Source organism: Nicotiana tomentosiformis, chromosome 4, assembly GCF_000390325.3.
Source record: "Nicotiana tomentosiformis chromosome 4, ASM39032v3, whole genome shotgun sequence".
In the NCBI taxonomy this organism is placed as follows: domain Eukaryota; kingdom Viridiplantae; phylum Streptophyta; class Magnoliopsida; order Solanales; family Solanaceae; genus Nicotiana; species Nicotiana tomentosiformis.
In genome coordinates, this window is record NC_090815.1 from 51,504,790 (window position 1) to 51,576,878 (window position 72,089).

The 72,089-nt window shown below is 41.7% G+C and overlaps 1 protein-coding gene and 1 long non-coding RNA gene across 2 annotated transcripts; one reads left to right on the plus strand and one right to left on the minus strand.

The window, feature by feature from the left end:
• Positions 1–15,997: 15,997 nt before the first annotated feature.
• On the plus strand, positions 15,998–19,897 carry LOC138908951 (uncharacterized). The gene is made up of 2 exons (XR_011415390.1): positions 15,998–16,062; positions 19,515–19,897. It is a non-coding gene; the product is annotated as an uncharacterized lncRNA (long non-coding RNA).
• A 9,088-nt stretch (positions 19,898–28,985) lies between these two features.
• LOC138909665 (uncharacterized) lies at positions 28,986–29,711 on the minus strand. The gene has a single exon (XM_070200876.1). It carries the CDS (start codon positions 29,709–29,711, stop codon positions 28,986–28,988), a length of 726 nt encoding a protein of 241 aa, XP_070056977.1.
• Positions 29,712–72,089: the final 42,378 nt, after the last annotated feature.

A 72,089-nucleotide genomic window follows, 5' to 3' on the forward strand; every position in this document is an offset into this window, starting at 1 on the left:
TGGTGGTTTGTCAGCTGTAGTAGCTATGACGGCCTTGTCGGCCTAGCTTTATATTGATATTTAGTTAGTGCTAGTTTCCATTCAGTTTTATATTTTGCTTCGCAAATTGTCTTGCAAGGTGGCCCCATGGCCAAAGTATGACATTATGTGTTCAGAGTCCCTTAGTCGCAATTTGGTACGCCAGGTTAGGTGAGGCACGGGGTGCTTGTCTCGCTCCTAGGTTCGGGGCGTGACACATATGACACAGGTCCAGTAAAATGGCCATAACCTTCTGTATACATATCAAAATGACAAACGGTTTGATGCGTTAGAAACTAGATTCAATGGGATTTGATTGTATAGGTAGATTACCACCTAAGTCATTATATTGAGGGAGTTCTATTCATTTGAAGTTGAGTCTTGTACCAATTGAAACATCCTTTCCACTTAATGTGTCCAACTTATTCCACACAAGTTCTTGCCATTCTCAAAACTCCTTAATATGTTCCAACACACCTTAAACATACATTGTCAATTCAAAATAATGTGTCTCTATCCCATAAGTCTCCTTTAATACTCAAATACGTTATTCCCAAATACCGTTGGCGCACTTTAAAAACTTAAATCATTAGGAAATTTTTACGGGGCCTTACAAGAGTACCCGTACCATATAGTTTCCATAGGCACATCACCAGAGAGGTTGCTTTGAGTGTGGAGATACCAGCCACATAGTGAGGGATTGTCCTAAACTCCGGATAGATGTGTCACAACGGGGTATTCAGGCTAAGGGTCCAGCTGCTCATATCCCTGCACCGCCAGCTTAAGGTATAGGTAAGGCGAGTAGAGGGTGCCTAAGAGGGGGAGACCTGTCCCATTGATGTGTTTTCTATAGTAGGCCTGAGGCCGCTTCACCAGATGATGTCATACAGGTATGGTTTCAATTTGTCATAGAGGAGCATCATTCGTATTTTGTTTCGGTTCTGCTTATCGGGATGAGTCCTCCTATTTTACTTCACATGTGAGTGAGTTTCGTGATTTTGTACTATGCTTATGTGTTTATCCTTGTTGGGAGATTTGATAGTGGTAGACCGTGTCTACCGTTTTGTTTTTATTCATATTTGAGAGTTATGAGATTTTGAGTTGCCTTTGTTACGCATTCGATAGTTTTGATGTGAATTCTGGGTGATGGGTTATGACTTGAGATTTAGATCCTCTACCGGTGTGAGAATTTAGTATGTGTGGTGATTTCATCACCAAAAGTTAATTAGTGGAAGGTTTCGGTTGGTATGATGTGTATTCGACTTGCGATTCAGAGTTGAGGGTGAGACCCTCGCGGTGTCATATGTTTCGAGGTGTTTGAACCGGGCTGCGGGCCACGGTGGAGTTATATCGGGATTGTTTGGTAGTTCTCTCATGTGTTTCTCTTTGAATATCCAGTCATATTCACGTTGTGCTTATTGGGTTTTAGCTTACGAGGTGTGTGACCAGGTGGCGTTAGATGTAATTTGTTGATTCAGATGAATAGTTGTGAGGTCTTCATGTTTATTACATCGTTGTCAGTGTTGTGAAGGTTTGAAATAGGGTTCTAATAGATGTGAGGCTAATTTCCGATGTTGGATTTGATTATGGGAAGCTGCTATGGCTAGGCTTATTTTTAAGGGCATATGTGTGATGTGTTACGTCCTGTGGTTGTGCGCTATGGGCGTAGGCATAAGTTGTCGCAGCTGGTTGAGGTTTGTACCATGTGTTGATGCGGGAATCGGGTCTTTTGGGAATGATGGGATGATGAGAAATTTGGTTCTAAGGCTTATTAGTATTTACGGAAGGGACAAATGTCAGTTGAGATGGTGTCGCCGGGCCTATGTGGATTGGGGTGACGTGGGATCACCCGCGGGTGTATTTAGGATGAATACATTTAGTGATTTGATGACTTCTGGATGATTCTTGGCATGTTCGAGGACGAACATTTGTTTAAGATGGGAAGAATGTAATGACCCGACCGGTAAATTGAGTATTTGCGCTCTGTTCAGTGGCTTAAGGTATCGAGCAGCTCCATAATATGTGTTATGACGTGCGTGCGTTGACGAGGTCGGGCTTCAGATGATTCGGGATTGATGTGGAAGAAGGATTCGTGTTTTAGAAGCTTAAGCGGTAAGAGGTGACCGGAATTTGAAGCATTTCGGCAAAAATTAGAAAGTTAAAGTTTTTGGAAGGTTGAGGGGTTTGACCGATAGTTGACTTTGGTGATATCGGGTTCGGAATGTGATACCGAGAGTTGTATTAGCTCTGTTATGTCATTTGGAACTTGCATGCAAAATTTAACATCATTCCGGGTTTATTTGATGCATTTCGGCATAGGTTTTAGAAGTTGGAATATTCAAAATTTCATAAGTTCGATACAAGGTGCGATTCATAGTTCCGACGTTGTTTTGATGTGATTTGAGACCTCAAGCGGCCCCGTGTTATGTTATGAAACTTGTTGGTATGTTTGGGCGGGTTCCCAGGAACCCCGGGTGTGTTTCGGACGAGTTTTAGAAGATTTTATTGCTTGTGATCTGGTCTGTTTATGGTGTATCCGCATCTGCGGGGTTTGATCATAGATGCGGAGCCGCTTTTGCAAAGGTTATGTCGCTTCTGTGATATTGAGGCCAGATGGGGGAACTTCGCTTCTGTGGAGAATTTATCGCAGATGCGATGGCCGCTTTTACGGCCTATTGAGCGGAAATGCGAAGCTGTCAGTTTCTGCAGCTATTTGTGCGCTTCTGCGGTGTTGCAGGTGCTACTCCTTTTGCGCAGGTGCAGCCACTAGGCTGGCCAGTTGGGTTTGCATATGCGAACATTTTCTCGCAAATGCGCTTCCTTGTCCGCAAATGCGGAAGTTCTAGGCAGAATCTTATATGTCTAGTCTTATATGTCGAGGGTTTGATATTTTTAACATATTTTGAGTTCTAGACCTCGGTTTTGGGAGATATTTTGTGAGTTTTTCAAGCAACTCATTGGGGTAAGTGTTCTCTACCCGAATCTTGTTATATTTTATGAATTCATTGCTATTGTATCATTTAATTAGCGAATTAAGTTGGAAATTTGGGAAAAATTTGTAAAATCTTTCAAAATGTAAAATGATGATTTGATAATTTTTGTATGGTTGAACTCGATTTCGAATGGATGTTCGGTTTTTATAATTTTGGTCGGGTTCTGAGATGCGGCCCAGGGTCGACCTTTTGGAGCAATCTTTCAATACTTAGCTAAGATCATTATCATTATTTAAATTAGTTTCCTATAGTTATAATTATAGTATGAAATTATTTTGGCTAGATTCAAGTTGTTCGGAATTGGAAATTGAGGGAAAAGGCCTACTAATATATTGATTGAGCGTGGTTTGAGGTAAGTATCTTGCCTAACTTTGCGTGAGGGAAACTACCGCTTAGGTATTGAGTCTTTGGTGCTAATTGTGTCATGTGAAGTCCGTGTACGCGAGGCGACGAGTACGTGCTCGGGCTTTTTTATGGAAAGTTGACCTTTTAGGGCTCTTAGGTTCTTATGTTCATTAGATATGAAGTTGTTTTATTATGTTAAGTTCTCCATTTACTAGTTTCACCTCTACGTGTCTTAATTGGAATTAATTGCTTCATGTTCAACCCTTATTGCCTATTTGACTCTTGTGTGCCTTAACTGAAGTTGTTGTCTCTTCGATTGCCATGCTATCCTTTCCTAATTGCTTATCCTTAATTGAAACTATTATTATCTCTTCTGTAATTGTCTATCCTTATTTGAGGTAAGATTATCTTTTCTGTTGTTTATCCTTAATTGAATTTGTTGCATCTCTTCGTAATTGCTCAACCCTAAATGAAATTTAGTTATCCTTTATCGTAGTTGCCTCATCCTTATTTGAATAATTTGTTACATATTATTTCTCCCTTGTTGAGCCATTCTCATCCTTATTTGAATAATTTGTTACATATTATTTCTCCCTTGTTGATCCATTCTTATTGAGAATAGTATTCCCTATTGTGTTTATTCTTTGTGAGCTCGTTCTACCGCATATTTGTGATCCAAAGCTCTTGAGTTGATTTACTTTTCGTATTCTCGCCCTATTGTTGTTGTTATTGCTATTGTACTCAGTTTGTTGAGCCGAGGGCTATGCGCGGTTGTGGTATTGACACTGTTTAGATGAAATATTGTGGAATATGGGCACATGTTATGAAAGTCATTCTATTATGATGTTGTATTTTTGGCACGTAATATTGTTGGGATGTTTTGTTCGGGTCTTTAGACGAGGTTTATCTCGTGCTATTGTTACTATTGATACTGGAACATGCGGCATGACAAGGCAAGCTATACATGTAGGTTTGCGCATGTGGCGATACAAAGTGGGAATATTATTATGCGCATTCGGCGAGACAAGGCGCGCATTTACGTTATTATTGCGCACGTGGCGAGACAAGGTGAGCTATGTCGGGAATTGATTTGTGATAACTTGTGATGGCCTGGGGGCCTTGTTGTTGTTAATATTTGTGTAGTGGCGTGCCTAACCTGTGTGAGTTTTAGTTGGTACAAATTGTTGGGATCGTTCCTTATGTGCCGTTCATTTTCTCTACTCTTATTCGTTGGCCCGAACTGTGATAGAACATTTGCACAAGCATACACGTACTTTATCACCCTATCGGTTAAAGAAGATAAACACTGATGCTACCGATCATTTGTACGTACTCCGTCTACTTGTCTTATATGTGAGATTGGTTCTATTGGAACGTAAGTCGGCCATGCAATTATCAGTTGTAATGAGGGCATAAGATGCCAAGTGACTAGGGTTCATGAATTGGGACCCGTGAATTGTGTGGGTTTTGAGGTTTGGTACCTTGTGGGGATTATTAAATAAACCTGGTGCGAAAACGGTTATTCTTATCAAGTTGCTACTTGTCTTTCCTTTATTTGTTTTTCACCGGATTTAAACTGTGTTCAGCTTACTCTACTGTGTTATTACTTGTGGTGTCCTACTGCAAATTGTTGCTTCTATTTTCTACTGCAAGCATCGTATTATTGTTGTCATTTGGCATAGTTCTGTAGAGATATCATACTCGGTTAGTTCTATACCTATACTTGTTGAGGTTATCTAGTCCAGTTGGTGTCTTGACTGTCCCTCGTCACTACTCCACTGAGGTTAGTCTTGATACTTACTGGGTACCGCTGTGGTGTACTCATACTACACTTCTGCATATTTTTGTGGGGTCTAGATAATTCGGAGTCAGTCGATCGCTAGCTAGCTGTACGAATCTTGCTGTGGGGACTCAAGTAAACCTACTGTTGCGTTCACAAGCCTCGGAGTCACCTTCTGTTATTGTACTTGCACTGTTTATCTCTATTTTGAAACAGTTGTATTTAGAGGTTTGTGTAGCAAACTCAGTAGAGCTTATGACTTATACTACTGGTTTTGGGAATTGTAAGTTATGTAATAAGGTTCTATTTCCTTATTATTAATTGTTGGTCAAATTCTTTTATTAATTCAGTAAGTGTTAGGCTTACCTAGTCTTAGAGACTAGGTGCCGTCACGACATCCTACAGAGGAAAATTTGGGTCGTGACAAGTTGGTATCAGAGCTTTAGGTTCATAGGTGCTACGAGTCATAAGCGAGTTTAGTAGAGTCTTGAGAATCGGTACGGAGACGTCTGTACTTATCTTCGAGAGGCTACGGAACTATTAGGACAGTTTCACTTCTTCATTTCCTATCGTGCGAGTTTATTAATCCCGAAGTTTTAGTTTTTATCATTCTATTCTCTCACGGATGGTGAGGACATGAGCTGCAGTTATTTTTGACACCGCCCCCGGAGCAGGTGTCACTAGGGGCAGAGGCAGAGGCCGAAGAGGAGCACGTGCCGCAAATAGGGCACCTACCAGAGCAACAATTGAGGAGCCACCAGTAGCTCCAATTTGGGGACAGGTACCGATGGCGCCTGTTGTTAACTCTAGACTCCAGGCGACTTTAGCATAGTTCTTGAGCATGTATGGTGCATTGGCTCTGGCAGGGTTGATTTCGGTTGCACCAGCTACTTCACATATCGGGGGAGGGACTCAGACTCCCGACGCCCATACTCCAGAGCAGTGAGTCCACATTGGTCAAGTTCCAGGTGTCATGGCGACTCAGCCTGTGGTCCCAGTTCAGCCCATAGTTACTGCCGCAACATCTGAGGAAGAACAACTTAGGCTTGCAAGTTCCAAGAAGTATGACCCTCCTACTTTTAGTGGTTTGGCTTGAGAGGGTGCACAAGGTTTTCTAGAGGAGTGCCACCATATTCTCAGCACTATGGGTATTGTGGAAACGAGTGAGGTTGCTTTTACTATGTTCCAGCTTAAGTGAGCGACATATCAGTGGTGGCGAGCATATGAGTTGGGTAGCCCGACCGATGCAGCTTCACTTTCATTGGTTTAGTTTTCAGAGATGTTCCTGGGAGAGTTTGATCCTTAGACCCTTTGGGATGCATGGCGCGTGGAGTTTGAGCAGCTGCACCAGGGCACTATGTCTGTGTCAGAGTATGCCGTTAAATTCAGTGATTTGTCCAGACATGCACCTTCTTTGGTCGCTACAGTTAGAGAGCGAGTCCGTAGATTCATTGAGGGGACCAGACATGATATCTGGTTTAGCATGGCTCGGGAGTTAGAGTCATATGTTCCATTTCAGCAGGTGGTAGAGATCGCCCATCGATTAAAGGGCATGTGGGACCAGGAGAGAGAGGACAGGCGGGGCCAGGAGAGATAGGATAGGTGGGGTCAGGAGAGAGAGGACAGGGAGGCTAAGAGGTCTCACAGACTGGAGAGATCTATTGAACCTTATTTAGGAGGCAGGGTACAACATGGTAGAGGTTTTGTGGGTCAGCCAGTTTAGTTTTCACTTCATTCTTCGCATGGTGTTTTAGGAACCCATGGGTCTCGGAGTACCCGTACCGCACAGTTTCCACAGCCACATCAGCAGAGAGGTTGCTTAGAGTGTGGAGATACCAGCCACATTGTGAGGGATTGTACCAGACTCAGGATAGATATGTCACAACGGGGTATTCAGGCTATGAGTTCGGTTCCAGCTGCTAATATCCCTGCACCGCCAGCTTGGGTACAGGTTAGGCGAGTAGAGGGCGCCTAAGAGGGGGAGGCCCAGCCCGTTGAAGTGTTTTCTACAGTAGGCCTGAGGCCGCTGCACCAGATGATGTTGTACATGTATGGTTTTGATTTATCATAGAGGAGCATCATTCATATTTTATTTTGGTTCTGCTTATCGGGATGAGTCCTCCTACTTTGCTTCACATGTGAGTGAGTGAGTTTCATGATTTAGTACTCTACTTATGTGTTTATCCCTGTTGGGAGATTCGATAGTGGTAGCCTGTGTCTACTATTTTGTTTTTATTTATTATTGAGATTTATGAGATTTTGAGTGGCTTTTGTACCTCATTCGGTAGTTTTGATGTGAATTCTGGGTGATGGGTTACGACTTGTGATTTAGATCCTCTACCGGTGTGAGAATTCCGTATGTGTGGTGATTTCGTCGGCGTAATTTAATTAGTGGAAGGTTTCGGTTGGTATTATGTGTATTCAACTTGCGATTCAGAGTTGAGGGTGAGACCCTCGCGGTGTCGAGGTGTTTGAACCGGGCTACGGGACGCGGTGGAGTTATATTAGGATGAGGTCTTTGTGATTTATTCATATGCTTTGATTCTTCCTTGCGAAATTCATTCGTAGTATGGTACTGATAGGGGGTTGTGCCTGTCGGGCTTGTTTGATAGTTCTCATGTGTGTTTCTCTTTGCATATTCAGTCATATTCGCGTTATGCTTATTGGGTTTTAGCTTACGAGGAGTGTGCCCAGGTGGCGTTAGATGTAATTTGTTGATTCAGGTGAATAGTTGTGAGGTCTTCATGTTTTTTGCATCATTGGCAATGTTGTGAAGGTTTGAAACAGGGTTCTAACGGATGTGAGGCTAATTGCTGGTGTTGGATTTGATTATGGGCAGATGTTGTGGTTAGGCTTGTTGTTAAGGGCATATGTGTGATGTGTTATGTCGTCTGGTTATGACCTGTGGGCGTAGGCATAAGTTATCACAGCTGGTTTAAGTTGGTACCGTGTGTTGATGCAGGAATCGGGTCATTTGGAAACGATGGGATAGTGAGAAATTTGTATCTAAGGCTTATTAGTATCGGCGGAAGGGACAAATGCCAGTTGAGATGGTGTCATCGGGCCTATGTGGATTGGGGTGACGTGGGATAACCCGCGGGTGTATGTAGGATGAATACATTTAGTGATTTGATGACTTCTGGACGATTCTTGGCACGTTCGAGGACGAACATTTATTTAAGATGGGGAGAATGTAATGACCCGACCAGTCGATTAAGTATTAGCGCTCCGTTCAGTGACTTAAGGTCTTGAGCAGCTCCGTATTATGTGTTATGACGTGCGTGCGTAGTCGAGTTTGGACTTCGGATGATTCAGGATTGATGTGGAAGAAGGATTCGTGTTTTAGAAGCTTAAGTGGTAAGAGTTGACCGGAATTTGACTTCTGTGTAGACGACTTTGAAATGGAATTTCCATGGTTCCAATAGTTTCGTATGGTGATTTTGGACTTAGGCGTGCATCTGAATTTGGATTTGGAGGTCCGTAGGGTAATTTGAAGCATTTCGGCAAAAATTGAAAAGTTGAAGTTTTTTAAAAAAGTTGAAGTTTTTGGAAGGTTGAGGGGTTTGACAAAGAGTTGACTTTGGTGATATCAGGATCAGAGTGCGATTCCGAGAGTTGGATTATCTCCGTTATGTCATTTGCAACTTGCATGCAAATTTTGACGTCGTTCTAAGTTGATTTGATCTGTTTCGGCATAGGTTTTAGAAGTTGGAATATTCGAAATTTCATAAGCTCGATTCATGGTGCGATTCATAGTTCCGACGTTGTTTGATGTGATTTGAGACCTCGAACGGGTCCGTGTTATGTTATGAAACTTGTTGGTATGTTTGAGCGGGGTCCCGAGGACCCCAGGTGTGTTTCAGACGAGTTTTAGATAATTTTGTTGCTTGTGATCAGGTTTGTTTCTGCTGTATCCGCATCTGTGAAGGTTTGATCACAGATGCGGAGCCGCTTCTGCGAAGGTTATGTCGCTTCTGTGATATTGAGGCAAGAGGGGGGAACTTCTATTCTACGGAGAATTAATCGCAGATGCGATGGCCGCTTTTGAGGCCCATTGATAGCAAATGCGAAGTTGTCCGCTTCTGCAGCTATTTGTGTGCTTCTGCGATGTCGCAGGTGCGACTCCTTTTGCGCAGGTGTGGCCACTGGGCTGACCAGTTGAGTTCGCAGATGCGAACGTTTTCTCGCAAATGCAAGAGCGCAGATGCGCTTCCTTGGATAATTTTAACATATTTTGAGTTCTAGACCTCGGTTTTGGGTGTTTTTCATGGGGTTTTTCAAGCAACTCATTGGGGTAAGTGTTCTCTACCCGAATCTTGTTATATTTTATGCATCCATTGCTAATTTCATCATTTAATTAGCGAATTAAGTTGGAAATGTGGGGAAAATTTGTAAAATCTTTCAAAATGTAAAATGATGAATTGAAGGATGAATTGAGGTCAGAAATTGATAATTTTGGTATGGTTGAACTCGTTAATGAATGGGTGTTCGATTTTTATAATTTTGGTCAGGTTCCGAGATGCAGTCCCGGGTCGACTTTTTGGAGCGATTTTTCAATTCTTAGCTAAGATCATTATTTCATTATTTAAATTAGTTTCCTATAGTTATAATTATAGAATGAAATTGTTTTGACTAGATTCAAGTCATTCAGAGTTGGAAATTGATGGAAAAGGCCTACTAATTGATTGATTGAGCGTGGTTTGAGGTAAGTATCTTGCCTAACTTTGCGTGCGGGAAACTACCCCTTAGGTATTAAGTCTTTGGTGCTAATTGTGTCATGTGAAGTCCGTGTACACGAGGTGACGAGTACGTGCTTGGGCTTATTTGTGGAATGTTGACCTTTTAGGGCTCTTAGATTCTTATGTTCATTAGATATGAAGTAGTTTTGTTATGTTAAGTTCCCCATTTACTAGTTTCACCTCTACGTGTGTTAATTGGAATTGATTTCTTCATGTTCAAACCTTATTGCCTATTTGACTCTTGTGTGCCATAATTGAAGTTGTTGTCTCTTCGTGTAATGACCCAACCGGTCGTTTTGAGTATTACAACCCCTTTTCTCTATTTACTGCTCAAATTATACTTTACACTTGTTGCGTGACTTGCCGGGGCAATTGGTTCGGGTCCGATGAGGGTTTGGAATGAATTGGAACACTTAGTTCCAAGGTTTAAAGCTTAAGTTAAAATAGTGACCGAATGTCAACTTATGTGTAAACTATCCTGGAATAGAGTTTTGATGATTCCAATAGCTCTGTATGGTGATTTTGGACTTAGGAGCGTGTTCGGAAAATTATTTGGTGGTCCGTAGTTGAATTAGGCTTGAAATTCCGAAAGGTGAAATTTTGGGAAGTTTGACCGGGGGGTTGACTTTTTGATATTGGGGTCAAATCCTATTCTGGAAATTTGGATAGGTCCATAATGTGAAATGTGACTTGTGTGTAAAATTTGAGGTCAATCGGACGTGATTTGATAGGTTTCGGCGTCGTTTGTAGAATTTGGAAATTTGGAAATTTATTAGGCTTGAATATGTGTGTAGTTCGTATTTTTGAGGTTGTTAGGTATGATTTGAGGCCTCGAGTAGGTCCGTGTTATGTTATGAAACTTGTTGGTATGTTCGGACGAGGACCCTAGGGCCTCGGGTGAGTTTCGGATGGTTAACGGATCAAATTTGGACTTAAGGAAATGCTGGAACTGTTGCCTACTGGTGTGATCGCACCTGCGAAGATTTGGATCGCAGGTGCGAAGCCACATGTGCGCGAAATCAGTCGCAGAAGCGGCCAAGTGTGGAACTGGGTAGTTCTCGCAGGTGCGAAGAATTTGCCCGCATCTGCAAGGCCGCATGTGCGAAGGGTTGGCGCAGAAGCGGAAAAGGGTGAGGAAGCCGGGCAGCGCAGGTGCGGAATTTTATCCGCAGGTGCGGAGTTGCATCTGCGCTTGGCTCTCCGCAGAAGTGACCTGGCTCGCAAATGCGCCCATTTGTCTGCAGAAGCAAGGGTAGCAGGTGCGACCCCTTGTCCACAAGTGCGGAAATCGACTGGGCAGAACCTTAAAATTCGAGGGTTCAACATTTTCACCCATTTTCGGATTTTGGAGCTCGGGTTGGGCAATTTTGGAGAGGGAATTTTTCACACAACTTGGGGTAAGTGTTCTTAACTCCCTTGTGATTATATTCCATGAATTAATCTTCATTTGTTGTGTAAGATTATTGAATCTTCAAGAGAAATAGAAGGAAATTTCTATAATATCACAAAACGAATTTTTTAAGTTTGAATACCGATTTGGTGTTGGATTTGAGTGAAATTAGTATGGTTGAACTTGTAATTGGATGGGTTGTTGTATTTTGTGAGTTTTGTCGGATTTCGAGATATGGGCCCCACGGGTAATTTTTGGGGCGTAATTTCGGATTTTGAAGAAATATTAGTATTTTAATATATGGAATTAATTCCTATAAATTTTGTGGGCTGAATCAAATTAATTGTGACTAGATTCGAGCCATTTGGAAGTTGATACATGCAGAGTGGAATTGCTGGAGCATTTCTTAGCTTGCTCGACATTGGATTTGGCTTGTTCGAGGTAAGTAACTCTTCTAATCTTGGAGTTGAGGGTATGAACCCTGAATATATGTATTTCGTGAATTGTTGGGAGGTGACGCACATGCTAGGTGACGGGCGTGTGGGCGTGCACTATAAAAATTTTGACATAATTATTTTTGTGGAATTTTGTAGTTAAATGATCTTGGCATTTTCCATGCGGTTTTATGAGTTAAAGAAATTGAGCTGAAAAGCATATTAAAAATCATGTTGAGACTATGTGCCAGTAATATTGGGACCCACAGAGGTCATATTGTTGTGAATTATTTATTTTAAATTAAAAATTTATACTCAGTCATATTCATGTCATTACATATCATATCTCAATCTCTGTTATTATTTATTGATACATCATATCATCATTTTGGGCCGTTCTCATGACATTGTGAGCCCATGAGAGAGAGACTGGAGAGATTGATGACTGAGGGAGGCCGAGGGCCTGATTGTGAGGATATTTTTGGGATCGGGCTGCATGCCGCAGCAGGCAATGTTGGCTTTATATATATTATTACTATTATATGGATCGGGGCTGCCTGCCTGTAGCAGGCCTTATTGGCTTATTATTGCACGTGAGTTGGCCGTGCGGATCCTTATATTATTATTGCACGTGAGTTGGTCGTGCAACACGTGAGTTGGCCGTGCAGATCCTTATATTATTATTCCACGTGAGTTGGCCTTGCAGCACGTGAGTTGGCCGTGCGGATCCAGATATTTATATTATGGCACGCGAGTTGTCCGTGCAGCACGTGAGTTGTCCGTGCTTATAGCGCTTGGGTTGTAGGAGCTCCTCATGAGTCTGTACACCCCCAGTAAGTGCAGTCGACTATAAACAGGGATCGGGCTGCGTGTCGCAGCAGGTATTGTATAGCGCTGAGTGATTGAGTGTGCTAAACACAGTGAGAGAGAATGCAAGACAATGAGATTGAGTACTCTAAGAGTGTGAGTACATGAGTGCAATCTCTGAGATACATTGCATTGACATGAACACATGACACATATGCATAGAGATGTGTTTTCCTCATGCTGTACGGCATCACATTACTCATGATTTCTCTCACATGTTGACAGATAGGAATAGTGATGCATTTGTTTTATACTGGTTATCTGGGAAAGAAAATGAGATATTTTATTTATTATTGAAAGAATTTTGGAAAACTTACTGTTTTCAAACTTATTCATATTTTTGGTAACTTCGGTATACGATTCGGGTTTTCATTGATGTACTTGAAAGGCATAACTATTTTCAGAAGTCATAATTTAGCTGAGCATTTATTCTTGAGTTACTTCTGGTATTACTTTATTAATATTATTATAAACTATTATTTGTTATGGAAGTTGGACTCTGACCTTGGTAGAAGCTCGTCACTGCTTTCAACCTATGGCTAGGTTTGTTACTTACTCAGTACATGGGGTCGGTTGTACTGATACTACACTTCTGCACATTACGTGTAGATATTGGCTGTTGTTGTTGCTGTGCTCGATGGTTGCGGGATCCGAAGATGTACCTGCATTCCTGTTGTAGCTGCCTCTTGTTTAGGGTAGCCTTAGATTTATAAATGTATTATTCAAACAGACTATGTATTTATTTCATTTCTGCTTTGTACACTCTATTCTTAGAAGCTCATGATTTATACTACCAGTTCTTGGGGATTGTATAAGATCAGGATCTTTATTCACTTAAATTGCTTTAATATTATTATTGAAATTGGTTAGTTGGAAATTGGCTTACCTAACAGGATGGGTTAGGTGTCATCACGGCTAGTTGGATTTTGGGTCGTGACACTTCGATTGACATGCTATCCTTTCCTAATTTCTTATGCTTAATTGAAATTATTATTATCTCTTATGTAATTGTCTATCCTTATTTGAAGTTATGATTAACTTTTATGTTGTTTATCTTTAATTAAATTTATTGCATCTCTTCGTAATTGCTCAACCCTAAATGAAGTTTAGTTATCCTTTATTGTAGTTGCCTCATCCTTATTTGGAATCATTTGTTACAAATTATTTCTCCCTTGTTGAGCCATTCTTATTGAGACTAGTATTCCCTGTTGTGTTTATTCTTTGTGAGCTCGTTCTACCGCTTCTTTGTGATCCAAAGCTCTTGAGTTGATTTACTTGTCGTATTCTCGCGCTATTGTTGTTGTTGTTACTGTTGTACTCAGCTTGTTGACTCGAGGGCTATGCGCGGTTGTGGTATTGATACTGTTTAGATGAAATATTGTGGAATATGGGCACATGTTATGAAAGTCATTCTATTGTGATGTTGTGTTTTTGGCATGTAATATTGTTGGGAGATTTTGTTCGGGTGTTTGCACGAGGTTTATGCCGTGCTATTTTTATTACTGATATTGGAACATGCGGCATGAAAAGGCGGGCTATATATGTGGGTTTGCGCATGTGGAGAGACAAGGTGGGAATATTATTATATGCATGCGGCGAGACAAGGAGTACATTTACTTTATTATTGCGCACGTGACGAGACATGGTGGGCTATGTTGGGGATTGATTTAGGATGACTTGTGATAGCCTGGAGACCTTGTTGTTGTTGATATTTGTGTAGTGGCGTGCCTAACCTGTGTGAGTTTTATTTGGTGCAAATTGTGGGGATCGTTCCTTATGTGTCGTTCATTTTCTCTACTCTTATTCGTTGGCCCGAACTGTGATAGAACACTTGCACAAGCATACACGTACTTTATCACCCCATCGGTTTAAGAAGATGAACACTCATGCTACCGATCATTTGTACGTACTCCATCTACTTGTCTTATATGTGAGATTAGTTCTATTGGCACGTTAGTCGTCTGTGCAGTTATCAGTTGTAATGAGAGCAAAAGATGTTAAGTGATTATGGTTCATGAATTGGAACCCGTGAATTGTGTGAGTTTTGAGGTTTGGTACCTCGTGGGGATTATTGAATAAACCCGGTGCGAAAGCGGTTATTCTTATCAAGTTGCTACTAATCTTTCCTTTATTTATTTTTCACCGGATTTAAATTGTGTCCAGCTTACTCAACTGTGTTATTACTTGTGGTGTCCCGCTGCAAATTGTTGCTTCTATTTCCTACTGCAAGCATCGTATTATTGTTGTCATTTTGCGTAGTTCTCTAGAGATATCATACTCGGTTAGTTCTATACCTATACTTGTTCAGGTTATCTAGTCCAGTAGGTATCTTGACTGTCCCTCGTCACTACTCCACTGAGGTTAGTCTTGATACTTACTGGGTACCGCTGTGGTGTACTCATACTACACTTCTGCACATTTTTGTGCAGATCCAGGTAATTCGGAGTCAGTCGATCGCTAGCTAACTGTACGGATCTTGCTGTGGAGACTCAAGTAAACCCGTTGTTGCGTTCACAGGCCTCGAAGTCACCTTCTGTTATTGTACTTGCACTGTTTATCTCTATAGAAACAGTTGTATTTAGAGGTTTTTATAGCAAACTCAGTAGAGCTTATGACTTGTACTACCGGTTTTGAGAATTGTAAGTTGTGTAATAAGGTGCTATTTCCTAATTATTAATTGTTGGTCAAATTCTTCTATTAATTCAGTAAGTGTTAGGCTTACCTAGTCTTAGAGACTAGGTGCCGTCACGACATCTTATGGAGAAACATTTGAGCCGTGACACCAATCCAGTAAGCAAATGAATAATATTATTAAAGTTCTTAGCATAAAAATAACTAACATAACTTCATTCAGTGATCTCGTAATCGCCTTTGAATGATCATGATAAACGAAAGATTGAAATTCAGTAAATAATTTTTTGTATTCATTCAGGAACAACATATATATATATATATATATATATATATATATATATATATATATATTTTACCCCATTTTAGCTTTTTCTTGTGAGTTAATGATTAGCAGTATTATTTGTATTGGCTGGACACGAACTCAGGACTTGATTATAATTGTTAATACCGTTGTCTGAGAGCAAGGAAATGAATCCTCAACAAGTAACATGCTGGTGATACATTTCTATTTTGCATGCTAATTTCTGGCCCTTATGATATGTATAGGACAATATTACAATTTAACATTGAGAAGAAGAGGAAGAATAAACTCAAATGATACTTTTTAACTATATAATAAGCAGAGGTTCTTCATAGGACAAAGGGCATTTCTGTTAATATGACCTAAAGTGAGGGCATTTCAGTAAATTAGGTGACTATTTTGTCTTTTCGGAAATTATTACTACGTGTCATTGATTAGAGACCCACGAGAGTTAGATCTTTGGTACGTTCCCTCATCTCTTTCATCTCTGTTCAGTTTTGTTTTAATTTTTTTGGTTTCTCTTATTTTATTTTGCAGCCTCTATTTCATTTGCTACATCTGGTAAGTTTTCTCCTCTTCATTTCCTTTCTTGCACTGATTTCTGCTATCACGATCTGGATTCCTTTGAAAGTTTTGTCCCCATTTTCAAGATTTTTATTTTTCCGCTCTTTCTCCTAATTTATGTCTAGAGCTTTTGCATGCGCACCTGTAATTCTATTTGATCCCCACATGCATGGTTGAAAGATAGATGGCTTGGTGCATTTAAATGTGTTATTTTTTATTACTGTCGATGACGTCTTTTCTGACTTTTGCCACTAATAAATTTTTGCGAATCGAAATGTCTATGCAAAAATTTATAATTTTAAGCTTAATGTTGGAAGATTGGGTCATTGTTACCTAAACAAATTAGTTATTGACAATATCAGCAGATGCGGAGCAAGTATCCACACCTATTTGAGACTCCAAGTATGATTCTAGACTCGCTCTTAAACAAACGTTTGTTTAAGAGGGGGAGAATGTAAAGACCCGGCCGATCGTTTTGAGTATCGCAGTTCAGTTCCCCTATTTATTGCTTATTGTATGTTCATTTATGGTTATGTGATTTATCGGGGTGGTTGGTTTGGTTCCGGGGTTATTTCGGAATGAACTGAGACACTTATAGACTATTTGGCCAAGCTTTTTTGGGCCAAAAGTGCTTTTTTGGCCAAAAGTGCTTCTTTCAAAAATTGAGGTGTTTGTCCAAGCTTTTAGAAGGAAAAAAATATTTTTGAGGAAAAGCAGAAGCAGTTTTTGAGAAGCAGAAAAAAGTAGCTTATCTCCAAAAGCACTTTTTTGAGAAGCACTTTGAGATAAATATACTTAGAAGTACTTTTTAAAAGCTTGGCCAAATACTAATTACTGCTCAAAAGTACTTTTTAAATTAATTAGCCAAACACAAACTACTTATTACCAACATCACTTTTTTGAAAAGTACTTTTCAGAAAAAGCACTTCTCAAAATAAGCTAATTTTAAAGTTTGGCCAAACAGGCTATAATTCCCAAGGTTGGAAGCTTAAGTTGGAAGAGTTGACCGTACGTTGACTTATAAGTAAACGGCTCCGTATTGGAGTTTTGATGGTTCTGATAGTTTCGTATGGGAATTTTGGACTTAGGAGTATGTCCGAATATTGATTTGGAGGTTCGTAGGTCGTTTTGGATTGAATTGGCGAAAGTTAGAAAGTAGAAGGTTTAGAAGGGTGAGAAGTTTGATTGAGAGTTGACTTTGTTGATGACAGACTCGGATTTTAGTTCCAGGAGTTGGAGTAGGTCCGTTGTATCATTAATGACTTGTGTACAAAATTTGAAATTAATCGGAGTTGTTTGATAGGTTTTGGCATTGGTTTTAAAAGTTGGAAATACATTAGTTTCGTTAGGATTGAATTGAGGCGCGATTCATGTTTTTTATATTTTTTGAGGTGATTTGAGGCTTTGACTAAGTTCGTATTATGTTTTAGGATGTGTTGGTATGTTTTGATAGGGTCTAAGGGGTGATTCATTTTGAAATCGGATTGAAGTGTGGACTTAGAGAAACATATGTGGCTTCAGTTCTGGTGTAACCGCACTTGTAAGGTTTTGGCCGCAAGTGAGGAGCCGTAGAAGCAGCGAGAGTGCGCATGTCCTAGATTTTGGGAGGCTGCATGGGAGCGCAGGTGCGAAAGGTTTACACATCTGCGAGCTACAGAAGCGGCAAGGGATTGCAGAAGCGAGCTAGGCCAGGCTTGTGGAGAAGCGCAAATGCGAGGAAATTCTGCATCTGCAAGACCACTGAAACGGTGTATTAAGCGCAGAAGCGGAGGCCATCTAGATGTTGGATTTCTGCAGTGGTGGATGGACCACAGAAGCGGTCCCGCAGGTGCGATAAGGAGGACCGCAGGTGCACCAGGCCGGGAACTTAAGTGGACTTCGCAGAAACGAAGATTTCTCCGCAAAAGCGAAACCGCAGGTATGGTGTTTGAGCCCACAAAAGCGCGAATGCCTAGGAAAAAGATATAGTCGAGGGTTTGAGATATTTTGTTCATTTTTAGACTTTAGAAGCTCGGCTAGTGGCGAATTTTGATAAGGATTTCACTATAATTCAGGAGGTAAGCAACTTTTGATCACTTTTGTCCATTAATATTGAATACCCATTGATTTTTGCACCTAGTTTATATGTGTTTGAGGTGAAATTTGGGGCATTTGTGGTCTATGTATTGGAGAGTAAGATTTGGGGATTTGAGGTTCGATTTGTGATCGGAATTGAGTGATTTTGGTATGGTGGGACTCGTTATTGAATGGGTGTTCGAAATTTGTGAATTTTGTTGGGTTCCGAGGCATGGGCCCGAGGTTGCCTTTTTGGGTTGACTTTTTAAATTTGGTTAAAGATCTTAGTTTTATCGTATGGAATAGATTCCTATAGCTTGTATTGATTATATTAAGTTGTTTGTGACTAGATTCGAGTCGTACGGAGGCTTATTCGCGAGGAAAGGGTTTGTTGGAGCATTGAGTTGCGCACTTGAGGTAAGTAACACTTATAAACTTGGAACTGAGGGTATAAATCCCTGAAAAATGTGTTATGTGGGTTGTATTGAGGTGACGCACATGCTAGGTAACGGGTGTGCACCGTGGTAATCATAATTCGGGTGGATTCTTATGCTGTGTTGATATCAAGTCTTGTTATATCCGTGTAATTCTTACGTGTTAGAGTAATTGAGCTGCGATTTATGTTAGAAATTATATTTAGGCTATGTGCTTATTCTATTGGGACCCACTGAGGCTATTTCTACTGTTTGAGCTATTTTCTTTAACTGCATTTATGTACGCAGTCATGTTTATTCATTTGCATATCATACCTTAGTCTTTGTTATTATTTATTGTTACATCATGTTATCATTGTTTGGGATGAGTGGTACGAGATTTGTGAGCCTTGTTGACTTGAGAGATTGATGACTGAGGTGACTTGAGAGCCGGATTGTGAGTGTTATTATGGATCGGGATGCACGCCGCAGCAGGCCTTATTGGCTTATTTATTATTGTGGATCGGGCTGCAAGTGTTATAGGCTTTATATTAGTGCTTGGGCAGGATTCGCCCCTCCGGAGTCTAACATACTAGTAGTGAGCGCAGGCACCGTGATATATATCCACGTGCTTTGGTGAGAGGCATTGATGCCAGGCACCCATACAGTGCTGAGTGATTGTGTGTGTGACGAATAAGAATTTGAGATAGACAGATTATGTACTCTTAGAGTATGAGTACCTGGAAATATCACTATGATACTTTACTTTGACATGCATATCTGACATGTAGGCATAGAGATGTACCATTTTTCATGCTAGCAATACTTAACATGTTCTTATCAATGTTGGTCTTTAAATTGTGAACTTGAAAGCATGTCTAAATTTTTGTACGGTGAACGACCTGAATATGGAAGATTTTCTGAGTTATTACTGTCATTCTCATTGTTATATCTGTGTTTTCATTGTTTTGGTTCTGACAGTATCCTTCTAAGCTCGTCACTGCTTTCAACCCAAGGTTAGTTCTGTTGCTTATTGAGTACATTAGGTCGGTTGTACTTATACTACATTATGCACTCCGTGTGAAGATCCAGGTACATCTGGATGCGGTAATTGCTAGATCATTGTCAGTACTTGCTTGGAGACTTCAAGGTAGCTGTTATGGCATCCGCAGACCTTGACTTTTCTTCCTTTCATGCTTTTTTGTAATGTTCTATTGTTTAGACAGTTGTACTAGAGTTTGTTTTATGTAAAGATATTGTAGTGCACATGTACTCGATGACACCAGATTTTGGGTTGGTTGTAGTAGAGTTACAGTTGTCTTTATCAGATATTTATGAGATTTTTCGCTGTTGAGCTTATTGAATCATGTTTTAATTCAAATGCTTAGTTATGATGTGATTGTCAGCTTGCCTAGTAAATGTGTTAGGCGCCGTCATGACAAGTTGGGATTTTGGGTCGTGACATATAGGGTGCTTGAACGAGCTTCATATGAGCCCAGCATCAACTAAGAAAATTCCTAGATGTAAAACCACTTGGTATCATTAGTCAATCTATATAGAATTCAAGGCAAACTCTATAAATGGTTGATGTGAGGTGTGCTCAAATTTGTGAAATTCGCTGCCCCTGGTGATTCTTTTGTTACTTGATAAATTATGTATGTGAATCTATGTTTTAATTGAAAAAATTAAATTCTAATAGGATGGTTAGTGTAAGACTAACCTTGAGATGAATGCCATGGTTTCCCTTTATGGAGAAGAGTAAGTAGCTCTTTAGCTTTCAAGTTTAGCTTAGAGTTTGGATTGGAGAATCGATATGATCTCCTAAGTTGGCTGCTTAAGAGATTCTTTGATGGTATTTGACAAATATTATTCTTACTATAGCGCACATATCCATTAAGTATTGTTCCAGAAATAGTGTTTTAATTTTAGTAAGGAAACTAAATAACACAACAAACAGTTATGTCGCCATACGCCCGTGCAAAGCACGGGCACACACCATCTAGTGTTCTTAATAAATAAGAATGACAAATATAACGACCGGTAAGTCGTTTTGTGCACTAGAGCTCTGTTTCCCTATTTGATACTTCATGTATATTTGTTTGGTGTTTTATGACTTGCAGGGTGTCACGATCCAAAATCCCATCAAAAGTCGTGATGGCGTCTAACTCGCTTACTAGGCGAGCCAATACTAAACGACAATAACAGATACCATTATTAAGTCATTGTTTGAGATATGATAAAGATATGAAAGCGGAACAAGTCTCAACATAGCATTATGATATACATAAATGCAAGACAAGGTCTAAATACGACCACAATTGTCTAACCAATACCCAAAATCCAGTGACAATGTCACAAGTATCTAACAAGAGTAATTAGTTTGAAGAGAACAATAACATCTGTCTGAAAGGAAATAAATAGATACAAATGGCTAAGTAGGGAAGAGGGACCCATGTGTTGCGGATTACATCAGGATGGAAGCTTGCCACGAAGTCTCAAACAAAATACTCCTACTCCGCTGGATGGGTACCACTAGTACCTGTCTCAGAAGTTGCATAAAAATATGTAGAAGTGTAGTACGAGTACAAATTACGATATTCAGTAAGTAGCAAGTCTAGCCTCGAAGAAGTACTAGCGAGGGGTCGACATCGACACTTACTAATAGTCCAACAATCAAGTAAAAGCTAAATAAGATACGACGTAAAGTATGGTGTCATCAAATAGATACAAGGACTAAAGACAGAGTATATAAAAAATTTAGACATGCTTTGCAGATAAAAGAGAGATCAAATTAGATATCAAATATCTCAATTTTTGCATTATAGTATGATATTCATCAACCAACATTTATATAAAACTCACTGCATGATTCTATGATATATAAATATGCATGCTTAGGATCCCTTCTCAAACGTCACAGTACAAATCCATGTGCCTGACACAGGTCACATGTCCAAATCAAGCACCAAATCTTGGTGCCTACGCTCACAGGGCCCAAAGTAACACGGGTCAACAAAATTCAACCTCGGGCCTCTAGGCCCGGAATCCGAAATTAACAACAATAACATACCCTGTATTACCTAGGCCCGGAATTCGAAATTGATCATAGATATAGCTCACACATAATCCCATGATTCCAAATATATGATTAAATTCCAAATAGGGGTCCAATTTCATAATCAAAAACCCCAAAATCACTCTCTGAAGTGCATACCAAAAACCTTAATCTTTACACTTTAATTCCTTATTTTAGAGGTTAGAAATGCATAAAAATTCTTGAAATATTATTATAAATGAGTAGAAATCACTTGCCCTCTTACCTTGTATGAAAATATCCTTGAAACATTGCACCTCTCCAAGTTTAGGGTTCAAAGTATGAGAGAATGGACAATAATCCCGAAATTCGCAACTAAAATGGTTTGTCCAGCAGTACCCTTCGCGATCGCGACCCATTGCTCTGCGATCGCGAAGCACAAAAATACTGCCTATAAATCCCTTTTACGCGATTGTGACCTCACACAAGCGATCATGAAAGCCAACAGCCCCCAGAGTACACAAACAATCGACTAGTTTTGCAAACGTGAAGGCCAAAACCTCTAGATCAACCAGCAATCTACGCGAGCGCGAGGGACATCCCGTGATAGCAAAAAATAAGGCCCCCACCTCCAAAAAAACCCTCCTCGAATGCAATCATCCACCCGCAATCACAATGACCAGCCATGCACAATACCCCGCGATCGCGACCTCCTCCAGCGATTGCGGCGAACAACCATCTCAGCCACCTCCTTTCTCCGCTATCCCATCACCCAGTCCGCGATCACAGAGCACTGCATCACACCACCAAACCAGCTCCTCCAAACATAACAAAAATGGTCCGAAACTACATTGAAACACACCCGAGCTCCTCGGGACCCCGTCCAATCACTCCAATAAGTCCACATACTTTATACAATATTTTTCAAAGTCTCGAAACGTCAAAAATAATAACAAAACCAAGAATAGAAAATTGAATTTATCTCTTAACTTTTCAACTTCGCCGAATGCGTCTGAATCACACTTAGACATTCTGGATTACAACCAAACAAGTTCATATCAACCATTAGGATCTTTCTAAAGTCTCAAAACCGCAATCAAAGCTCCTCAGCCCAAAAGCCAACTACTGTTCATACTTATGAACTCTTCAATTCTTTAAATTGGTCACTTTCGCCAAATAGAGTTAACATCTTCTAGGAACGTCCAAAACCAAATCTGAATATATGCCCAAGTCCAAATCACCATGCGAACTTATTGGGGCCATCTAATTCCCAATCCGAAATTGTTTACACAAAAGTCAAACCTTGGTCAACTCTTCCATTTAAGCTTCAAAAATACAACTACGTGTTCCAATTCTCCCCCAAACCTTTTTGAAACCAAACCAACTATACTCGCAAGTCATAATGCATCATATGAAGCTACTTAACATCTCAAATCACCAATCGTAATACTAAAGCTCAAAACAACCGATCGGGTCTTTACATTCTCCTCTACTTAAACAATTGTTCATCCTTGAACGTGGCAAGAGTCATTCCAAAGCCATCAAAACTGTACAAACTCATCATACACATACCCATGAGTGATACAATGCCACCTTAATTTATATAAATTTATTAATATAATCCTGACTGAAGATTCTTCCTTCAACCTTAACCTATAAGCCTTAGAACCAAATTACAATATCCATAACTCTCTCTAACATCCGCATCTTCTATAAATATACACTGTATAAATCTCGACAAGCTACATCAAACCATAAATACACTTCCAATATATAACCATACGGTGTACCCTTTAACTCATATGTCGAAGCCCTATCGTCTGCCTGTAATAACTGCCCGTTACCAAATTTGGTAATCTTAATATACCTCATATCAAATAAAACCCTGTTCTAAACCCTTGCAACACTGATAATGGTGAAAGAAATGTGTAAGAACTCATAACCACCCATCAATCAACAAGCCATGGAGTTCTCTGGCCAACAAAAACCATTGCCAAATTATGAGCTGACTAATCGTAGTCTTCTTCCACACATACCTTATCGAAATCTGATTACACTAATTCCAGGTCCAATAACCTCGCCTCACCTAGTATAAGTGTCACGCCCCAACCTCGAGAAGCGCAACCGGCACTCAGTCAAGTGAATCCGACGAGCAAGCCTATTAGATACTTTCTACCCAATTCACCCATGATAAAGACAAGACGTGATTTCATTACTTATACAGTAGGAAGCTCATACATACAATCCTAAATTGTTTCATTAGTCATTGCGCCTTTATGTCTCAAAGTACACATTTCTTATAGTTCGAGTGGAACAAGTGATCAAACACAACAGAACTTGTTTAGCATTCCCAACACCCATATACAACCCACAAAGTATCTACGGAGCCTCTAAAGATAAAAGAGAGTAAAGATGGTGCCGGCAACAAGGCCCCGACTATCCCTCAAAATGTGACCACAATATAAATAAAAGGTGCAATACTTGACCCCGGACTAAAGTGAGGCTCACCGAATCCGCTGAGAAGAGGATGCAACACTATCTGTGATCAAAACTGTCTGCTATGTAACCACCTGCATCCATTTAAAGATGCATCTCCCCCGGCAAAAGGGACGTTAGTACCGTCGAATAGCACTAGTATGTAAAGCTAAACACCAACTAAATAGAATAAATAATAATACAAGAGGAACGGCTAAGAATTCAATAAATGATTCGAATAATATTAAAACAACAAGTTAAGGATCATATACGTCTTCAAGTTAATTTCCATATTATTAGGTTGGGTGATCTTTAGTACCGATATTCCACAATTCACAATACCTCCGTATCTTTACACGGAGTTCGATCTTGACCCGATCGGCTAGGTCATCTCATTTGATACATTACCACAATTTCATTATAATTTCCAGCACAGTACCACCATGTGTGCACCATGGCGTCTGATCACGGCCCGATCGGCTAGGCCATCTCATTTGAGACATCAACCATTTTCACAATTGCATCCACAATACCACCGTGTTCTTACACGGAGTCCGATCTCGGCCTGATCGGCTAGGCCATCTCATTTGAGACATTACCTTTTTTAGTCAATCATCTCACATCGTACTTCTTTCATATACTTTAAGTTCATTGGCACTAGTGATCACAATTACAAAGTCATTCTTGGCACTTGGTTGTATTTCATAGTTTCGGTCCCCTTTTCCACATTCAAATATCATTATCATTATCAACATTAATAGGGCTTCCCATGTGAGACATTAATTCACATATGAGCAATTTGGGAAATCTTAAGCACATAGGGGCCTTTCATACAATTTGGCATAACAACCTTTATTTCGGTCTTGACATGAAGTTTTAACATTCCTAACACATATTCCACATTTTGAATATATTCTCAAATGGCAAGATAACACAATGAAGCATTTAGAATAAACATTGAACAAACACCCTTCAACACAACCACATTAGGAATAACCAATTCAATAATGATTAGGGACTTACTCCAATTACATGAACACCATGGGGTTCGATTCTAAGAAGAAGGGGGTTTAGCCAACATACCTAAATTGAGCTTCTCAACTCTAAAATGATCTGTAATTCTTAGCAACTTCAATATATTTTAGAAATATAATAAGTTGAACCAAAAATTAGGAAGATGATCATGGTTTTAGCTCATTTAAGCATTTTATCAAACACTAGGTGTGCATTAAGGTTTTAAGGCTCTTTTGTGGAAGATTTCATCATTTCCCAACCCACTCTCTATAATTTTTAGCTCATAATCTTCCCACATACCTCAAGGATACATGCATGCAAGACAACAACCCCACACCCAATAATTGCCTCTCTAATTACCACATTTTTACAAAATTTCGAAATTGAGAGCTAGAACATAGATTCTTTCCTTTAGGGTAAAGATTCCCTTTGTTAATCCTCAATGATTGAGCAAGAATTGATGGATAATGGTTAAAGATTACTCCCCCACCCTAAGAACTCTCCCTCTCACTCTAAAATATCAAAAATGTGCTCAAAATAGTCTATGGGGTATGTTTTAATGGAACTGGGTCAGGTTTAGAAACCCCAAAAATGAAGCTCCGAATCGGGTTCTACGGTCGCGTATACGACTGCATAATGGTTATGCGGTCCACAAAAATGGGTGCCAGAGCTGGAAAGAAACTGAATTGGTCTGCAGTCATTATGCGGCCGCAGACCTGTTTTGCGGTCGCATAGTGCACCGCAAAACCTCCCTCCGAAAAATCCCAAGGAGGTATATGAGACAAGAATGCGGCCCGCGAAATGGGTATGCAGTCGCATAATGGCCGCGAAATTGGGCATCAAAAATGCCCCAGAAATCTGCCCCACTCTGCGACCAGTCTACGGTTCACAAAGGGTTGGATTGAGAATTAGGGTCCATTATTAGCACCTTGTGCAACTCAGTTATCATACCCTACACCAGCAACCCCAAATTTAACTAACTTCTAAAATTTCCAAAAGTTTCGCTATAGTTTCCATTGTAACTAGGCTTATCCACCTGTCAGAGAGCCCCAGAATCATATCCTAAAAACATATGCACAACCCAACAACGTAACAAAGCTCATTACAATACCAATCGTGGCCTCATAAGCAAAATATAATTATAAGGAACACCTTTACATTAACTGAGCAAGTGATACAAAATTCATAGGCGACAAGTTCATAAAAAGAAAGGATTACATAGTTATTCAAACAAGTGAGGATACTTCTACTTCATTTCTTCCTCGGCTTCCCACGTGGCCTCTTCAACCTACTGGTTTTGCCATAACACTTTCACGGAGGCAATTTATTTATTTCTCAACCTTCGGACTTGCCTATCAAGAATGGCAACTGGAATTTCTTCATATGACAATTCTTCATTAACCTCAATGGTCTCAACCAGCACAATAGCTGACAGATCTCCAACTACATTCTTCAACATAGACACATGGAATACCGGGTGGACTAATGACATCTCGGGTGGTAGCTTAAGCTTGTACGCCACCACACCGATCCTTTGGATAATTTTGTACGGCCCGACATACCTCAGACTCAATTTTCACTTTTTCCCAAACCGCATAATACCCTTCATGGGGGAAATCTTCAAGAATACCCAATCATCTTCTTTGAACTCTAAGTAACTGTGACGGACATCTGAATAGGATGTTTGACGACTCTTGGCAGTTTTCAACCGCTCCTTTATGATCTTAACCTTCTCCATAGCCTGATGCACGAGGTCTGGCCCTATCAACTCAGCTTCCCCAATCTCGAACCACCCAATGGGAGATCTACATCTCCTACCATACAATGCCTCAAATGGTGCCATCTGAATACTCGCATGAACGCTATTGTTATAAGCAAACTCTATGAGTGGCAAATAATCATCCCAGCTACCCTTGAAATCAAGAACATAAGCACACAACATGTCCTCAAGCGTCTGAATACTCCGCTCTGCTTGCCCGTCGGTCTATGGATGGAAGGTTGTACTAAGATTTACCTGAGTACCCAAACCTTGCTGAAATTTCTTCCAAAAATTGGCCGTGAACTGAGCCCCTCGATCGGAAATGATAGAAACTGGAGTACCATGTAGCCTTACTATTTCCTTGATATACAACTAGGCATACTATTCCGCTGTGTTGGTAGATTTAACTGGCAAGAAATGAGCTTATTTCATGAGCCAATCCACAATCACCCAAATTGAGTCAAACTTGCACGGAGTGCATGGTAATCATACCACAAAATCCATATAAATCATCTCCCACTTCCACATCGGAATTTCTATATTGTCAACCCACCAGGCCGTTGATGTTCGGCCTTCACTTGCTGACAATTCAGACACCTTGCCACAAAGTCCGCCACATTCCTTTTCATGTCATTCCACCAATAGAATTCCTTGAGATCGTGACACATCTTTGTAGAACCTGGATGCACGGAATACCTAGAAGCGTGAGCTTCGGTCATGATTCTTTCTCGAAGACCCTCTACATTCGGAACACATAATCGCCCTTGGTACCTTAGTGTACCATCATCCATGCCAAGAGAAAAATCCGTAGTCTTATGTTTTTGAATCCCCTCCTTCAATTGCGCCAAATATGAATCGTTGTATTGCTTCTCTTTGACTTCCACAACAAGCGATGATTTGGCCCTATTTTGCACAATTACCCCTCCTTCATTAGAGTCTGCAAGACGAACTCCCAAACTAGCCAATCGATGAACTTCCTTGGCCAATGGACTTTGATATGCCTCCAAGTGAGCTAAACTACCCATAGATTTCCAGCTAAGAGCATATGCCACAACATTGGCTTTCCCTGGGTGAGATAGAATATCTATGTCGTAATCCTTGAGTAACTCCAGCCATCTTCTCTGCCTTAGATTCAGCTCCTTTTGTTTGAAAATATATTGGAGACTCTTTTGATTCGTGAATACATCCACATGGACCCCATACAAATAATGACACCAAATCTTCAATGCAAAAACCACCGCCGCCAGTTCTAAGTCATGTGTTGGATAATTCTTTTCATGATTCTCGAGTTGCCTAGAAGCATATGCCATAACTTTGCCGTGTTGCATTAACACACACCCAAGCCCAATTCTTGAAGCATCACAATATACCAAAATTCAGTTGTACCCTCTGGCAAGGTCAACGCCAGTGTTGTAGTCAATCTTGATTTCAACTCCTGGAAGCTCCTTTCACAAGCATCAGACTATTGGAACTTAACCGCTTTCTGATTCAATTTAGTCAACGGAGAGGCAAGAGTAGAGAACCCCTCCACAAAGTTCCCGTAATACCCTGCTAAGCACAAGAAACTACGAATCTCGGTGGGCATTGTAGGCCTAGGCCAATTCTTTACTGCAGAAATATTTTGAGGATCAACCTTGATTCCTTCTCTAGAGACAACATGACCCAAGAATGTGACAGATTCGAGCCAAAATTCACACTTTGAAAATTTCACATACAATTGGTGCTGATGAAGAGTCTGCAACACTGCCCTGAGATGATCGGCATGGTCCTCCGGACCTCGTGAATACACAAGAATATCGTCAATGAACACTATCACAAAGGAGTCGAGCAAAGTCTTGAAAACCCGATTCATAAGGTCCATGAAAGCTGCTGAGGCATTGGTTAGCCCAAAAGACATCACCAGAAATTCAAAATGCCCATACCGAGTCCTAAAAGCTATTTTCGGAATATCCTGCTCCCTAATCTTCAGTTGGTGATACCCGGATCGTAAATTAATTTTGGAGAAGTATCTAGCACCCTGTAACTGATCAAACAAATCATTTATTCTTGGTAGTGGGTATTTGTTTTTGATTGTGACTTTGTTGAGCTATCGGTAGTCAATACACATCCTCGGTGATCCATCTTTCTTCCTCACAAAGAGAACCGGTGCGCCCCATGGTGAAATACTCGGTCATATGAAACCCTTTTCTAACAAGTCCTTCAATTGTTCCTTTAGTTCCTTCAATTTTACTGGTGCCATTATGTAGGGAGGAATTGATATAGGTTGCGTGCCTGGCATCACATCAATCCCAAAATCAATCTCCCTATCTGGCGGAATCCCAGGGAACTCATCAGGAAAGACCTCTGGAAATTCATTCACAACTGGCACAGACTCGAGTGTAGGTGCCTCAGCGTCGGTATCCATAACCCAGACCAAATAATATATACACCCCTTGTTAATCATCTTCGTGGCCTTAAGATAAGAAATAAACATACCCTTCAGCACCACATTATCCCTCTTCCACTCAACAACTGGCTCATTGGGAAATTCAAACCTCACAGTTCTAGTTTGGCAGTCGAGCATAGCAAAACATGAATAAAGCCAATCCATTCCCATAATTACATCAAAATCAACCATCCCCAATTCAATGAGATCGACCACGGTGTCTCGACCATGCACCGTGACAACATAACCCCTATAAACCCATGCAGAGATAATAGACTCGCCAATCGGAGTAGATACAGAGAACGGCTTAGGAAGCTGTTTCGGTTCTATCCCGAATTCCATAGCAACAAAAGGGGTAACATAGGACAAGGTGGAACCGGGATCAATAAGAGCATATACATCATGAGTTTGGACAGACAATATACCTGTGACGACATCTGGAGAAGCCTCTGCACTCTGGCAACCACTCATAGCATAAAAATAGCTAGGTCCTCCTGAACTTTGCGCACCACCCCTAGATGCACCACGCCCTGCTGGTGCTGGAGTGCTTCATGCTGGAGGGGGTACTGAAGATGTAGCAGTTACAGAACTAGATGGCTGTGTTGTGCCCCTGCCCGCACCCTGGCAGGATGAACGGCAGTCCCTCTGAATATGACCCCTCAATCTGCACCCGTAACATATAGGTAAGTCCATGTAGCAGATCCCCGAGTGCATCTTCCCATACCTAGGGCATGGGGGCCTCCGCTGCTGCGGGAATCTCCCTCCTGATCGGCCCTGATAGTGGGGTCCCCTGCTACCCTGATTGGACCTGAAGCGACTCCCCTGCTACTGACTGTGCCCCGCTGGCAGTGCACTGGCTGAAGACTGAGCATGAGACTGGGTTGGGCCTGATGACCCTTCCCTGAAAGCTGATCTTCCCCCACCAAATGACTCCCCAAAGTTGCCTGCAGATCCGGCCTTGCTGGTACCCTCTCGCTCCCTTCTGTTCTTCAACTTGCGGTCCTCTGTAGCTTGAGCAAATGCTACCATTTTCCCATAGTTCATATCTGAATTCAAAGCAGTTGTAGCAGCCTCATTAATAACCAAGGGGCTAAGGCCCTGCACAAACCGATGCACTCTAGCCTCCATAGTAGGCAACATAAGAATGGCATATTTAGACAGACGCGCGAACTCCATGTGATACTCCCACACACTCTTACTCCCTTGTTTAAGATTCTCAAACTTTGCAGCACGGGCTGTCCTAGTCTCGGCAGGCAAGAAATTGTCTATAAAGGCATCAACAAACTCACTCCATCTCGCTGGAGGCTCCCCTCATCCCGAGAGTCCTCCCACAGCTCAAACCAAGAATATCCCACCCCTTTCACGCGGTAGGCGGCCAACTCCACTCCCTTTGTCTCAGTAGCGCGCATAACTCGGAGAGTCTTTTGCATCTCATCAATGAAGTCCTGTGCGTCCTCTCGGGATTAGCAGTCGTGAACACCGGAGGATCCAACTGAAGAAACATGTTCACTCTAGAACCACTAGAATCCCCTTGTTGGCTAGACGAAGTGGGTGCAACATTTGATCTCTGGGCTTGAGAAGCCACTATCTATGTTAGTATCTAAATAGCTACCCTAAGATCCCCATCAGAATACCAGAACTGGAAGCTGGGGCTGGAGGTGGAATCGGAATATCGGTTGGAGGAACTGCTGCACCCTCAGTAGGTGCAGGAACTGCTGTGGACTGAACAGGTGTAGTGAAATCAGGTAGTGTAGCATTCGGGGGATTATCCTCACCCCTCGGGTATTCACCTGCCTCTTCAAGTAAAGGGTCAAATGCCCTTCCCAATGCAGCATTGGCTCCATGGCCAGTTCTTGCTCTCTTCTTAGGTGCCATATACTGACAGTTAAAGGAATGCACAAGTTAGAGGAGGAACAATTGCACAATTAGTTTCATCGCACGATCCAGAATATCGAAGAAGGGTATTATTCCTAAATGTCCAAGTAGCCTCCAACTTATAGATGTGGTCGACAACACACCGATAAGAAGGACTCTACTAGACATAGCTCTAAGATATCCTAGGACACTTTAAAACCTTAGGCTCTAATACCAAGTTTGTCATGCCCCAACCTCGGGAAGCATGACCGGCGCTCAACCGAGTGAACCCGACCGAGCAAGCCTATTAGATACTTTCTACCCAATTCACCCATGATCTAGACAAGACGTGATTTCATTACTTATACAATAGGAAGCTCATACATACAATCCTAAATCGTTTCATTAGCCATTGCGCCTTTAAGTCTCAAAGTACACGTTTCTTATAGTTCGAGTGGAACAAGTGATCAAACTCAACATAACTTGTTTAGCATTCCCAACACCCATATACAACCCACATGGTGTCTACGGAGCCTCTAAATATACAAAGAGAGTAATGATGGTGCCAGCAACAAGGCCCCGGCTATACCTCAAAATGTGACCACAATATAAACAAAAGGTGCAATACTTGACCCCAGAATGAAGTGGGGCACACCGAATCCGCTGAGAAGAGGATGCAGCACTATTTGTGATCAACATTGTCTGCTATGTAACCACCTGCATTCATTTAAAGATGCGGCGCCCCCGGCAAAAGGGACGTTAGTACCGTTGAATAGCACTAGTATGTAAATCTAAACACCAACTAAATAGAATGAATAATAATACAAGAGGAACAGTCAAGAATTCAATAATGGCTTCGAATAATATTAAAACAACAAGTTAAGGATCATATACGTCTTCAAGTCAATTTTCATATTATTAGGTTGGGTGATCTTTAGTACCGATATTCTACAATTCACAATACCTCCATATCTTTACACGGAGTCTGATCTCGACCCGAGCGACTAGGTCATCTCATTTGAGACATTACCACAATTTCATTATAATTTCCAGCACAGTACCACCATGTGTGCACCATGGCATCCGATCACGGCCCGGTCGGCTAGGCCATCTTATTTGAGACATCAACCATTTTCACAATTGCATCCACAATACCACCGTGTTCTTACACGGAGTCCGATCTCGGCCCGATCGTCTAGGCCATCTCATTTGAGACATTATCTTTTTTAGTTAATCATCTCACATCGTACTCTTTTCATATACTTTAAGTTCATTGGCACTAGTGATCACAATTACAAAGTCATTCTTGGCACTTGGCCGTATTTCATAGTTTCGGTCCCCTTTTCCACATTCAAATATCATTATCATTATCAACATCAATAGGGCTTCCCATGTGAGACATTAATTCACATATGAGCAATTTGGGAAATCTTAAGCACATAGGGGCCTTTCATACAATTTGGCATAACAACCTTTATTTCGGTCTTGACATGAAGTTTTAACATTCCTAACACATAATCCACATTTTGAACATATTCTCAAATGGCAAGATGACATGATGAAGCATTTAGAATAAACATTGAACAAACACCCTTCAACACAACCACATTAGGAATAACCAATTCAATAATGATCAGGGACTTACTCCAATTACATGAACACCGTGGGGTTCGATTCTAAGAAGAAGGGGGTTTAGCCAACATACCTAAATTGAGCTTCTAAACTCTAAAATGATCCGTAATTCTTAGCAACTTCAATCTATTTTAGAAATATAACAAGTTGAACCAAAAAATTAGGAAGATGATCATGGTTTTAGCTCATTTGAGCATTTTATCAAACACTAGGTGTGCATTAAGGTTCTAAGGCTCTTTTGTGGAAGATTCCATCATTTCCCAACCCACTCTCTACCATTTTTAGCTCATAATCTTCCCACATACCCCAAGGATACATGCATGCAAGACAACAACCCCCACACCCAATAATTGCCTCTCTAATTACCCCATTTTTACAAAATTTCGAAATTGAGAGCTAGAACATAGATTCTTACCTTTAGGGTGAAGACTCCCTTTGTTAATCCTCAATGATTGAGCAAGAATCGATGGATAATGGTTAAATATTCCCCCCCCCACTCTAAGAACTCTCCCTCTCACTCTAAAATATCATAAATGTGCTCAAAATGGTCTATGGGGTGTGTTTTAACGGAATTGGGTCGGGTTTAAAATTCCCAAAAATGAATCTCCGGAACGGGTTCTGCGGTCGCATATGAGACCGCATAATGGTTATGCGGTCCGCAAAATGATCGCAAAAATGGGTACCAGAGCTGGAAAGAAACTGGCCTGGTCTGCGGTCAGTATGCGGCCCGTAAACCTATTCTGTGGTCGCATAATGCACCGCAGAACGGTTCTGCGGTCGCATAGTGCACCGCAGAACCTCCCTCCGAAAAATCCCAAGGCGGGATATGCGACAATAATGCAGCCCGTGAAATGGTTATGCGGTCGCATAATGGTCGCAAAATTGGGCATGAAAAATGCCCCAGAAATCTGCCCCACTATGCAACCAGTCTGCGGTCCGCAGAGGGGTTCCATGGCCGCAAAAATGCCTACTTCTGGAAGAAATTTCCTTCAACTCCCTAGCATACTGTTCAATCCAAAAATTCTGAGCTCGCCGCGAAGAATTTCTACTATTATTAACCTCTATGCCTACTTTGGCATCTCGGAATCCAGGTTTTTAGGAAAAGTTTTACGGGGCCTTACAATAAGCTGCTACACCGACATGCCACACCAAATACCATTTATAACCTCATATGACACGATTAGTGCGCCAAACAAGCATCAACTCGAATATGACCAATATAAAAAGAGGACCAAATAAGAAAAATGTCATGCCCCGACCTCAGGGAGCGCGATCGGCGCTCAACCGAGATACCCCGGTCGAGCAAGCCTGTAAAATGCCTTTTACCCAACTCACCCATAAATAAAGAGAAGAATACATTTCATTAATTAAACAGTAAGAGGTCATGTGAACAACACCAGTTCATTTCCATTAGTTACGTCATTAAAAAGTCTCCAAAACAATACATTGTACAATCATAGTTAAAGTGGAAGAGATGATACGATTACAACATTTTTAGTTTAACCTTCCCAAAACCAGATACAACCCACACTATGTCTACGGAGCCTCTAACAAAAATAAAAGAGTACTGCGACAGTGCCAGCTACAAGGCCCCGGCTATACCTCAAAACACTATGTACATGGAAGAAGAGATGCAGGACCCCGGAATGAAGTGGGGTTCACCAAATCAGCTGAGGAGAGGGTGTGCTGCTATCACAGATCAATACCACCTGCTATGGTGTTACACCCCATGTTTTCGTACGTGAAAGTATGCCATAAGTAAATTGATGGAAGCTCGAAAATAAGATGTTACATCCCGCATTTTCGTATGTTAAAGTTTCGTCGTAAGTTAATCGACGTAAGCTCGGGAATGAGATTTTTTTGGGATTATACGTATTACACTATTTCAAATAAAGGATAAGTAAATTCGTGAAGGTGAGAGGGTAAGCAAATCGAAGAAATGAATTTTCATCGAAGTTTGACATTTTGGGATAAAATACGGCATGAGCTAAAATACCAAGTATTTATGGACTAGTGCCATACAAGGTACCACATGACCATAATAGTAAGGTGTACACAGTGTGTTAAAAGTGAGTAGTATTTTAAGTAATTTGAGATAATTCTTAATTATGTGGGTAATTGATTAATTATTGGGTAATGTGATATTACCTAATTAATTTGGGATATATTGGATGAGGATTAAAATTGCATTATGTGGCACCCCCCCCCCCCCAAATTAAGTGACTCATAGATCTAGTTGAAAGGTGGCAAGCTAAAGTGTTAAATACAAGACACTACATCCCTCTACGTGTAAAGACATAAAAGATTGGCATTTTGGCTTCATTTGGACTTTAGATATTCAAGTAAGTAATATTATAATGTTTTCCTATTGCAAAGATTACAAAACAGACATTAAGAATATATAGGTGCTCGGCCATACTAGGCTTTGTATCTCGGCCAACTGGGCTCGCTCATAGGTGCTCGGCCACAGCAGGCTCGGTATATAACTTACCATCTGATCAGAGGTTGCCCAATAGGGGCCTGCCCATCGATTATAGCTCGATGGTAATGAAAATACTATAATACTGTATATATAGGCTCTCTACTCTCTTGACTGGAAGAAGACAATACTCAATTAAATATGAAGTCTCGATAAGGAGAATACTGTAATTTATGAGACTAGGATAATGTATATAATTTCGGGAGTATGAACTTCTCTTTATGCTTTGTTATCAAACACATGTAATTATGAGATCATGCCAAAAATGAAGGAAGGGCTTAGCCTTAACATACTCGGAGTAGGAAAAAATCCGTATGATATTCTTGGAAAAGGTTGCACTGTACTCCCTTAGAATCGCAAAATCTCACGTTGCTAAGGTGCTAAAAAATCTCGTTGGAATTTTTATTTCAAGAAATCTTGTTGAAATATCGTTGGTTTGAGGTTGCTAATGCTGGAATCCTTGTAGGAATTGGTTGAAGATGTTATGCATTCTCTCTATATATTCTTAACGTCTGTTTTGTAATCTTTGCAATAGGAAAACATTATAATATTACTTACTTGAATATCTAAAGTCCAAATGAAGCCAAAATGCCAATCTTTTATGTCTTTAAACGTAGAGGGATGTAGTGTCTTGTATTTAACACTTTAGCTTGCCACCTTTCAACTAGATCTATGAGTCACTTAATTTGGGGGGGGGGGGGCTGCCACATAATGCAATTTTAATCCTCATCCAATATATCCCTAATTAATTAGGTAATATCCCATTACCCAATAATTAACCAATTACCCACATAATTAAGAATTGTCTCAAATTACTTAAAATACTATTCACTTTTAACACACTGTGTACACCTTACTATTATGGTCATGTGGTACCTTGTATGTCATTACTCCATAAATATCGGGTATTTTAGCTCGGGCCGTATTTTGTCCGAAAATGTCAAATTTCGACAAAACTTCATTTCTTCGATTTGCTTACCCTCTCACCTTCACGAATTTACTTATCCCTTGTTTGAAATAGCCTAATACTTATAATCCCAAAATAATCTCATTCCCGAGCTTACGTCGATTAACTTATGACGAAACTTCAACATACGAAAATGTGGGATGTAACATCTCATTTCCGAGTTTCCATCAATTTACTTATGGCGTACTTTCACATATGAAAACATGGGGTGTAACATCATTCCCCCCTTTGGAACATTCGTCCTCGAATGTTGATTGATGCACTTATCATTATCATAACCTATAGCTCTTGCGAATACTTTAGTACTCCTCTTGCCATCTAGGCAACTGTGCTGTGAATGAATCCCAAAGGCCAGGGCATTCCCCCCTTTTAGCCTCTTTCTCACACCACGACTCGTGGTCGGAATCCTCCCAATCTTGTAACTATTGCTACCTTCTATCATGCAGCCTGTACGACTCTAAATTTGTAAGTGCGCCTATGCGACTCTTCTCTCCTTTTTTTCTTCCTCCAGCTTTTAGCCAATCTTTAGGCTTCACTTTGTGTTCATATATAAAATTATGTCAAGCTGTCCCTCTGGGCGTCATTAGCTTAACTTCATCTAAGTAGGCCATACTATACCATAATTCGTACTTCGATTTATCGTTACTGAGGTCTACTACCAAACTCCAGGTTACTCTCGTTGCTTATCCTATATGCATAAAGCTAAGTCTTTTAATGCTTCTTCATTACTGTTCATCTTAAGACTGATGGCCTAATCTCACCTCGTACTTTGCAGCTTTTACCCATCCATTGTTGATTTACCTCAATGTTGATCTACAATCTTCTATTGATAACTTGAAACTTTTTACGTAATATATTGCCACTAGGGCTTACGCTGCATCGTGGAACATTTGAAGTGATTTTCCTGATCCACCTAGGGGCGATACTATACTTTCATAACCATATTTCATAGCATCCCAATGTGATTTTCCTCACATGAGTATTTTAGTCATATACAATTCATGAAATCATTACTCAATCGAAGGCCCAAATGTCATCTTTCATTTATCACAATTACACCCTCATTCTACTATCAGGGCAGCATTCCATCTCTTCTAAATGCTACTAGTCTTAGACTCCTTTGAGTTCACTCAGGCTATACTGAGCTTTCTATAACTTAGAGAAATCATTAGCTCTCTTGTTTTCATAGGCTTAATCCTGAGTACTTATCCATTCTCGTCACCTTCTCACTCGCCCTTTCTTATCCTTACTCCTGCCTTCCTAAAACCTTGTCACTTTACCATACTTTAGCTTGCGACCTACACGTATCTATATATACTACTCGCAACCTTCCTTCAACTTTCTTGCACCATAGATTTCCTCGTGTTATTCTGGAACAGCAAGCGAGATATCACATCGTCTCTAACTCTTCTTTACTCTTTTAACTAGACCTTTCGATACATAGAAACCATAGGCCGGAAAATATGCCACTGACGATGCCGTTATCATTCCTGGATACTGAGTCTCAGCGCTTCTGGCCTTCTATCTGTAGTGTGGACTATTCACAACCTTCTACATTTGAGTATCTCGTACGTTGCTCACCTTAACCTTAAAATCTCGCCTCACATCTTCTATCTCTTTTATGACCTCCCTTCCTCATAGGTATAATTCATCCACGACTTGATACTTGCACCTCTGGTGCATACACAATCCGGTGGGAGCTTCATACTGACTTCTTATGAGGCTGGTACTCTTCTAACTGGCTTTCTTGTAGAGCCGTTATGGAATACGGTTGTTGTACTATCTCTCTTGTACCTCTGATATTAAAGGTGATTCTTCAATGTTTTCAATCACGATTTTTATAATTTTCTGGGTCCAATAATCAGACTCCTGATTTACTTGGTTGATGTAACTCTTTAGTTTCCTCTTCCTTCTGATCAACCTTTATGTAGGCATAAGCTATCTTCTGATTTATGGCTCCTGGTATTAGTTATTACTTTAGCCTTTCATGGGCGCTATGGAATATCCATGATACAATCTTCTGACAATTCAATCCTTTGTCTATGCCCTAGGATCAATTCCTTCTTTTAACTTATACCGGGGTCTTCTACGACTGTATGAATGTCAACATATATGTTGCATGGATATCACTCCGAAGTCTTAAGTGCATAATCCCTTTTGTTCCTTCTGAGCTTCCTTTAAACGTAAACTATTACTTTTCCCGGTCTTTCTGCCCCTCTATTGCGTGTATACTTAGCTTATCTTAGTTCCCACGCATGCCAGAATTTTTGTGCAACTCACATGGTCTCGAATATTACTTTTGGTTTCATTTCCCGCTCATTAGCTCCGATAGGTGCCACTTTCTTAACGAGTGCATACAATGTTGTAGCGAGACTGCTATTAAAGACCATTTCTTCTTCAAGTTACTATGCTTAGGTTGAAGCCTTCTTCCTTATTTCCTCAGCTAGTCTTTCGTTGTCGTACTTAGGGAGGACCCTCTGACTCTTGTAAAGCTGCGAGCTTATTACATCGTATACTTGCCGGAATTGTTTATGTTCTTCCTCGCCTATAATTATCCGTAGTTACTTATTTCCATGCACTTGTGCTTGTAGGGTTGCTCCTGGATTGAAGTTTTGACTGTCTTCCTAGTGTGACTATATTTTATTTCCATAACATTCATACGGTACCTTTAACTACCCCAACTCTTGTCTGAATATTTCCCAAGGGTCACGATGTCGTATCTATGAGACTGAATTCCCTATGTTAGGGTTCACTATGTTTGTCTTGCACAATCTGTTGATTTGTCTGTGTCCTCTTGTTTAGCCATAACTAGGCTCTTCCTTAATCAACTACTAACTACTCGTTGGCCCATTCTCATATCAATATTTCGCGTAATTTTTCTTGGGTTATTTCCTTTGTCTTAACTTACGTCTCGCATTGGTTCCTTATCTATCAATAACATCTCGGGTAGGAACCCTTACTTCCTCTCCTTGACGTCCTGCTTGTAGAAGCCTATGCCTTGAGTCTACCCCAGAATGCATAGCAGCAGGCCTGACCTCTGCCCGACTTACCTCCGCCTCTGGGACGTCTCCTAACTACCTGAGCTTCCCCTCTAGATGGTGGGGCTTGTGGTGTAACAACTGGAAATGGAGTCACTACCTGAGAACCCTGATGTGATGCACATTTACCACGTCTAGCTCAATTCATCTTTATATGCCCCACCTCTCCAAACTTAAAACAACCTCGAGATGAGAATGGCTGATGGATCTAAGGCTGCCTATGATAACTCGAGTAACCACTAGAAGAAACCTGGGATGAAAGAGTACGGTAGGAACTCTGCGCTGGTAATGCACTAAATGAAGATCAAACTGGAGCACCACAAGCAGGCTGATAAGATGAAGGAGCTGATCTGCTAGGATGGCCCCTCCCAGAATGATCCCTACCTCTAGACGAGGTACCACTGAAACTGCCAGAATATCGGAGCTTCTCATCACCATGGCCTCCCTGCTCTGACCCAGAATGTTCTTATTCCTACGTGCAATGTCCACAGCCTGAAGAAATGGAGTACTAGTCTCTACTTCTCTGGCCATAGAAATATTGATACCAAATTTAAACCACTCAATGAACCTTCTCACCTTCTCAACCTCGGTGGGGATTGGAAAATCTACACGACAGGATATCTCAGTAAATCTCATCTCAGACTTTGTCATAGACATGCAATCCTGCTAGAGGTGATAGAACTGGCCACAAATCTCCTCCCTCTTTGTGAGGGGAACAAACTTCTCTAAGAAAAGATATGAAAATTTACTCCATCAGAGTGGGAGTTTCCACGCTAGATTGCTACGCTCATATGACTGCCTCCACCTCTTTGCCGGCCCTTGAAGCTGAAATATAGTGAAATCGAACCCATTTGAATCCACCAAGCCAAGAGTTTACAGAATCTCCAGACAACCATCTAATAAGTCTTATGCATCTGCCAAAAGATCACTATACAACGCGGAGGACCCATTTTTTCGAACCGATCGAACCTCTTCTGCTCCTCCTTAGACATAGTGTCTTTCACTAGCTTCCTAAAGACATCCATGGAAAGATGTCCCCTAACCGATACTACTCCTAGCGCCTGCTAAACAACATGAGTTTGTGCCCCTCCCCCAGTCTGAGAAGTAGTCGATGCCACAAGAAGGACATCGATCTATGCTAGACCCTCAATAAGACCAACCAAACGAACAAGAGCATCCTGAAGTACTGGGGTAGCAATAAGCCCCTCCAGGATCTGAGCTGCTCCAACTTGCTTACCCGGATCAAGAACCTGCTCTTCCACCGGAGCTACTGGTGGCTCCACAGCTGTTGCCCTAGCAGGGACTCTAACTGCAGTGGGGGATCCACCCTTTCCTCTGGCTCAGCCACGACCTCTCACGGCCCTAGCTTGAGGTGTTGTTGCCTGCCCAACTACTCCCGATGAACATTTTCTCACAATCTGCAAGAGATTAGGAAGACAAGGATTCAAACTTCAGATCAAATAAGCCGCACGATAAAGAATGAAAGAAGGGAAGCTTCCTAACATCTGGTAGCCTCTTAGAGATAAGTATAGACATCTTCGCACCGATTGACAAGACTCTACAAGACCTGATTGCGACTCGTGAGACCTACACAACCTAGGCCTTTAATACCAACTAGTCATGACCCAAATTCCCACCTTAAGGCCGTGATGGTGCCTAGCTAAACTTGCTAAGGAAACCAACTCATAATCCAACACATGTAGTCCATTTCTTTTTAATTAACAGTGATATATAATAATTAAAGATGTAAATAGTCTCAAAATAATAACAATATCAAATATAAATAAAACACGCTCTAAACATGACCGATATAGTATGACACCCAAGAATAGGTTGCACAAGTACACGAGTAAACTACTAAAATAAGAACAAGTATGTATGCATGACAGCTGTCTGAAATACAAATAGATAGGAATCATAAAGGAATAGGGACTCGGGAACTGCGTTATAGATCCACAAAGTGCCGGTCACCCTATGTCTTCGTGCGGTCACCCAAACTCGATCACGAAGCTCTGCTAGGACCCACTCGAGGACTTCATAAACGATGGCAGAAGCGTAGTATAAATATATCACAATCAGTACCTAGTAAGTATCATGTCTAAACTGTAATAAGTAGTGGCGAGGCTATAAGCTTTCGAATATTTACCACACATGTATAATAACAGAATAATTAAGTAGAACAGTAGATAATGTCATCAAAATAAGAATCGCGTATAACAATAGTTCAAAGGTATTAAGCATGCTTTTCCCGTACATAAATAAACTTAACGCTGCTCAAATATAGTAATAAAATATGGCATGCTAAATTAGAAGAGTCGGGACTCCCAACTAGCATATAAGGATGTCAATTAACAATTAACATTTGAATGAATACCTTTAGATGAGTCAATAATATGAATGCATGCTCAAACCGATGCAAGATCCATGTACCTGATACACGATCCATGTATCAACATAACCCGATACTAATCCATATATCGACCCGGTAAAAATCCATGTACCAAACGTGCTCACAAGGCCCAAAGTAACATGGGTTATCACCTAACTCCGGAGGAGCTGATCCAAATTCAAACGCAAAGAAAGCATTCTAGTATCACTCTTAAATCAATATCCGATCATCATATCCAATGTTCCATAACTATATCTTATCTGCACATTTTACTTTTCTTGACATAATCATCAGTCCAAATCAATTATCCTTATTCAAAATGCATGCATATGCTCAAGAATTATAGATTAAAGGTGTACAACGACTTAATAGAAGTTATAAGTATATGTTCTAATGGAATCTCTATGTGACTACGAACAATTTAAGCATATCTAGGATGAGTTCCCATGCCTTTAGAATTAACCATTAACCTAGGAATGATTTCTAACATGAATAAAAGAGAACATAGTCATATAAGACAAATAAATCATGAATAAAATGAGTATATAGTCAAAGCAAGATACAATATTTCACTTCTACCCCAATCATGATATAAACTCGATAAGTACATATACACTCGCTACCACACATATACACCACCGCCAATACCTTAAACAAATAGAAATTAAGTCAAATCTTAGGGGTTTCCCTCTTAACAAGGTCAGCCAACAGACATACCTTTACTCGGTAGCCTTTAACCTTCCAAAACAGCCGTTCCTCTCAAATAATCCTCTGAACGTGTTGAATCTTGCCAAAACAACCTTGATAACGTCAAGAAAAGCCATAGAAACCAAGTCCAAACAATAAAGTTTGAATCTTTAGTCAAATCCCCAAACTTCTCTAAGAAAAGATGTGAAAATTGACTCCATCTGAGTGGGAGTTACCACGCTGGCTTGCTACGCTGATATGACTGCCACCACCTCTTTGTTGGCCCTTGAAGCTGAAATGTAGTGAAAACGAAACCATTTGACTCCACCACGCCAAGATTCTACAGAATCTCCAAACAACCATCTAATAAGTCTCATGCATCTGCCAACAGATCACTATCATAACGTGGAGGACCCATTTTTTTGAACCGATCAAACCTCTTCTGCTCCTCCTTAGACATAGTGTCTTTCACTAGCTGCCTAACTACATCCATGGAAAGTTGTCCCCTAACCGGTACTACTCCTAGCGCCTGCTAAACAACGTCAACCTGCTTAGGAGTGTGAATTGCAGGAGTTTGTGCCCCTCCCCCAGCCTGAAAAGTAGTCTGTGCCACAAGAAGGACATCGATCTATGCTAGACCCTCCACAAGACCAACCAAATGAACAAGAGCATCCTGAAGAACTGGGGTGGCAATAAGACCATCCAGGATCTGAGCTTCTCCAACTTGCTTACCCGGATCAAGAACTTGCTCTTCCACCGGAGCTACTGGTGGCTCCACAGCTGTTTCCCTAGCAGGGATTCTAAGTGCAGTGGGGGATCCACCCTTTCCTCTGGCTCTTCCACGACCTCTCACGGCCCTAGCTTGAGGTGTTGTTGCCTGCCCAACTACTCCCGATGAACATTTTCTCATAATCTGAGAGAGATTAGAAAGACAAGGATTCAAACTTCAGATCAAATAAGCCGCACGATAAAGAATGAAAGAAGGGAAGCTTCCTAACATCTGGTAGCCTCTTAGAGATAAGTATAGACTTCTTCGCACCGATTGACAAGACTCTACAAGACCTGCTTGCGACTCGTGAGACCTACACAACCTAGGCCTCTAATAACAACTTGTCATGACTTAAATTCCCACCTTTAGGCCGTGATGGTGCCTAGCTAAACTTGCTAAGCAAACCAACTCATAATCCAACACATGTAGTCCATTTCTTTTTAATTAACAGTGATATATAATAATTAAAGATGTAAATAGTCTCAAAATAATAACAATAATAAATATAACTAAAACACGCTCTAAACATGACCGATACAGTATGACCCCCAAGACTAGGTTGCACAAGTACACGAGTAAACTACTGAAATAAGAACAAGTATGTATGCATGACAGCTGTCTGAAATACAAATAGATCGGAATCATAAAGGAATAGGGACTCGGGAACTGCGTTGTACATCCACAAAGTGCAGCTCACCCTAAGTCTTCGTACGGTCACCCAAACTCGATCATGAAGCTCTGCTAGGACCTACTTGAGGACTTTATAAATGATGGCAGAAGCGTAGTATAAGTATATCACAATCAGTACCTAGTAAGTATCATGTCTAAACTGTAAGAAGTAGTGGCGAGGCTATAAGTTTTCGAATACTTACCACACATGTATAATAACAGAATAATTAACTAGAACAGTAGATAATGTCATCAAAATAAGAATCACATATAACAATAGTTCATAGGTATTAAGCATGCTTTTCCCGTACATAAATAAACTTAACGCTGCTCAAATATAGTAATAAAATATGGCATGCTAAATTAAAAGAGTCGGGACTCCTAACTAGCATATAAGGATGTCAATTAACAATTAACATTTGAATGAATACCTTTAGATGAGTTAATTATATGAATGCATGCTCAAACCGATGCAAGATCCATGTACCTGATACACGATCCATGTATCAACATAACCCGATACTAATCCATGTATCGACCCGGTAAAAATCCATGTACCAAACATGCTCACAAGGCCCAAAGTAACATGGGTTATCACCTAACTCCGGAGGAGCAGATCCAAATTCAAACGCAAAGAAAGCACTCTAGTATCACTCTTAAATCAATATCCGATCATCATATCCAATGTTCCATAACTATATCTCATCCGCACATTTTACTTTTCTTGACATAATCATCAGTCCAAATCTATTGTCCTTATTCAAAATGCATGCACATGCTCAAGAATTATAGATTAAAGGTGCGCAATGGCTTAATAGAAATTATAAGTATATGTTCTAATGAAATCTCTATGTGACTACGAAAACATTTAAGCATATCAAGGATGAGTTCCCATGCCTTTAGAATTAATCATTATCCTAGGAATGATTTATCACATGAATAAAAGAGAAAACGTAGTCATATAAGACAAATAAATCATGAATAAAATGAGTATATAGTCAAAGCAAGATACAATATTTCACTTCTACCCCAATCATGATATAAACTCGGTAAGTGCATATACACTCGCCACCACACATATACACCACTGCCAATACCTTAAACAAATAGAAATTAAGTCAAATCTTAGGGGTTTCCCTCTTAACAAGGTCAGCCAACAGACATACCTCCACTCAGTAGCCTTTAACCTTCCAAAACAGTTGTTCCTCTCAAATAATCCTCTGAACGTGTTGAATCTTGCCAAAACAACCTTGATAACGTCAAAAAAAGCCATAGGAACCAAGTTCAAACAATAAAGTTTGAATCTTTAGTCAAATCCCCAAACTTCTCTAAGAAAATATGTGAAAATTGACTCCATCTGAGTGGGAGTTACCACGCTGGCTTGCTACGCTCATATGACTGCCACCACCTTTCTGTTGGCCCTTGAAGATGAAATGTAGTGAAAACGAAACCATTTGACTCCACCACGCCAAGATTCTACAGAATCTCCAAACAACCATCTAATAAGTCTCATGCATCTGCCAACAGATCACTATCATAACATGGAGGACCCATTTTTTTGAATCGATCAAACCTCTTCTGCTCCTCCTTAGACATAGTGTCTTTCACTAGCTGCCTAACGACATCCATGGAAAGTTGTCCCCTAACCGGTACTACTCCTAGCGCCTGCTAAACAACGTCAACCTGCTTAGGAGTGTGAAATGCAGGAGTTTGTGCTCATTCCCCAGCCTGAAAAGTAGTCTGTGCCACAAGAAGGACATCGATCTATGCTAGACCCTCCACAAGACCAACCAAACAAACAAGAGCATCCTGAAGAACTGGGGTGGCAATAAGAACATCCAGGATCTGAGCTTCTCCAACTAGCTTACCCGGACCAAGAACCTGCTCTTCCACCGGAGCTACTGGTAGCTCCACAGCTGCTGTCCTAGCAGGGACTGTAACTGAAGTGGGGGCTCCACCCTTTCCTCTGGCTCAGCCATGACCTCTCACGGCCCTAGCCTGAGGTGTTGTTGCCTGCCCAACTACTCCGGATGAACATTTTCTCACCATCTGCGAAAGATTAGGAAGACAAGAATTCAAACTACAGATTAAATAAGCCGCACGATAAAGAATGAAAGAAGGGAAGCTTCCTAACATCTGGTAGCCTCTCAGAGATAAGTATAGACATCTTCTCACCTATTGATAAGACACTACAAGACCTGCTTGCGACTCGTGAGACCTTCACAACCTAGGGCTCTAATACCAGCTTGTCATGACCTAAATTTCCACCTTAAGGCCGTGATGGTGCCTAGCTAAATTTGCTAAGAAAACCAACTCATAATCCAACACAAGTAGTCCATTTCTTTTTAATTAACAGATATATATAACAATTAAAGATGTAAATAGTCTCAAAATAATAACAATATCAAATATAACTAAACATCGATCTAAACATGACCGATTCAGTATGACCCTCAAGACAAGGTGGCACAAGTACATGAGTAAACTACTGAAATGAGAACAAGTATGTATGCATGACAGCTGTCTAAAATACAAATAGATAGGAATCATAAAGGAATAGGGACTCGGGAACTACGTTGTACATCCACAAAGTGCAGCTCACCCTAAGTCTTCGTGCGGTCACCCAAGCTCGATCATGAAGCTCTGCTAGGACCTACTTGAGGACTTCATAAACGATGGCAGAAGTGTAGTATAAGTATATCACAATCAGTACCTAGTAAGTATCATGTCTAAACTGTAAGAAGTAGTGGCGAGGCTATAAGCTTTCGAATACTTACCACACATGTGTAATAACATAATAATTAACTAGAAAAGTAGATAATGTCATCAAAATTAAGAATCAAGTATAACAATAGTTCAAAGGTATTGAGCATGCTTTTCCAGTACATAAATAACCTTAATGCTGCTCCAATATAGTAATTAAATATGGCATGATAAATTAAAAGAGTCGGGACTCCCAACTAGCATATAAGGATGTCAATTAATAATTAACATTTGAATGAATACCTTTAGATGAGTCAATAATATGAATGCTTGCTCAAACCGATGCAAGATCCATGTACCTGATACACGATCCATGTATCAACATAACCCGATACAAATCCATGTATCGACCTGGTAAAAATCCATGTACCAAACATGCTCACAGGGCCCAAAGTAACATAGGTCATCACCTGACTCCGGAGGAGCGGATCCAAATTCAAGCGCAAAGAAAGCATTCTAGCATCACTCTTAAATCAATTTTCGATAATCATATCCAATGTTCCATAACTATATCTCATCTGCACGTTTTACCTTTCTTGACATAATCATCAGTCCAAATCAAGTGTCCTTATTCAACATACATGCATATGCTCAAGAATTATAGATTAAAGGTGCACAACGACTTAATAGAAATTATACATATATGTGCTCATGGAATCTATATGTGACTACGAACAATTTAAACATATCAAGGATGAGTTCCCATGCCTTTAGAATTAATCATGAACGTAGGAATGATTTCTAAAATGAATAAAAGAGAAAACGTAGTCATATAAGAGAAATAAATCATGAATAAAATGAGTATATAGTTAAAGCAAGGCATATAATATTTTAATTCTACCCCAATCATGATATAAACTCGGTAAGTGCATATACGCTCGCCACCACATATATAACCCACTGCCAATACCTTAAAAATATAGCAATTAAGTCAAATCTTAGGGGTTTCCCTCTTAACAAGGTTAGCCAAGAGACATACCTCCACTCGGTAGCCTTAAACCTTCCAAAACAGCCTCTCCTCTCAAGTAATCCTCTAAACGAGTTGAATCTTGCCAAAACAACCTCGATAACGTCAAAAAAAGCTATAGGAACCAAGCCTAAACAATAATGTTCGAATCTTTAGTCAAATCCCCAAATGTCAACAAAAGTCTACCCAGGCCCACATGATGAAAACCCGATTAAAGGGGTAGATTCCGACTACTCATAACCCCACAAGTACAAATATGTGATTATATTCCAAAACTGAGTCCAAATCAACTCCCAAATTCCTAATTTACACTAACCAAAAATGTAAAAACTAACTCCCAAATTTCAGTTCCAAATATAATAATCTATGAGTAAAACCCCATGGGAAAATAGGATATAATATCAAAATCAAGTAAAAATCATTTACCCTCAAAGTGGTGATGCATTTCTCACCAAAAATCGCCCCTGGCAGATCTCCAAAATGAAAATTAATAAAAACAACTCAAACCCTCGAATTATACCTTCTGCCCAGCTATTTTTGCATTTGCTTTCAAAATAGTTGCTTCTGCGATACCTCTTTTGCGGTCAAATCCTCGCTTCTGCAAGGTCAGTTAAGTCCCAACCACTCGCACATGCATAGTTTCCCTTTGCGTCTGCTACCCTGCAGTTGCGAAAAATATCTCGCTGCTGTGGAAAATCCCTAAGCCCACCTGCCTACCTTCGCTTTTGCGCCCAATAGCTCCGCATATGCGGACTCGTAGAAGCGTATAAATTCTCGCATCTGCGGACCTTCCACTCCCTGTTGTCCCACGCACCTTCAGTCCCTTGTCAGCTTCTGCGTACTCACACCTGCGCACAAAACCTCGCAGGTGCAAAACACCAGCACCAGAACTACCAATTGACATCCAATTGATCTAAAACCCATCCAAAACACACCCGAGCCCCCAGAACCCTGTCCAATCATACCAACAAGTCCCAAATCCTTATCTAAACCTTTCCAAGGGATTAAAATTCCACAAATAGTATCAAAAATGAGAATCGCCGATCAAGATCAATATCTTAAGTTTATAAACTTTCAACTTCAAACCAAGTGTTTGATTCAAGTATAATCAATCCAGAATGAACCCAAACATTTCACAAATGTCCCAAATTACAAGACAAACCTATCCCAACTTCCAGAACATAATCCAAATTCGATAACCTCAAAGTCCACCCCCCTTGTTTAAACGTATGAACTGTCCAATCCTATCAATTGCCAACTTTCAGCAATTAGAGCCAAAATATCCGAGGAACATGCAAACCCAATTCTGAATATACGCTTAAGTCCAAAATCACTATACGAACCTATTGAAATCCTTAAATTAATCAGGGGTCATCTAGACCAAAGTCAAACCTTGGTTAACTCTTACAACTTAGACTTCCCAAAATGAGACTAAGGGTCTCGATTACTCTCAAATATTCTCAAAGCAAACCAACCGTTCCAGCAAGTCACAAAACAATTAACAAACATACAGGAAGCATCAAATAGGAAAGCAAGACTTAAATACAAAAAATAATGGGCCGGGTCGTTACGTAATTGTGATTCATGAATGCCTCCCAAAGAAAGAAATAACTCTAAGACATGGATTGAATCAATGGAAAGGAATTTTGTGATGTTCAATTGGTTTTTCTGATAGTGTTAACGTTATGCATTCTGTTGATTGAAGAGACAATCACTTAACCTTGGTGCAAATTGAATGATACCCTAGTTAATTTCAAGAAGAAAAGTTATTTTTTTTGGTACAATTTCTTGGTTGTTTTGAAATGACAGAAACAGATAATTGATGCAATGTCAAATTCTCTCTCTTGTTGGTTGTTCCTGATTTCATTAGATTTTGTTGGTTAATGTTTCCAAGATTAAGAAAACTGATTGTAGACAGCTTTGTCATCTGATTATCTAGACTATTAATTATTTAGTTTGCGAACCTCAAAAAAATATTTTAGCAACTACATAAAAAAGAAATCACGTCCATTTTCTTTTTTGCATTTCAGAAATTTTTTTAAAGGCTTAAGATTTTAGGAATACAGGCAAATAAATTTGAATACAAACTTAGGGCTTTACAGTGCTTTCAGCAAATAAAGTGTAAACTGCATTGACCATATGCAGATCAAGTTTTATAAATGCATAAGATCAGAAAATTAAAGCACTGTAAGTCAAAAGGAACTTGACTTATAGTGGCCCGGCCCTTCCCCGTACCCCGTGCATAGAAGGAGCATAGTGCATCAGGCTACCCTTTTAAGTCAAAATGAATTTGAAATTGATCACTATGATATAGATCATGTCTGAACACCAAATGTAACTATCTAATAGGTCTTTTTGAGTTCTAATTTTTGTTTCGTGATTTGAGATCTTAACTAGCTTCATTTGATTATTTCTGACTTATGTACATAACTTGTTTCGATTTTCGGAAAGTTTAGATATGTTTTTACAAAGAAATTTTAATTTTAGAGCTTTGATATTGTTTGAGTTGATCATGGTCAACATTCTTGGTAAACAATCACATACTGATATTTTGACTATTTCGGTAGGTTCGTATGATGATTTTGGACTTGTACACATGTTTTGTTGGGGTCCCGGGTGACCCGAGGCCTTTTCGGTGCTTATAGTTAAAACTTGAAAGTTGGAAATTTGAGTTATGAACATGCGAATTCTTGAGTTTTGATGCTTGATTCTTAATTATAGATGTTATTTTGATATTCTGAGTCTGCGAGTGAGTTAGTATGAGGTTATCATACTTGTTTAGATGTTCGGATTGGGCCTAAAGGGCTCGAGTGGGTTTCAGATGATTTCTGCCTGTTTTGGCAAGTGTTGAGATTGCTGGTATTGCAGTCGTCGCAATTGCGACGGCAGGATCGCAAATGTGAGGCTCGCATTTGAGAATGTTACCTCGCATTTGCGAGATTGGTAAGAGCTCAGGTGGGTTTACAATAGTGATGCAATGTACGCAAATGCAGGTCCATATTTGCCAATGCAAGCTCGCATTTGCGAAGGAGCTCGACCTAGGGGAGGTTCTTATTTGCGATGACTGGGCTACAATTGTGATGCTTATAGTTACGAAGGGATGGTCGCAAATACGCTATTAGCACCGACACTTGTTTGCAAAAGGGATCTAAATTATAGAATTTTTGATGTTCGTATTTGCTAACAATATTTCGCAAATGCGACATTTGTATCTAGGTAAAAATGAAGGTTTCATGTTTTAGTTCATTTTCTTCAATTTCTTTGGTTTAGACTTTGTGTAGATGCAACTTTCGAATAGATTTTCATCCCAATTTTATAAGTTAGTAACTTTAACTTATTTTTGATTAGTTTTTATTATTCATAGATTTTCATTCCTAAATCCAGGATTTCATAAAGTAGAAATAGGATTGTTTTGGTAGTAACTTATGATTTTGAATTTTAGAGGTTTAGAACCTCGATTTGAGGTAGAATTTTGAAACTAATCACATATTTGGAATCAATATAGAATGGGTAATCGGTATTTGGTCTTGATTTTTGATTTCGACCAAGTGCCCTCGAGTTGACTTTTTGTTAACGTTTTCAAATATATTAAATATCGGGTTCCATAAGCTTGTTTTGAATTGTTTGAACATTATTTGAGTAGATTCGAATTGTGTGGAGGCTTGTCCTAAAGAAAAAGCGATTTGCTCCGGAAAGAGGTAAGTATCGTGGTTAACCTTGACCTGAGGAAATTAGAATGTAATTGGGTCAATTTGCTACATGATTTATGTGTTGGGGCGGCATATATGCAAGGTGACAAGTGTATATATGTTGTCATGGGTTAAATCCTGAGAACTAGTTTATTTCATGTTTTTTCTCGTCACATGCCTTTACTTGTCACATGCCTTTGCTTGTTACATTCGTTTACTTATTACATGCTTTCATATATTCTCTTTACTTAATTCATGCATTAACCTTCTCTATGTCTTGGATCGTGTGACTACTTGACTGTTGTACTTACTATATTGAGAGAGTTGAGTCAGTATCAGCAGGTGAGTATATCTTCAGATTATCTTTGACTCCCAGTTACTTTCAGTTATTATATTATCAGTTCAGTTTTATCTTTCAGTATATTGCCTTACATACTCGGTACATTATTTGTACTGACGTCCCTTTTGCATGGGGACGCTGCATTTATTGCCCGCGGGTCTCGATAGACAGGTCGAGAGTCCTCCAAGCAGGCGATCAGCTCAGCGGAAGATGTTGGTGCACTTCATTTACTCCGGAGTTGCTTGTTTGGTCAGTATGATTTAGATGTGTATTGTTTGGTATGGCGGGGCTTTGTCCCTACTCTTATGACAATAATGTATTCTTAGAGGTTTGTAGACAAATGTCATGTACGTAAAAGATTGTATGGCCTTGTCGGCCTATGTTCAGTGTACGAGTGGTTATTTTGGTCTTATAGGCCCATATGTCTTATGTATAAGTTGGTATTACATGTTGTATTCTACCTATCTCACGGCAGCCTCTCCGGCTCAGTTATCTATGATAGTATGATATGAAAAGATACGTTATATTGGTACTCGGTTGAGTAAGGTACCTGGTGCCCGTCGCGGCCCATCGATTTGGGTCGTGACAAAAGAACCACCTGCATCCATTAAAGATGCATCGCCCCCGGCAAAATGAACGTTAGTACATGTCGAATAGTACTAGTACGAAAACCAAACACATATGCAAGGACTTGGAAATACAACATGAATATGATGAATCAAGGTAGAAAATAAAGGCTTAGTTAGCCATTAAAGCCATAGAGTACAACGTCAAATGACATGAAGCCCGAAACAGAGTAGGGCCCACCAAAATCTGTTGAATAGAGAGTAACTGCTAGCGAGGATCAAAACCGCCCGCTGACGAACCACCTACATCCATTGAAGATGCAGTGCCCCCGACAAAAAGGGACGTTAGTACATATGAAATAGTACTAGTATGAAAACCAAAACACCTATTCAAGGACTTAGAAATACAACACGAATATGATGAATCATGGTAACAATAAAAGGCTTAGTTAGTTGTTAAAGCCACAAAATATTTATTAAAAGCTTTCAATAACATTTATAAATTCTTAAGTCAGGGATCCTCTACAACTACCTTTACACAAAGCGGCCCTACCACCTCACCCCAATGTATGCGAGTGGAGGTGCAATCAAGATACCCTCTGTCACGACCCAAATTAACCCTCCGTAAGGTGTCGTGATGGCACCTAGTCTTTACGACTAGGTAAGCCTAATATTGCGAAAAATATAAAGAAAACACAACATTTTAAAGATAAACATCATATTATAAATAGCCAAGAGTAGTACCACTCGACATATACAAAATAATTTCCCAAGAGCCGGAATATCACTAAGTCACAAGCTGCTATAATCTATGTAGCTCTATACAAAAGTCTGAAGATAATAAGGAAAGTCTCTAGACGAGGGAGTAGAAGGGGACTCCGAAAATTTGCGGACGCAAATAGAAGTACCTTGAAGTCTCCTAGAATCAGCAGCACGCACTAACCCCAAGGCTGATAGCTTGTACCTGGATCTGTACACAAAAACATGTGTAGGAAGGGCATGAGTACACCATAATGGTACCCAATAAGTGCCAAGCCTAACCTCGGTCGAGTAGTGACGAGGTCAGGTCAAGGCCCTACCGGAGTAAATATAATAAATTAAACAGTAAAAGATATAAGTAAAATTTACGGTAACATAGTTAAAGAAATTCTCGAAAATTTAAAAGTTAAGGGAGCCCTCGGCTCAAAACAAGGTAAACACAGTGGAAAATCTCCCGGAATACCGTCCCGTAGTTCCGAATGAATGTGCAGTACATGGGGATCTCCCGGAATACGTCCGTTGTCCAAAAGTAAATATGCAGTGCTGGGGGATCTCCCGGAATACGTCCGTAGTCCCAAAGTAAATATGCAGTGCTGGGGGATCTCCCGAAATACGTCCGTAGTCTCAAAGTAAATATACAATACAGGGGGGATCTCCCGAAATACGTCTGTAGTCTCAAAGTAAATATACAGTGCTGGGGGATCTCCCGAAATACGTCCGTAGTCCCAAAGTAAATATGCAGTGCTGGGGGATCTCCCGGAATACGTCTGTAGTCCCAAAGTAAATATGCAAGATAGGGGGGATCTCCCGGAATACGTCCGTAATCCCATTTTAAATATGCAACGCAAGATGAAATGGCAGGTATGGCATCGAGTTATACAGTTTATACTTAACACAGATAAGGGAATAGGGATTTAACTAAGCATGGCGCACATAATGTCAAATAGGCAGTTATAACACGTAAGCATGCTCTTCTAGTCTAAATTAAACAATTAAGCATATTAGTGCAATTTAATAAGAGAAGCAATTTATGATTTAAAAAGGATAAACAGGATTTTTACAATAACAGCCTGTGTACGTACTCGTCACCTCACGTACACGGCGCCCACACACCAAATAATATCAAGACATCCTAAGGAGAAAGTTTCCAACACAAGGTTAGGCAAGCCACTTACCTCGAACCGCTCAAATCACCTCGATAACATGTTCTTGCCAAGAGTATCCAACTCCAAATGGCCCGAATCTATTCAAATAAATTGCATAATGTAAATATAACTACAAGTAACTAATTTAGCTAATTAATTCGAAGCTAAAGCGTAAAATTAGGAAAAACGCCTAAAACGTCACCCCGGGCCCACTTCTCAGAATTGGGTAAAAGTCGCAAAATACGAACACCCATTCACTCACGAGTTTACTCGTACCAAAATTGCTCAAATCCGATACCAAAATCTCGATCAAAATCCCAAAATTCGGCCTAAGAATCTTTCTCAATATTTCACCTCAAATCCGAAATTTAACGATGAATTCAAGCATAGATTAGTGGAATATAACCATAAAGGAGTTAAGAATCGTTACCCAATCGATATCTCTTAAAATCCCTCAATCCCTCGTCCAAAATTCGAGTTCCCAACTTAAGGTTTTGATAAAAATGACATAACCTCCGTTTTTTGAGACTTTAATACTGCCCAGACGCGTCCTTCTTCGTGAACGCGGCCACACCCTCGCGTTCGCGAAGTACAATTTACTTCGGCCCAAAATCCTCCATCGCGAAAGCGATGCACATGTCGCAAATGCGAAGACCACTCAGCTTGACCCTTCGCGAACGCGGGATCTCCATCGCGAACGCGAAGCACAAAATCTCGCCTGCCTCCAGGTCTTCTTCGCGAACACGAGGACCATGTCGCGAACGCGTAGCTTCGAGGTTCCACACCTTCGCGAACACGAGAGCGACATCGCGGACGTGAAGAGTAATTCATCTTCCCTTCCCAAATACCTTACACGAACACAATGAAGAAAATGCCTGCAACAGAACACCAGAAATCTGCTATCTTCCAAAGTCCAAAAGTGATCTGTTAAGCATCCGAAACTCACCTGAGGCCCATGGGACCTCAACCAAACATACCAATAAGTCTTAAAATGCCATACGAACTTAGTCGAGCTCTCAAATCACATTAAAAAAGCTAAAATCACGAATCACCTTCCAATTCAAACTTAAAGAACTTGAAACTTGAAAATTCTACAACCGATGCCGAAACCCATCAAACCACGTCCGATTGACCACAAATTTTGCACGCAAGTCATATTAGATATTACGGACCTATCCCAACTTCCGGAATCGGATTCTGACCCCGATATCAAAATTTCCACTACCGGCCCAAAACTCCAAAAATTTGACTTTCGCCATTTCAAGCCTAAATGAACTACGGACATCCAAAACACAATCTGGACATGCTCCTTAACCCAAAATCACCTAACGGAGCTAATGGAACCGACGAAATTCCATTCCGGAGTCATCTACACACAGTTCCAACTATGGTCCAAATCCTAAGGCTTAAGCTCTCATTTAGGGACTAAGTGTCCCAAAACACTTCGAAACTCAAAACCAATCATCCCGGCAAGTCACAATAGCAGAAATAGATTTGGGGAAAGCAGTTAATAGGGGATCAGGGCTATTACTCTCAAAACGACCGGTCGGGTCGTTACATCCTCCCCCTCTTAAAATAATCATTCGTCCTCGAACGAGTATAAAGACATACCTGAAACTGTGAAAAGATTAGGGTACTAGCTGCGTATATCCTGCTCGGTCTCCCACGTCGCCTCCTCGACCGGCTGACCCCTCCACTGGACCTTTACTGAAGCAATATTCTTTGACCTGAGCTTTCTGACCTGCCTGTCCAAAATGGCTACTGGCTCCTCAGCATAAGATAGATCTTTGTCTAACTGGACTGAGCTGAAATCCAGTACATAAGTTGGATCACCGTGATACTTCCGGAGCATAGACACATGGAATACCGGGTGAACTCCTACTAGGCTGGGAGGCAAGGCAAGCTCATAAGCAACCTCCCCAACTCGCCGCAATAACTCAAAAGGACCAATGAACCTCGGGCTCAGCTTGCCCTTCTTCCCGAACCTCATGACACCCTTCATAGGCGATACCCGCAGCAAGACCCGCTCACCAACCATAAATGCCAAATCATGAACCTTACGGTCTGCATAACTCTTTTGCCTGGACTGGGTTGTGCGAAGTCTCACCTGAATCACCTTCACCTTATTCAGGGCATCCTGGACAAAGTTTGTACCCAATAATCGGGCCTCGCCCGGCTCAAACCATCCCACAGGGGACCGGCACTGCCTACCATACAAAGCCTCATATGGTGCCATCTGAATGCTGGACTGGTAATTGTTGTTGTAGGCAAACTCTGCAAGTGGCAAGTATTGGTCCCATGACCCTCTGAACTCCATCACACAAGCACAGAGCATATCCTCAAGAATCTGAATCGTGCGCTCGCACTGCCCGTCCGTCTGAGGGTGAAAGGCTGTGCTCAACTCCACCCTAGTACCCAACTCCTGTTGTACGGCTCTCCAAAACTGGGATGTGAACTGTGTACCTCTGTCTAAAATGATGGATACTGGAATACCATAAAGGCGGACAGTCTCTCTGATATAAATCTCAGCCCCTCTCAGAAGAATAAGTGGTCAACACTGGAATAAAATGAGCTGACTTGGTCAGCCGATCCACGATCACCCAAATAGCATCGAACCTTCTCAATGTCTGTGGAAGTCCAACTACAAAGTCCATGGTGATCCGCTCCCACTTCCACTCTGGGATCTCTAACCTCTGAAGTAATCCACCCGGCCTCTGGTGCTCATATTTAACCTGCTGACAGTTGAGACACTTGGCCACAAACCCAACTATATCCTTCTTCATCCTCCTCTACCAGTAGTGCTACCTCAAGTCCCGGTACCTCTTCGCGGCACCCGGATGAATGGAGTACCGCGAGCTATGGGCCTCCTCAAGAATCAACTCTCGAAGCCCATCCACATTGGGCACATAGATTTGGCCGTGCATCCTCATAACATCGTCATCACCAATAGTCACATCTCTGGCATCACCTCGCCGAACCCTATCCCGAAGAACTAGAAGATAAGGATCATCATAATGGCGCTCCCTGATACGGTCATAAAGAAAGGACCGAGCAACCACACAAGCTAATACCCGGCTAGGCTCTAAAATATCCAATTTCACCAACTGGCTGGCTAAGGCCTGAACATCCAAGGCTATGGGCCTCTCAGCTGCCGGAAGATATGCCAAACTCCCCAAACTCTCTGCCCGGCGACTCAAGGCGTCAGCCACTACATTGGCCTTCCCCGGGTGGTACAATATAGTGATATCATAGTCTTTAAGTAGCTCCAACCACCTCCACTGACGCAAATTAAGGTCCTTCTGCCTGGACAAGTACTGCAAACTCCGGTGGTCAATGTAAATCTCACAGGGAACACCGTACAAATAATGACGCCAGATCTTCAGGGTGTGAACAATAGCTGCTAACTCGAGATCATGAACCGGATAATTCTTCTCATGCACCTTCAACTGTCTAGACGCGTAGGCAATCACCCTACCTCCTGCATCAATACCGCTCCAAGGCCAATCCTCGAGGCATCACAATAGACAGTGTAGGACCCCGAACTTATAGGCAATACTAATATTGGGGCTATAGTCAAAGCTGTCTTGAGCTTCTAAAAGCTCTGCTCACACTCCTCGGTCCACCTGAACGGAGTCAGCCTAGTCATAGGTGCTGCAATGGATGAAAATCCCTCCACAAAGCGACGGTAATACCCCACCAAACCAAGGAAATTACGGATCTCCATAGCTGATGACGGTCTAGGCCAACTCTGCACTGCCTCCACCTTTTTCGGATCTAACTTGATCCCATCACAAGACACTATGTGGCCCAAGAATGCCACTGAATCAAGCCAGAATTCACACTTAGAAAATTTTGCATACAACCTCTTCTCCCTCAAAGTCTGAAGCACGGTCTTCAGGTGCTGCTCATGATCTTCCCGAGACCGGGAATATACCAGGATGATGTCAGTAAACACAATGACAAAGGATAAGGCCGGAATACACTGTGCATCAAATGCATAAAGGCTGATAAGGCATTGGTCAGCCCAAATGACATGACAAGAAACTCATAGTGACCATATCTGGTCCTGAAAGCAGGCTTCGGGATATCCGGCTCCCGAATCTTCAACTGATGATAGCCAGAACGCAAGTCAATCTTGGAAAACACCCTGGCACCCTATAACTGATCAAATAAATCATCAATGCGAGGCAAAGGATACCTGTTCTTCACTGTAACCTTGTTCAACTGTCGATAATCAATACACATACGCATAGAACCATCCTTCTTCTTCACAAATAAGACTGGAGCACCCCAAGGTGATACACTGGGCCTGATGAAGCCCTTATCAAGCAACTCCTGCAACTGCTCCTTCAACTCAGGAGGAGCCATACGGTAGGGAAGAATAGAAATGGGCTGAGTGCCCGGCAACAAATCAATGCCGAAATCAATATCTCTATCAGGCAGCATACTCGGAAGATCAGCTAGAAACACATCTGGAAAGTCCCTCACTACTGGAACTGACTCGACTGTAGGGGTATCAATACTGACATCTCTCACATAAGCCAAATACGCATCACACCCCTTCTCAACAATTCGCTGAGCCTTAAGAAATGAAATGACCCTGCGGGGAGTATACTCTAAGGTACCTCTCCACTCTAATCTCAGCAAACCTGGCATAGCCAGCGTCACGGTCTTAGCGTGACAATCAAGAATAGCATAATGGGGCGACAACCAGTCCATGCCCAAGATAACATCAAAATCTACCATACTGAGTAATAACAAATCGGCTCTGGTCTCAAAACCACTAAGAGCAATCAAACACGACCGATATACGCGGTCCACAATAAGAGAATCTCCCACGGGAGTAGATACATAAATAGGGGAACTCAAAGAATCCCGAGATATCCCCAAGTGTGGAGCAAAATAAGAAGACACATATGAGTACGTAGAGCCTGGGTCAAATAATACCGATACATCCCTATGACAGACAGGGACGATACCTGTGATGACTGAATCTAAAGCAACGGCCTATGATCGAGATGGAAGGGCATAGTACCTGGCCCGGCCTCCCCCTCTAGAGCGACCTCGACCTCCCCGACCTCCACCTCGAGCTGACTGAGGAGGTGGGGTGGCAGCTGGTGCTGGAAGAATGGCCGGAGGACCCGGTGGAGCACGTGGAGGCTGATAAGTCTGTGGAGGTGCACCCCTCCTGGCTCTGGGGCAATCTCTAACCAGGTGACGAGTGTCACCACACTCACAACAACCTCTCGGAGGGCGCAACGGCTGAGACTGACTCGGACCTGGCCTGCTGGACTGACCGGTAATATCACCTCGAGTAGGAGGCATAATGGATACTAGCATGCATAACAGGGCTCCTGAGGTCTAAGAGGAGCTGGAACACCGCTGGCTGTTGGAAGAGGTGAATGAACAGGGCGACTCACAAAACCCCTACCATAGTGTGTTGCTGGTGCACGAGCTCCTGAATAATGACCAGTCTCTCGAGACCTCTTGGCCTCTCTCTCCTCTCTGTCCCGGGCAAACATGCCCTCCACCCTCCTGGCAATGCTCACTGCCTGCTGATAAGTGATGTCCATCTCCAACTCCCTGGCCATACTGGTCCGAATACTGGGGTGGAGTCCCTCAATGAAGCGACAAACCCTCTCTCTGACTGTAGCAACCAGAGCCGGTGCATGGCGAGCTAACTCACTAAAACGGACTACATACTCTGACACAATCATAGCACCCTGACGCAACTGCTCAAACTCTGCGCGCCAAGCATCCCTGAGGCTCTGAGGAACATACTCACGCAAGAACATCTCTGAAAACGGAGTCCAAGTGAGTGAGGCTGCCTCATCCAGACTACTCATCTCATAGGCACACCACCACTGATATGCTACTCCCCTCAGCTGGAAAGCGGTGAAAGAAACCCCACGCGTCTCCACAATGCCCATAGTGCGGAGAATACGATGACACTCCTCATGAAAACCCAAAGCATCATCTGAAGCTAGTCCGCTGAAAGTAGGTGGGTGGTACTTCTTGTACCTCTCAAGTCTGAGCTGCCCTTCCTCAGAAGCAGCTACCTTGATCTCATGCTGAACCGGAGCCACTGGGGGCATATGAATATACTTTGGGGCCTGATCAACCTGGACCCTCTGCTCAGGAGTGCGGGTTGCGGGAGTCTGTGCCCCTCCCCCAGCCTGAGATATAGCGGGAGCTATCAGAAATAGTCCAGTCTGAGCCAGAGTGGTGAACATGCTCAAGAACTGAGCTAAAGTCTCCTGGAGGGCTGGAGTAGCAATAGGGATCTTTGGCGCTGGCCCTCCAGCTAGAGCTGCTGGGGGCCCCTCTGATGCAGCTCTCGCAGGTGCTCGGGTTGCACCATGTGGTCATCCTCTACCCCGACCCCGGCCTCTGGAGGCTTTGATAGGGGGCTCGTGTGCCTGATCGTCAGTCCTCCCGGTACGGGTCCTCACCATGTGTGAGAAAGAATAGAATAGAATCTTAGAATTTTTGTATGTCAATAACTCATACGACAAGGAAATCAAAGAAATATGATTGTTCTTAACAGTTACATAGCCTCCCGAAGATAAGTGCGGACGACTTCGCACCGATTCGCGAGACTCTAATAAACCGGATTGTGACTCGCGACTCCTATGAATATAGTGCTCTGATACCAACTTGTCACGACCCAAATTAACCCTCCGTAAGGTGTCGTGATGGCACCTAGTCTTTACGACTAGGTAAGCCTAATATTGTGAAAAATATAAAGAAAACACAACATTTTAAAGATAAATAGCATATTGTAAATAGCCAAGAGTAGTACCACTCGGCATATACAAAATAATTTCCCAAGACTCGGAATATCACTAAGTCACAAGTTGCTATAATCTATGTAGCTCTATACAAAAGTCTGAAGATAATAAGGAAAGTCTCTAGACGACGGAGTAGAAGGGGACTCCGAAGATCTGCGGATGCAAGCAGAAGTACCTTGAAGTCTTCTAGAATCAGCAGCACGCACTAATCCCAAGGTTGATAGCTCGTACCTGGATCTGCACACGAAAACATGTGCAGGAAGGGCATGAGTACACCACAATGGTACCCAGTAAGTGCCAAGCCTAACCTCGGTCGAGTAGTGACGAGGTCAGGTCAAGGCCTTACCGGAGTAAATGTAATAAATTAAACAGTAAAAGATATAAGTGAAATTTACGGTAACATAGTTAAAGAAATTCTCAAAATTTAACAGTTAAGGGAACCCTCGGCTCAAAATAAGGTAAACAAAGTGGAAAATATCCCGGGTTCCGTCCGTAGTTCCGAATGAATATGCAATACAGGGGGATCTCCCGGAATACGTCCGTAGTCCCAAAGTAAATATGCAGTGCTGGGGGATCTCCCGGAATACATCCGTAGTCCCAAAGTAAATATGCAGTACATGGGGGATCTCCCAGAATACGTTCGTAGTCCCACAGAAAATATACAGTGCTGGGGGATCTCCCGGAATACGTCCGTAGTCCCAAAGTAAATATGCAGTACAGGGGGATCTCCCGGAATACGTCCGTAGTCCCAAAGTAAATATGCAGTGCTGGGGGATTTCTCGGAATACGTCCGTAGTCCCAAAGTAAATATGCAGTGCTGAGGGATCTCCCGGAATACGTCCGTAGTCCCAGAGTAAATATGCAAGACAGGGAGGATCTCCCGGAATACGTTCGTAGTCCCAATTTAAATATGCAACGCAAGATGAAATGGCAGGTATGGCACCGAGTTATACAGTTTATACTAAATACACATAAGAGAATAGGGATTTAACTAAGCATGGCGCGCAGAATGTCAAATAGGCAGTTAAAACATGTAAGCATGCTCTTCTAGTCTAAACTAAACAATTAAGCATACTAGTGCAATTTAATAAGAGAAGCAATTTATGATTTAAAAAGTATAAACAGGATTTTTGCAATAACAGCCCATGTACGTACTCGTCACCTCACGTACACGGCGCCCACACACCAAATAATATCAAGACATCCTAAGGGGAAAGTCCCCAACACAAGGTTAGGCAAGCCACTTACCTCGAACCGCTCAAATCACCTCGATAACACGTTCTTTCCACGAGTATCCGACTCCAAATGGCCCGAATCTATTAAATTGCATAATGTAAATTTTACTACAAGTAACTAATTTAGCTAATTAATTCGAAGCTAAAGCGTGAAATTAGAAAAAATGCCCAAAAGGTCATCCCGGGCCCACGTCTCGGAATCGGATAAAAGTCGCAAAATACGAACATCCATTCACTCACAAGTTTACTCGTGACAAAATTGCTCAAATCCGATACCAAAATATCGATCAAAACCCCAAAATTCGGCCTAAGAAATTTTCTCAATTTTTCACATCAAATCCGAAATTTAACGATGAATTCAAGCATAGATTAGTGGAATATAACCATAAAGGAGTTAAGAATTGTTACCCAATCGATATCTCTGAAAATCCCTCAATCCCTCGTCCAAAATCCGAGTTCCCAACTTAAGGTTTTGATAAAAATGGCATAACCTCCATTTTTTTGGAACTTTAATACTGCTCAGATGCGTCCTTCTTTGCGAACGCGGCCACACCCTCGCGTTCGCGAAGTACAATTTACTTCGGCCCAAAATCCTCCATCTCGAACACGATGCACATGTCGCGAACATGAAGACCACTCAGCTTGACCCTTCGCAAATGCAGTATCTCCATCGCAAACGCGAAGCACGAAATCTCGCCTGCCTCCAGTTGACATGACAAGAAACTCATAGTGACCATATCTGGTCCTGAAAGCAGGCTTCGGGATATCCGGCTCCCGAATCTTCAACTGATGATAGCCAGAACGCAAGTCAATCTTGGAAAACACCCTGGTACCCTATAACTGATCAAATAAATCATCAATGCGAGGCAAAGGATACCTGTTCTTCACTGTAACCTTGTTCAACTGCCGATAATCAATACACATACGCATAGAACCATCCTTCTTCTTCACAAATAAGACTGGAGCACCCCAAGGTGATACACTGGGCCTGATGAAGCCCTTATCAAGCAACTCCTGCAACTGCTCCTTCAACTCAGGAGGAGCCATACGGTAGGGAAGAATATAAATGGGCTGAGTGCCCGGCAACAAATCAATGCCGAAATCAATATCTCTATCAGGCAGCATACCCGGAAGATCAGCTAGAAACACATCTGGAAAGTCCCTCACTACTGGAACTGACTCGACTGTAGGGGTATCAATACTGACATCTCTCACATAAGCCAAATACGTATCACACCCCTTCTCAACAATTCGCTGAGCCTTAAGAAATGAAATGACCCTGCGGGGAGTATACTCTAAGGTACCTCTCCACTCTAATCTCGGCAAACCTGGCATAGCCAGCGTCACGGTCTTAGCGTGACAATCAAGAATAGCATAATGGGGCCACAACTAGTCCATGCCCAAGATAACATCAAAATCTACTTTACTGAGTAATAACAAATCGGCTCTGGTCTCAAAACCACTAAGAGCAATCAAACACGACCGATATACACGGTCCACAATGAGAGAATCTCCCACGGGAGTAGATACATAAATAGGGGAACTCAAAGAATCCCGAGATATCACCAAGTGTGGAGCAAAATAAGAAGACACATATGAGTACGTAGAGCCTGGGTCAAATAATACCGATACATCCCTATGACAGACAGGGACGATACCTGTGATGACTGAATCTGAAGCAACGGCCTATGATCGGGATGGAAGGGCATAGTACCTGGCCCGGCCTCCCCCTCTAGAGCGACCTCGACCTCCCCGACCTCCACCTCTAGCTGACTGAGGAGGTGGGGTGGCAGCTGGTGCTGGAAGAATGGCCGGAGGACTCGGTGGAGCACGTGGAGGCTGATAAGTCTGTGGAGGTGCACCCCTCCTGGCTCTGGGGCAATCTCTAACCAGGTGACGAGTGTCACCACACTCAAAACAACCTCTCGGAGGGCGCAATAGTTGAGACTGACTCGGACCTGGCCTGCTGGACTGACCGGTAATATAACCTCGAGTAGGAGGCATACTGGATAGTAGCATGCATAATAGGGCTCCTGAGGTCTAGGAGGAGCTGGAACACCGCTGGCTGTTGGAAGAGGTGAATGAACAGGGCGACTCACAAAACCCCTACCATAGTGTGTTGCTGGTGCACGAGCTCCTGAATAATGACCAGTCTCTCGAGACCTCTTGGCCTCTCTCTCCTCTCTGTCCCGGGCAAACATGCCCTCCACCCTCCTGGCAATGCTCACTGCCTGCTGATAAGTGATGTCCATCTCCAACTCCCTGGCCATACTGGTCCGAATACTGGGGTGGAGACCCTCAATGAAGCGACAAACCCTCTCTCTGACTGTAGCAACCAGAGCCGGTGCATGGCGAGCTAACTCACTAAAACGGACTGCATACTCTGACACAGTCATAGCACCCTGACGCAACTGCTCAAACTCTGCGCGCCAAGCATCCCTGAGGCTCTGAGGAACATACTCACGCAAGAACATCTCTGAAAACTGAGTCCAAGTGAGTGAGGCTGCCTCATCCAGACTACTCAGCTCATAGGCACACCACCACTGATATGCTGCTCCCCTCAGCTGGAAAGCGGTGAAAGAAACCCCACGCGTCTCCACAATGCCCATAGTGCGGAGAATACGATGACACTCCTCATGAAAACCCAGAGCATCATCTCAAGCTAGTCCGCTGAAAGTAGGTGGGTGGTACTTCTTGTACCTCTCAAGTCAGAGCTGCCCTTCCTCAGAAGCAGCTACCTTGATCTCATGCTGAACCGGAGCCACTAGGGGCATATGAATATACTTTGGGGCCGGATCAACCTGGACCCTTTGCTCAGGAGTGCGGGTTGCGGGAGTCTGTGCCCCTCCCCCGGCCTGAGATATAGCGGGAGCTATCAGAAATAGTCCAGTCTGAGCCAGAGTGGTGAACATGCTCAAGAACTGAGCTAAAGTCTCCTGGAGGGCTGGAGTAGCAATAGGGATCTTCGACGCTGGCCCTCCAGCTAGAGCTGCTGGGGGCCCCTCTGATGCAGCTCTCGCAGGTGCTCGGGTTGCACCATTTGGTCGTCCTCTACCCCGACCCCGGCCTCTGGAGGCTCTGATAGGGGGCTCGGGTGCCTGATCATCAGTCCTTCCGGTACGGGTCCTCACCATGTGCGAGAAAGAATAGAATAGAATCTTAGAATTTTTGTATGTCAATAACTCATACGACAAGGAAATCAAAGAAATATGATTGTTCTTAACAGTTACATAGCCTCCCGAAGATAAGTGCAGACGACTTCGCACCGATTCGCGAGACTCTAATAAACCGGCTTGTGACTCGCGACTCCTATGAACTTAGTGCTCTGATACCAACTTGTCACGACCCAAATTAACCCTCCGTAAGGTGTCGTGATGGCACCTAGTCTTTACGACTAGGTAAGCCTAATATTGCGAAAAATATAAAGAAAACACAACATTTTAAAGATAAATAGCATATTGTAAATAGCCAAGAGTAGTACCACTCGGCATATACAAAATAATTTTCCAAGACTCGGAATATCACTAAGTCACAAGTTGCTATAATCTATGTAGCTCTATACAAAAGTCTGAAGATAATAAGGAAAGTCTCTAGACGACGGAGTAGAAGGGGACTCCGAAGATCTGCGGATGCAAGCAGAAGTACCTTGAAGTCTCCTAGAATCAGCAGCACGCACTAACCCCAAGGTTGATAGCTCGTACCTGGATCTGCACACGAAAACATGTGCAGGAAGGGCATGAGTACACCACAATGGTACCCAGTAAGTGCCAAGCCTAACCTCGGTCGAGTAGTGACGAGGTCAGGTCAAGGCCTTACCGGAGTAAATATAATAAATTAAATAGTAAAAGATATAAGTGAAATTTACGGTAACATAGTTAAAGAAATTCTCAAAAATTTAACAGTTAAGGGAGCCCTCGGCTCAAAATAAGGTAAACAAAGTGGAAAATATCCCGGGTTCCGTCCGTAGTTCCGAATGAATATGCAGTACAGGGGGATCTCCCGGAATACGTCCGTAGTCCCAAAGTAAATATGCAGTGCTGGGGGATCTCCCGGAATACGTCCGTAGTCCCAAAGTAAATATGCAGTACATGGGGGATCTCCCGGAATACGTCCGTAGTCCCACAGAATATATACAGTGCTGGGGGATCTCCCGGAATACGTCCGTAGTCCCAAAGTAAATATACAGTACAGGGGGATCTCCCGGAATACGTCCGTAGTCCCAAAGTAAATATGCAGTGCTGGGGGATTTCTCGTAATACGTCCGTAGTCCCAAAGTAAATATGCAGTGCTGAGGGATCTCCCGGAATACGTCCGTAGTCCCAGAGTAAATATGCAAGACAGGGAGGATCTCCCGGAATACGTTCGTAGTCCCAATTTAAATATGCAACGCAAGATGAAATGGCAGGTATGGCACCGAGTTATACAGTTTATACTAAATACACATAAGAGAATAGGGATTTAACTAAGCATGGCGCGCAGAATGTCAAATAGGCAGTTAAAACATGTAAGCATGCTCTTCTAGTCTAAACTAAACAATTAAGCATACTAGTGCAATTTAATAAGAGAAGCAATTTATGATTTAAAAAGTATAAACAGGATTTTTGCAATAACAGCCCATGTACGTACTCGTCACCTCACGTACACGGCGCCCACACACCAAATAATATCAAGACATCCTAAGGGGAAAGTCCCCAACACAAGGTTAGGCAAGCCACTTACCTCGAACCGCTCAAATCACCTCGATAACACGTTCTTGCCACGAGTATCCGACTCCAAATGGCCCGAATCTATTCAAATAAATTGCATAATGTAAATATAACTACAAGTAACTAATTTAGCTAATTAATTCGAAGCTAAAGCGTGAAATTAGGAAAAATGCCCAAAAGGTCATCCCGGGCCCACGTCTCGAAATCGGATAAAAGTCGCAAAATACGAACATCCATTCACTCACAAGTTTACTCGTGACAAAATTGCTCAAATCCGATACCAAAATATCGATCAAAACCCCAAAATTCGGCCTAAGAAATTTTCTCAATTTTTCACATCAAATCCGAAATTTAACGATGAATTCAAGCATAGATTAGTGGAATATAACCATAAAGGAGTTAAGAATTATTACCCAATCGATATCTCTGAAAATCCCTCAATCCCTCGTCCAAAATCCGAGTTCCTGTTACAACCCAAATTCGCATATCATAGATCACGCCGTAAGGTAGTCGACGTAAATCCAAGAAGAGATTATCTTTGAGATGATAATAAGTTAATCCTATTGGTCTTAAACGATACAAGGGTGTATAAGAGTGGTTAACAAGTATTTGAAGTTAAGCTAATCAAGGATGTTGTAACCCGTATTTTCGGGTAACACTAGAGGTGATTAATTGTCCCAAGAGGTAATGTTTTAATGTATTTAAATCATATAATATCCGTATCATAAGTTTTGAAGTCAAGCAAGTTATGAAACAAAAGTCGATAAAAGTTGTCGCAACTTAGGTTTATAATTTAACTTAAACTTTAGGTTAAATGTTACTGCATTTTACTCCCAATGTGCTTGGAATTATGGGGTGATCTACCTATCAAATTGAAGATCTATGAGTCTAGTTTCCAACGCATTAAACCGTTCGTCGATACGATCTCGGAATAGAGAGATATTCGCGTTTTCGCGAGAGTGCGCCAAGCTGCTCTCTATGGGGCCCACAAAGGCGGTTTAAGACATTTGGACATATATAAGATAACTCAACCCCGTTTTAAGTCATTATTTTTCAGTATATTCAGACCTTATAACCCTAAAAACATTCTCTCAAGGTTCTCTCATGATCCAAGACCCAAACAAAGGGCAAACAACACAAATCAAATGTCGGGAATCCCGTGGTGCTAGTAAGTTTCTTGTTTTTCTTGTTGTTGCTGATTTTTGTGTTGTTCCAGCTCGTGTGGGAGGTTGTTTTAAGTGCTTTATGTTCTGTAAATACACCTTCAAGTTTTTAATATCAACCCTAGGTGATTTCAAGTCTTCTAAAGTAATTCTAGTGCCGAAAAACCCGAATTAATTGCTAGTTTCGCTTCCTTGTTCTTGTGGCAGAATTGAAGGGATATTTCGTGGAAAATTAAGGTCAAATTGGAGTTGTTCTTTCTGTTTAAAGGTAATGAACCTCTTACTCTATATATATTTAAGATTATCCAAGTTGTGGCTAAGTCGTTGATGCTAGAACTTGTGAAATATATATCGAAAGGCTTGGTAGTAATGTTGTTAGTTGGTGGACTGTTTTGGAGGCTCAATATGATTATTAATGATGTTGTTTGGGCTGTTTGGTGATTGTATTGACTTGTGTGAAGTCATATAAATAGGGGAGGTGCTGTCCGTTTCATCGTAAAATAGGTTGCGGTCGATACATAATAGTTACGACGCTTAAACGATAATGATAGTGTCATTTCTTTTATTGTAGACTAAGGAGTCGTGACATTTGCATAGCTTGAGGTTGGGCAGTATATACAAGGTATGTGAGGCTATCCCCTTCATTCTTTTGCACGACTCCAATTGTACATAATGTAATGAACGAGCTCCCAAAGATACTCTACTCTTAGAAGCTAGCAGTACTTATATTGCTGCCCTTCTTATGAAACGATTGATATTGATGTTACTTCTCTTATTCTTATATTATCAATGTTGTTGGTAGTTCCTGATTCTTATAAGATTCTTGATGAAGAGTTAATCCTAATAACGTGTACGAAGGATACCGACCTTACGTCACTCCGAAAGGTTCAAAATATGATTCCAACGAGTCCAGCATGCATCATATATATGTATCTATTTTACTCTACCGAGCCGCGCTATAGTCGGCCGGGTATGGCACCTATTGTGCAACCACTGATCAGTTGGGTTTTACCGAGCTCCACGTGGCCGGGTACGATTCTACCGAGCCCTATGATGGCCGGGTACGTTTTACCGAGCCTATTATGGCCGGGTACGATATGATGATGATGATGCCCACAAAGGCATATGTTTTAAACGTTTATGTATATATATATGTATGTATCATGTATTTCATGTCAGTAGCCCTCAGAGGTACCCAGATGTCACAGGTTGTATATTCCCTATCACTGTTTACATTATTGTTCTTACTTATGCTATTCTGCCTTACATACTCAGTACTTTATTCGTACTGACGTCCTTTTTATTTGTGGACGCTGCATGTCGTGCTGCAGGTCCTGATAGACGGGTAGACGCAGCTCCCCCATCACAGTAGGCTATCCGGTTCAGCGTTATTGGCAAGATCCTTTCTCCGGACTTGCCGTGGTCTTGGTATGCATTTTTGTTATAGACATTATGGGTACGTCGGGGCCCTGTTCCGGCAATGTTGTAGCACTTATGTTCTTTTAGAGGCTCATAGACAGGTGTCGACTCATGTATGGTTTGGAATGCCTTGTCGGCTGATTTTTGTTGTATAGTCTTTCATGGCACCATGGTAGCTCGTACCTTATATATAGTTTCTTGACAGTCTTGTCGTCCCATGTTACGTATGTTCATGACATTATCTTTCATTGTTGGATGTTCATGATCCATGTCTTTCATTTATATTGGTCTTGTCGGCCCTTAAAGATAATAAGGAAGGTTAGATAAAATGTACGTTGGTGCTCGGCAAGTATGGCCCGGGTGCTAGTCATGACCCTCCAGTTGGGTCGTGACAAACTTGGTATCAGAGCAAGTCTGTCCTAGGGGTTGTCTATGAGCCGTGTCTAGTAGAGTTTTGATTATGGATGTGTAGCGCGCCACATTTATAATCAGGAGGCTACATGACATCTAGGGTTGTTACCTTCTTCCTAAATCTAGATCGTGCGTAGAGTTGAGTCGTAAGTGTTCATATCTAATATTCACATTGTTTTCTTTCAGCGATGCCTTCGACTAGGAAGCAAGCGATTAGTAAACGGCTTGATACAGCTGTGGGCGAGGGTAACATTCAGGTCCCTCCAGCCAGAGCAGGCCAAAGTGAGGCTCAGAGTGAGATGCCGTCTCATACCTCTCCGTCTCCTCCAGAGGATATTAGGAGGCACCCAGTACATCCAGTTCCACCGTCTGGCACTACAGACCACGATATGCGCAGTGCAGTGCAGTTGTTGACTAGCTTGGTAGCTGCTCAGGCTCAGAGGCAGAATACCGGTGTTGCTGATAAACCGGTTAGTGCGAGAGTTCGTGATTTTATTAATCTAGACCCTCCAGTGTTTACCGGATCAGATCCCAAGGAGGACCCACAAACATTTATTGATCAGGTTCATCGTACATTGCGGGTTATGCATGCTAGTGATACGGAGGCAGTAGAGTTGGCTTCTTATCGGTTACGGGATTTAGCGGTTTTCTGGTATGATAGTTGGGAGAGATCTAGGGGTCCGAACGCTCCTCTAGCCGTGTGGAAGGAATTTTCTGAGGCCTTTCTTCGTCACTACTTGCCAGTTGAGATACGACGAGCAAGAGCTGATAAGTTCTTGAACCTTCGACAGGGTAATATGAGTGTACGAGAGTATAGTATACAATTTGATTCTTTAGCAAGGTATGCTCCCCATATGGTGGCCGAAATGAGTGATAGGGTGCATCTGTTCGTGAACGGGTTGGGACCACATCTGATAAATGAGTGCACAACAGCCTCCTTGGTAGAGGGCATGGATATTTCCCGTATTCAGGCTTATGCCCAGACCCTAGAGGATCGTAAGCGCCAGCAAAGGGCAGATAGGGAGCAGGATAGGGGCCAGCATAAGAGGGCGAGATTTGCAGGGTATTCTGATGAGTTCAGAGGCAGTATCAGGCCCCAATCTTCGAGGAGTTCGGCGCCACCTATAGCTAGTGCTCCTCCACAGTTTCAGAGGCCTCGCTATGATCGATTTACCTATTTTGGTTCAGGTCAGAGTTCGAGGGCATCAGGTTCACAATTTCATAGAGATACGAGTCAGACGAGACCCCCAACACCTCGTTGTGATCAGTGCGGCAAGGCCCACTTTGGACTGTGCCGTCGAGGTTTCGATGCGTGCTATTCTTGCGGACAGCCTGGCCATATGATGCGGGATTGTCCTAACAGAGGAGGTGGTGGTATGGCTCGACCGACTGGATCTGTGTCTGGTTCTTCCTCATCAGTTCGACCTCCAGCACAAGGTTTTCAGCAGTCGACAGGTCGTGGTAGAGGTAGAGGTTCAGTGCCGAGTTCGAGTGGTGCTCAAAATCGAACCTATGCTCTAGTAGGTCGACAAGATCTCGAATCATCTCCGGATGTTGTTACAGGTATATTGTCTGTGTTTTCTTATGATGTATATGCGCTAATTGATCCAGGATCTACCTTATCATATGTTACACCCTTTGTGGCTAATAAGTTTGGCATTGAACCTGAATTGATAAGTAAACCACTTGCGGTATCCACTCCGTTAGGAGATTCTGTGATTGCTAGAAGGGTATATAAAGGTTGCACTGTGATGATTTGTAGTCGTCAAACCTCGGCAAATTTATTTGAGTTAGAAATGGTTGATTTCGATGTGATAATGGGAATGGACTGGTTGGCCTCATGCTATGCAACTGTTGACTGTCGTACGAAGATGGTTAGGTTTCAGTTTCTGGGTGAACCCACCATTGAATGGAAGGGGAACATTGCTATGCCGAAAGGTAGGTTTATTTCCTATCTTAAGGCAAGGAAGATGATCTCAAAAGGTTATATTTATCATCTTGTTCGTGTTAGGGATGTGGAGGCGAAGCCGCCTACTCTACAATCCATCCCCGTGGTCAATGAATTTCCAGATGTTTTCCCAGATGAACTCCCAGGCCTTCCTCCTGAAAGGGAGATTGAGTTTAGCATTGATGCGTTGCCTGACACTCAACCGATCTCTATCCCTCCATACAGGATGGCCCCGGCAGAGTTGCGAGAGTTGAAGGCGCAGTTGAAGGACTTGCTGGATAAGGGTTTCATTAGGCCTAGCACTTCACCTTGGGGTGCACCAGTCTTGTTCGTGCGGAAGAAAGATGGGTCGTTAAGGATGTGTATCGATTATCGACAGTTGAATAAGTTTACAATAAAGAACAAGTATCCACTTCCAAGGATTGATGACCTATTTGACCAACTCCAGGGTGCCAAGTATTTC

What these genes read in the sequence shown, in the direction of transcription:
- LOC138909665 (XM_070200876.1), bottom strand. Translation starts at nt 29,711, where the DNA reads ATGAGTGGTTGCCAGAGTGCAGAGGCTTCTCCAGATGTCGTCACAGGT.